A 72089-nucleotide genomic window follows, 5' to 3' on the forward strand; every position below is an offset into this window, starting at 1 on the left:
TTTTTCTACAGTCCAAAAAATCAATTTTCTGATGAAAAACGATGACCCGTGACTTGTCGAACTGTCTCCAGATGGTCAGAAATGGTAATTTTTTAATGTTTAACTTTTTTGACTTTAAATAACTATTGCTTGTGAATTTTCACTTTTGGAACTAAATTAAGTGAGTTTAGAGTCATTTTAATGCCTGAAATTAGTCGAATTAGAAGCTTCTGAGTAGGGGAAAAAGTCTGTAATAATGGCAATTTTGGTCACATTGAGGCTTTAAAAAGTAGTTATTCAACATGAGGCACAATCCAAATGACATTTTGAATCAATTTTTCTACAATCCAAAAAATCGATTTTCTGATGAAAAATGATGACCCGTGACCTGTCGAACTGTCTCCAGATGGTCAGAAATGGTAATTTTTTAATGTTTAACTTTTTTGACTGTAAATGACTATTGCTTGTGAATTATCACTTTTGGAATTAAATTAAGTGAGTTTAGAGTCATTTTAATGCCTGAAATTGGTCGAAAAAGAAGCTTCTGAGTAGGAGAAAAAGTCTGTAAAAATGGCAATTTTGGTCACATTGAGGCTTTAAAAAGTAGTTATTTAACATGAGGCACAATCCAAATGACATTTTGAATCAATTTTTCTACAGTCCAAAAAATCAATATTCTGATGAAAAACGATGACCCGTGACCTGTCGAACTGTCTCCAGATGGTCAGAAATGGTAATTTTTTAATGTTTAATTTTTTGACTGTAAATGACTATTGCTTGTGAATTATCACTTTTGGAATTAAATTAAGTGAGTTTAGAGTCATTTTAATGCCTGAAATTGGTCGAAAAAGAAGCTTCTGACTAGGAGAAAAAGTCTGTAAAAATGGCAATTTTGGTCACATTGAGGCTTTAAAAAGTAGTTATTTAACATGAGGCACAATCCAAATGACATTTTGAATCAATTTTTCTACAGTCCAAAAAATCAATATTCTGATGAAAAACGATGACCCGTGACCTGTCGAACTGTCTCCAGATGGTCAGAAATGGTAATTTTTTAATGTTTAATTTTTTGACTGTAAATGACTATTGCTTGTGAATTATCACTTTTGGAATTAAATTAAGTGAGTTTAGAGTCATTTTAATGCCTGAAATTAGTCGAAATAGAAGCTTCTGAGTAGGAGAAAAAGTCTGTAATAATGGCAATTTTGGTCACATTGAGGCTTTAAAAAGTAGTTATTCAACATGAGGCACAATCCAAATGACATTTTGAATCAATTTTTCTACAATCCAAAAAATCGATTTTCTGATGAAAAATGATGACCCGTGACCTGTCGAACTGTCTCCAGATGGTCAGAAATGGTAATTTTTTAATGTTTAACTTTTTTGACTGTAAATGACTATTGCTTGTGAATTATCACTTTTGGAATTAAATTAAGTGAGTTTAGAGTCATTTTAATGCCTGAAATTGGTCGAAAAAGAAGCTTCTGAGTAGGAGAAAAAGTCTGTAAAAATGGCAATTTTGGTCACATTGAGGCTTTAAAAAGTAGTTATTCAACATGAGGCACAATCCAAATGACATTTTGAATCAATTTTTCTACAGTCCAAAAAATCAATTTTCTGATGAAAAACGATGACCCGTGACCTGTCGAACTGTCTCCAGATGGCCAGAAATGGTAATTTTTTAATGTTTAACTTTTTTGACTTTAAATGACTATTGCTTGTGAATTTTCACTTTTGGAACTAAATTAAGTTAGTTTAGAGTCATTTTAATGCCTGAAATTAGTCGCAATTTTGGTCGCATTGAAGCTTTAAAAAGTAATTATTCAACATGAGGCACAATCCAAATGACATTTTGAATCAATTTTTCTACAGTCCAAAAAATCAATTTTCTGATGAAAAACGATGACCCGTGACCTGTCGAACTGTCTCCAGATGGTCAGAAATGGTAATTTTTTAATGTTTAACTTTTTTGACTTTAAATAACTATTGCTTGTGAATTTTCACTTTTGGAACTAAATTAAGTGAGTTTAGAGTCATTTTAATGCCTGAAATTAGTCGAATTAGAAGCTTCTGAGTTGGGGAAAAAGTCTGTAATAATGGCAATTTTGGTCACATTGAGGCTTTAAAAAGTAGTTATTCAACATGAGGCACAATCCAAATGACATTTTGAATCAATTTTTCAACAATCCAAAAAATCAATTTTCTGATGAAAAACGATGACCCGTGACCTGTCGAACTGTCTCCAGATGGTCAGAAATGGTAATTTTTTAATGTTTAATTTTTTGACTGTAAATGACTATTGCTTGTGAATTATCACTTTTGGAATTAAATTAAGTGAGTTTAGAGTCATTTTAATGCCTGAACTTAGTCGAAATAGAAGCTTCTGAGTAGGAGAAAAAGTCTGTAATAATGGCAATTTTGGTCACATTGAGGCTTTAAAAAGTAGTTATTCAACATGAGGCACAATCCAAATGACATTTTGAATCAATTTTTTACAATCCAAAAAATCGATTTTCTGATGAAAAATGATGACCCGTGACCTGTTGAACTGTCTCCAGATGGTCAGAAATGGTAATTTTTTAATGTTTAACTTTTTTGACTGTAAATGACTATTGCTTGTGAATTATCACTTTTGGAATTAAATTAAGTGAGTTTAGAGTCATTTTAATGCCTGAAATTGGTCGAAAAAGAAGCTTCTGAGTAGGAGAAAAAGTCTGTAAAAATGGCAATTTTGGTCACATTGAGGCTTTAAAAAGTAGTTATTTAACATGAGGCACAATCCAAATGACATTTTGAATCAATTTTTCTACAGTCCAAAAAATCAATATTCTGATGAAAAACGATGACCTGTGACCTGTCGAACTGTCTCCAGATGGTCAGAAATGGTAATTTTTTAATGTTTAATTTTTTGACTGTAAATGACTATTGCTTGTGAATTATCACTTTTGGAATTAAATTAAGTGAGTTTAGAGTCATTTTAATGCCTGAAATTAGTCGAAATAGAAGCTTCTGAGTAGGAGAAAAAGTCTGTAATAATGGCAATTTTGGTCACATTGAGGCTTTAAAAAGTAGTTATTCAACATGAGGCACAATCCAAATGACATTTTGAATCAATTTTTCTACAATCCAAAAAATCTATTTTCTGATGAAAAATGATGACCCGTGACCTGTCGAACTGTCTCCAGATGGTCAGAAATCGTAATTTTTTAATGTTTATCTTTTTTGACTGTAAATGACTATTGCTTGTGAATTATCACTTTTGGAATTAAATTAAGTGAGTTTAGAGTCATTTTAATGCCTGAAATTGGTCGAAATAGAAGCTTCTGAGTAGGAGAAAAAGTCTGTAAAAATGGCAATTTTGGTCACATTGTGGCTTTAAAAAGTAGTTATTCAACATGAGGCACAATCCAAATGACATTTTGAATCAATTTTTCTACAGTCCAAGAAATCAATTTTCTGATGAAAAACAATGACCCGTGACCTGTCGAACTGTCTCCAGATGGTCAGAAATGGTAATTTTTGAATGTTTAATTTTTTGACTGTAAATGACTATTGCTTGTGAATTATCACTTTTGGAACTAAATTAAGTGAGTTTAGAGTCATTTTAATGCCTGAAATTGGTCGAAAAAGAAGCTTCTGAGTAGGAGAAAAAGCCTGTAAAAATGGCAATTTTGGTCACATTGAGGCTTTAAAAAGTAGTTATTTAACATGAGGCACAATCCAAATGACATTTTGAATCAATTTTTCTACAGTCCAAAAAAAGAATTTTCTGATGAAAAATGATGACCCGTGACCTGTCCAACTGTCTCCAGATGGTCAGAAATGGTAATTTTTTAATGTTTAATTTTTTGATTGTAAATGACTATTGCTTGTGAATTATCACTTTTGTAACTAAATTAAGTGAGTTTAGAGTCATTTTAATGCCTGAAATTGGTCGAAATAGAAGCTTCTGAGTAGGAGAAAAAGTCTGTAAAAATGGCAATTTTGGTCACATTGAGGCTTTAAAAAGTAATTATTCAACATGAGGCACAATCCAAATGACATTTTGAATCAATTTTTCTACAGTCCAAAAAATCAATTTTCTGATGAAAAACGATGACCCGTGACCTGTCGAACTGTCTCCAGATGGTCAGAAATGGTAATTTTTTAATGTTTAACTTTTTTGACTTTAAATGACTATTGCTTGTGAATTTTCACTTTTGGAACTAAATTAAGTTAGTTTAGAGTCATTTTAATGCCTGAAATTAGTCGCAATATTGGTCGCATTGAAGCTTTAAAAAGTAATTATTCAACATGAGGCACAATCCAAATGACATTTTGAATCAATTTTTCTACAGTCCAAAAAATCAATTTTCTGATGAAAAACGATGACCCGTGACTTGTCGAACTGTCTCCAGATGGTCAGAAATGGTAATTTTTTAATGTTTAACTTTTTTGACTTTAAATAACTATTGCTTGTGAATTTTCACTTTTGGAACTAAATTAAGTGAGTTTAGAGTCATTTTAATGCCTGAAATTAGTCGAATTAGAAGCTTCTGAGTAGGGGAAAAAGTCTGTAATAATGGCAATTTTGGTCACATTGAGGCTTTAAAAAGTAGTTATTCAACATGAGGCACAATCCAAATGACATTTTGAATCAATTTTTCTACAATCCAAAAAATCAATTTTCTGATGAAAAACGATGACCCGTGACCTGTCGAACTGTCTCCAGATGGTCAGAAATGGTAATTTTTGAATGTTTAATTTTTTGACTGTAAATGACTATTGCTTGTGAATTATCACTTTTGGAATTAAATTAAGTGAGTTTAGAGTCATTTTAATGCCTGAAATTAGTCGAAATAGAAGCTTCTGAGTAGGAGAAAAAGTCTGTAATAATGGCAATTTTGGTCACATTGAGGCTTTAAAAAGTAGTTATTCAACATGAGGCACAATCCAAATGACATTTTGAATCAATTTTTCTACAATCCAAAAAATCGATTTTCTGATGAAAAATGATGACCCGTGACCTGTCGAACTGTCTCCAGATGGTCAGAAATGGTAATTTTTTAATGTTTAACTTTTTTGACTGTAAATGACTATTGCTTGTGAATTATCACTTTTGGAATTAAATTAAGTGAGTTTAGAGTCATTTTAATGCCTGAAATTGGTCGAAAAAGAAGCTTCTGAGTAGGAGAAAAAGTCTGTAAAAATGGCAATTTTGGTCACATTGAGGCTTTAAAAAGTAGTTATTTAACATGAGGCACAATCCAAATGACATTTTGAATCAATTTTTCTACAGTCCAAAAAATCAATATTCTGATGAAAAACGATGACCCGTGACCTGTCGAACTGTCTCCAGATGGTCAGAAATGGTAATTTTTTAATGTTTAATTTTTTGACTGTAAATGACTATTGCTTGTGAATTATCACTTTTGGAATTAAATTAAGTGAGTTTAGAGTCATTTTAATGCCTGAAATTGGTCGAAAAAGAAGCTTCTGAGTAGGAGAAAAAGTCTGTAAAAATGGCAATTTTGGTCACATTGAGGCTTTAAAAAGTAGTTATTTAACATGAGGCACAATCCAAATGACATTTTGAATCAATTTTTCTACAGTCCAAAAAATCAATATTCTGATGAAAAACGATGACCCGTGACCTGTCGAACTGTCTCCAGATGGTCAGAAATGGTAATTTTTTAATGTTTAATTTTTTGACTGTAAATGACTATTGCTTGTGAATTATCACTTTTGGAATTAAATTAAGTGAGTTTAGAGTCATTTTAATGCCTGAAATTAGTCGAAATAGAAGCTTCTGAGTAGGAGAAAAAGTCTGTAATAATGGCAATTTTGGTCACATTGAGGCTTTAAAAAGTAGTTATTCAACATGAGGCACAATCCAAATGACATTTTGAATCAATTTTTCTACAATCCAAAAAATCGATTTTCTGATGAAAAATGATGACCCGTGACCTGTCGAACTGTCTCCAGATGGTCAGAAATGGTAATTTTTTAATGTTTAACTTTTTTGACTGTAAATGACTATTGCTTGTGAATTATCACTTTTGGAATTAAATTAAGTGAGTTTAGAGTCATTTTAATGCCTGAAATTGGTCGAAAAAGAAGCTTCTGAGTAGGAGAAAAAGTCTGTAAAAATGGCAATTTTGGTCACATTGAGGCTTTAAAAAGTAGTTATTTAACATGAGGCACAATCCAAATGACATTTTGAATCAATTTTTCTACAGTCCAAAAAATCAATATTCTGATGAAAAACGATGACCCGTGACCTGTCGAACTGTCTCCAGATGGTCAGAAATGGTAATTTTTTAATGTTTAATTTTTTGACTGTAAATGACTATTGCTTGTGAATTATCACTTTTGGAATTAAATTAAGTGAGTTTAGAGTCATTTTAATGCCTGAAATTGGTCGAAAAAGAAGCTTCTGAGTAGGAGAAAAAGTCTGTAAAAATGGCAATTTTGGTCACATTGAGGCTTTAAAAAGTAGTTATTTAACATGAGGCACAATCCAAATGACATTTTGAATCAATTTTTCTACAGTCCAAAAAATCAATATTCTGATGAAAAACGATGACCCGTGACCTGTCGAACTGTCTCCAGATGGTCAGAAATGGTAATTTTTTAATGTTTAATTTTTTGACTGTAAATGACTATTGCTTGTGAATTATCACTTTTGGAATTAAATTAAGTGAGTTTAGAGTCATTTTAATGCCTGAAATTAGTCGAAATAGAAGCTTCTGAGTAGGAGAAAAAGTCTGTAATAATGGCAATTTTGGTCACATTGAGGCTTTAAAAAGTAGTTATTCAACATGAGGCACAATCCAAATGACATTTTGAATCAATTTTTCTACAATCCAAAAAATCGATTTTCTGATGAAAAATGATGACCCGTGACCTGTCGAACTGTCTCCAGATGGTCAGAAATGGTAATTTTTTAATGTTTAACTTTTTTGACTGTAAATGACTATTGCTTGTGAATTATCACTTTTGGAATTAAATTAAGTGAGTTTAGAGTCATTTTAATGCCTGAAATTGGTCGAAAAAGAAGCTTCTGAGTAGGAGAAAAAGTCTGTAAAAATGGCAATTTTGGTCACATTGAGGCTTTAAAAAGTAGTTATTTAACATGAGGCACAATCCAAATGACATTTTGAATCAATTTTTCTACAGTCCAAGAAATCAATTTTCTGATGAAAAACGATGACCCGTGACTTGTCGAACTGTCTCCAGATGGTCAGAAATGGTAATTTTTGAATGTTTAATTTTTTGACTGTAAATGACTATTGCTTGTGAATTATCACTTTTGGAACTAAATTAAGTGAGTTTAGAGTCATTTTAATGCCTGAAATTGGTCGAAAAAGAAGCTTCTGAGTAGGAGAAAAAGCCTGTAAAAATGGCAATTTTGGTCACATTGAGGCTTTAAAAAGTAGTTATTTAACATGAGGCACAATCCAAATGACATTTTGAATCAATTTTTCTACAGTCCAAAAAAAGAATTTTCTGATGAAAAACGATGACCCGTGACCTGTCGAACTGTCTCCAGATGGTCAGAAATGGTAATTTTTGAATGTTTAATTTTTTGACTGTAAATGACTATTGCTTGTGAATTATTACTTTTGGAACTAAATTAAGTGAGTTTAGAGTCATTTTAATGCCTGAAATTGGTCGAAATAGAAGCTTCTGAGTAGGAGAAAAAGTCTGTAAAAATGGCAATTTTGGTCACATTGAGGCTTTAAAAAGTAATTATTCAACATGAGGCACAATCCAAATGACATTTTGAATGAATTTTTCTACAGTCCAAAAAATCTATTTTCTGATGAAAAACGATGACCCGTGACCTGTCGAACTGTCTCCAGATGGTCAGAAATGGTAATTTTTTAATGTTAAATTTTTTGACTGTAAATGACTATTGCTTGTGAATTTTCACTTTTGGAACTAAATTAAGTGAGTTTAGAGTCATTTTAATGCCTGAAATTGGTCGAAATTGAAGCTTCTGAGCAGGAGAAAAAGTCTGTAAAAATGGCAATTTTGGTCACATTGAAGCTTTAAAAAGTAATTATTCAACATGAGGCACAATCCAAATGACATTTTGAATCAATTTTTCTACAGTCCAAAAAATCAATTTTCTGATGAAAAACGATGACCCGTGACCTGTCGAACTGTCTCCAGATGGCCAGAAATGGTAATTTTTTAATGTTTAACTTTTTTGACTTTAAATGACTATTGCTTGTGAATTTTCACTTTTGGAACTAAATTAAGTTAGTTTAGAGTCATTTTAATGCCTGAAATTAGTCGCAATTTTGGTCGCATTGAAGCTTTAAAAAGTAATTATTCAACATGAGGCACAATCCAAATGACATTTTGAATCAATTTTTCTACAGTCCAAAAAATCAATTTTCTGATGAAAAACGATGACCCGTGACCTGTCGAACTGTCTCCAGATGGTCAGAAATGGTAATTTTTTAATGTTTAACTTTTTTGACTTTAAATAACTATTGCTTGTGAATTTTCACTTTTGGAACTAAATTAAGTGAGTTTAGAGTCATTTTAATGCCTGAAATTAGTCGAATTAGAAGCTTCTGAGTAGGGGAAAAAGTCTGTAATAATGGCAATTTTGGTCACATTGAGGCTTTAAAAAGTAGTTATTCAACATGAGGCACAATCCAAATGACATTTTGAATCAATTTTTCTACAGTCCAAAAAATCAATTTTCTGATGAAAAACGATGACCCGTGACCTGTCGAACTGTCTCCAGATGGTCAGAAATCGTAATTTTTTAATGTTTAATTTTTTGACTGTAAATGACTATTGCTTGTGAATTATCACTTTTAGAACTAAATTAAGTGAGTTTAGAGTCATTTTAATGCCTGAAATTGGTCGAAATAGAAGCTTCTGAGTAGGAGAAAAAGTCTGTAAAAATGGCAATTTTGGTCACATTGTGGCTTTAAAAAGTAGTTATTCAACATGAGGCACAATCCAAATGACATTTTGAATCAATTTTTCTACAGTCCAAGAAATCAATTTTCTGATGAAAAACGATTACCCGTGACCTGTCGAACTGTCTCCAGATGGTCAGAAATGGTAATTTTTGAATGTTTAATTTTTTGACTGTAAATGACTATTGCTTGTGAATTATCACTTTTGGAACTAAATTAAGTGAGTTTAGAGTCATTTTAATGCCTGAAATTGGTCGAAAAAGAAGCTTCTGAGTAGGAGAAAAAGCCTGTAAAAATGGCAATTTTGGTCACATTGAGGCTTTAAAAAGTAGTTATTTAACATGAGGCAAAATCCAAATGACATTTTGAATCAATTTTTCTACAGTCCAAAAAATCAATTTTTTGATGAAAAACAATGACCCGTGACCTGTCGAACTGTCTCCAGATGGACAGAAATGGTAATTTTTTAATGCTTAATTTTTTGACTGTAAATGACTATTGCTTGTGAATTTTCACTTTTGGAACTAAATTAAGTGAGTTTAGAGTCATTTTAATGCCTGAAATTAGTCGAATTAGAAGCTTCTGAGTAGGGGAAAAAGTCTGTAATAATGGCAATTTTGGTCACATTGAGGCTTTAAAAAGTAGTTATTCAACATGAGGCACAATCCAAATGACATTTTGAATAAATTTTTCTACAATCCAAAAAATCAATTTTCTGATGAAAAACGATGACCCGTGACCTGTCGAACTGTCTCCAGATGGTCAGAAATGGTAATTTTTGAATGTTTAATTTTTTGACTGTAAATGACTATTGCTTGTGAATTATCACTTTTGGAACTAAATTAAGTGAGTTTAGAGTCATTTTAATGCCTGAAATTGGTCGAAAAAGAAGCTTCTGAGTAGGAGAAAAAGTCTGTAAAAATGACAATTTTGGTCACATTGAGGCTTTAAAAAGTAGTTATTTAACATGAGGCACAATCCAAATGACATTTTGAATCAATTTTTCTACAGTCCAAAAAATCAATTTTCTGATGAAAAACGATGACCCATGACCTGTCGAACTGTCTCCAGATGGTCAGAAATGGTAATTTTTTAATGTTTAATTTTTTGACTGTAAATGACTATTGCTTGTGAATTATCACTTTTGGAACTAAATTAAGTGAGTTTAGAGTCATTTTAATGCCTGAAATTGGTCGAAATAGAAGCTTCTGAGTAGGAGAAAAAGTCTGTAAAAATGGCAATTTTGGTCACATTGAGGCTTTAAAAAGTAATTATTCAACATGAGGCACAATCCAAATGACATTTTGAATCAATTTTTCTACAGTCCAAAAAATCAATTTTCTGATGAAAAACGATGACCCGTGACCTGTCGAACTGTCTCCAGATGGTCAGAAATGGTAATTTTTTAATGTTTAATTTTTTGACTGTAAATGACTATTGCTTGTGAATTCTCACTTTTGGAACTAAATTAAGTGAGTTTAGAGTCATTTTAATGCCTGAAATTGGTCGAAAAAGAAGCTTCTGAGTAGGAGAAAAAATCCGTAAAAATGGCAATTTTGGTCACATTGAGGCTTTAAAAAGTAGTTATTTAACATGAGGCACAATCCAAATGACATTTTAAATCAATTTTTCTACAGTCCAAAAAATCAATTTTTTGATGAAAAACGATGACCCGTGACCTGTCGAACTGTCTCCAGATGGACAGAAATGGTAATTTTTTAATGCTTAATTTTTTGACTGTAAATGACTATTGCTTGTGAATTATCACTTTTGGAACTAAATTAAGTGAGTTTAGAGTCATTTTAATGCCTGAAATTGGTCGAAATAGAAGCTTCTGAGTAGGAGAAAAAGTTGTAAAAATGGCAATTTTGGTCACATTGAGGCTTTAAAAAGTAATTAATCAACATGAGGCACAATCCAAATGACATTTTGAATCAATTTTTCTACAGTCCAAAAAATCTATTTTCTGATGAAAAACGATGACCTGTGACCTGTCGAACTGTCTCCAGATGGTCAGAAATGGTAATTTTTTAATGTTTAAAAATTTTTGACTGTAAATGACTATTGCTTGTAAATTTTCACTTTTGGAACTAAATTAAGTGAGTTTAGAGTCATTTTAATGCCTGAAATTGGTCGAAATTGAAGCTTCTGAGCAGGAGAAAAAGTCTGTAAAAATGGCAATTTTGGTCACATTGAAGCTTTAAAAAGTAATTATTCAACATGAGGCACAATCCAAATGACATTTTGAATCAATTTTTCTACAGTCCAAAAAATCAATTTTCTGATGAAAAACGATGACCCGTGACCTGTCGAACTGTCTCCAGATGGTCAGAAATGGTAATTTTTTAATGTTTAACTTTTTTGACTTTAAATGACTATTGCTTGTGAATTTTCACTTTTGGAACTAAATTAAGTTAGTTTAGAGTCATTTTAATGCCTGAAATTAGTCGCAATTTTGGTCACATTGAAGCTTTAAAAAGTAATTATTCAACATGAGGCACAATCCAAATGACATTTTGAATCAATTTTTCTACAGTCCAAAAAATCAATTTTCTGATGAAAAACGATGACCCGTGACCTGTCGAACTGTCTCCAGATGGTCAGAAATGGTAATTTTTTAATGTTTAATTTTTTGACTGTAAATGACTATTGCTTCTGAATTATCACTTTTGGAATTAAATTAAGTGAGTTTAGAGTCATTTTAATGCCTGAAATTGGTCAAAATAGAAGCTTCTGAGTAGGAGAAAAAGTCTGTAAAAATGGCAATTTTGGTCACATTGAGGCTTTAAAAAGTAGTTATTCAACATGAGGCACAATCCAAATGACATTTTGAATCAATTTTTCTACAGTCCAAAAAATCAATTTTCTGATGAAAAACGATGACCCGTGACCTGTCGAACTGTCTCCAGATGGTCAGAAATCGTAATTTTTAAATGTTTAATTTTTTGACTGTAAATGACTATTGATTGTGAATTATCACTTTTGGAACTAAATTAAGTGAGTTTAGAGTCATTTTAATGCCTGAAATTGGTCGAAATAGAAGCTTCTGAGTAGGAGAAAAAGTCTGTAAAAATGGCAATTTTGGTCACATTGTGGCTTTAAAAAGTAGTTATTCAACATGAGGCACAATCCAAATGACATTTTGAATCAATTTTTCTACAGTCCAAAAAATCAATATTCTGATGAAAAACGATGACCCGTGACCTGTCGAACTGTCTCCAGATGGTCAGAAATGGTAATTTTTTAATGTTAAATTTTTTGACTGTAAATGACTATTGCTTGTGAATTATCACTTTTGGAACTAAATTAAGTGAGTTTAGAGTCATTTTAATGCCTGAAATTGGTCGAAAAAGAAGCTTCTGAGTAGGAGAAAAAGCCTGTAAAAATGGCAATTTTGGTCACATTCTGGCTTTAAAAAGTAGTTATTCAACATGAGGCACAATCCAAATGACATTTTGAATCAATTTTTCTACAGTCCAAAAAATCAATATTCTGATGAAAAACGATGACCCGTGACCCGTCGAACTGTCTCCAGATGGTCAGAAATGGTAATTTTTTAATGTTTATCTTTTTTGACTGTAAATGACTATTGCTTGTGAATTATCACTTTTGGAATTAAATTAAGTGAGTTTAGAGTCATTTTAATGCCTGAAATTGATCGAAATAGAAGCTTCTGAGTAGGAGAAAAAGTCTGTAAAAATGACAATTTTGGTCACATTGAGGCTTTAAAAATTAGTTATTTAACATGAGGCACAATCCAAATGACATTTTGAATCAATTTTTCTACAGTCCAAAAAATCAATATTCTGATGAAAAACGATGACCCGTGACCTGTCGAACTGTCTCCAGATGGTCAGAAATGGTAATTTTTTAATGTTTAATTTTTTGACTGTAAATGACTATTGCTTGTGAATTATCACTTTTGGAACTAAATTAAGTGAGTTTAGAGTCATTTTAATGCCTGAAATTGGTCGAAAAAGAAGCTTCTGAGTAGGAGAAAAAGCCTGTAAAAATGGCAATTTTGGTCACATTCTGGCTTTAAAAAGTAGTTATTCAACATGAGGCACAATCCAAATGACATTTTGAATCAATTTTTCCACAGTCCAAAAAATCAATTTTCTGATGAAAAACGATGACCCGTGACCTGTCGAACTGTCTCCAGATGGTCAGAAATGGTAATTTTTTAATGTTTAATTTTTTGACTGTAAATGACTATTGCTTGTGAATTCTCACTTTTGGAACTAAATTAAGTGAGTTTAGAGTCATTTTAATGCCTGAAATTGGTCGAAAAAGAAGCTTCTGAGCAGGAGAAAAAGTCTGTAAAAATGGCAATTTTGGTCACATTGAGGCTTTAAAAAGTAGTTATTTAACATGAGGCACAATCCAAATGACATTTTGAATCAATTTTTCTACAGTCCAAAAAATCAATTTTTTGATGAAAAACGATGACCCGTGACCTGTCGAACTGTCTCCAGATGGACAGAAATGGTAATTTTTTAATGTTTAATTTTTTGACTGTAAATGACTATTGCTTGTGAATTATCATTTTTGGAATTAAATTAAGTGAGTTTAGAGTCATTTTAATGCCTGAAATTGGTCGAAATAGAAGCTTCTGAGTAGGAGAAAAAGTCTGTAAAAATGGCAATTTTGGTCACATTGAGGCTTTAAAAAGTAGTTATTCAACATGAGGCACAATCCAAATGACATTTTGAATCAATTTTTCTACAGTCCAAAAAATCAATTTTCTGATGAAAAACGATGACCCGTGACCTGTCGAACTGTCTCCAGATGGTCAGAAATCGTAATTTTGAAATGTTTAATTTTTTGACTGTAAATGACTATTGATTGTGAATTATCACTTTTGGAACTAAATTAAGTGAGTTTAGAGTCATTTTAATGCCTGAAATTGGTCGAAATAGAAGCTTCTGAGTAGGAGAAAAAGTCTGTAAAAATGGCAATTTTGGTCACATTGTGGCTTTAAAAAGTAGTTATTCAACATGAGGCACAATCCAAATGACATTTTGAATCAATTTTTCTACAGTCCAAAAAATCAATTTTCTGATGAAAAACGATGACCCGTGACCTGTCGAGCTGTCTCCAGATGGTCAGAAATGGTAATTTTTTAATGTTTAATTTTTTGACTGTAAATGACTATTGCTTGTGAATTATCACTTTTGGAACTAAATTAAGTGAGTTTAGAGTCATTTTAATGCCTGAAATTGGTCGAAAAAGAAGCTTCTGAGTAGGAGAAAAAGTCTGTAAAAATGACAATTTTGGTCACATTGAGGCTTTAAAAAGTAGTTATTTAACATGAGGCACAATCCAAATGACATTTTGAATCAATTTTTCTACAGTCCAAAAAATCAATATTCTGATGAAAAACGATGACCCGTGACCTGTCGAACTGTCTCCAGATGGTCAGAAATGGTAATTTTTTAATGTTTAATTTTTTGACTGTAAATGACTATTGCTTGTGAATTATCACTTTTGGAACTAAATTAAGTGAGTTTAGAGTCATTTTAATGCCTGAAATTGGTCGAAAAAGAAGCTTCTGAGTAGGAGAAAAAGCCTGTAAAAATGGCAATTTTGATCACATTCTGGCTTTAAAAAGTAGTTATTCAACATGAGGCACAATCCAAATGACATTTTGAATCAATTTTTCCACAGTCCAAAAAATCAATTTTCTGATGAAAAACGATGACCCGTGACCTGTCGAACTGTCTCCAGATGGTCAGAAATGGTAATTTTTTAATGTTTAATTTTTTGACTGTAAATGACTATTGCTTGTGAATTCTCACTTTTGGAACTAAATTAAGTGAGTTTAGAGTCATTTTAATGCCTGAAATTGGTCGAAAAAGAAGCTTCTGAGTAGGAGAAAAAGTCTGTAAAAATGGCAATTTTGGTCACATTGAGGCTTTAAAAAGTAGTTATTTAACATGAGGCACAATCCAAATGACATTTTGAATCAATTTTTCTACAGTCCAAAAAATCATTTTTTGATGAAAAACGATGACCCGTGACCTGTCGAACTGTCTCCAGATGGACAGAAATGGTAATTTTTTAATGTTTAATTTTTTGACTGTAAATGACTATTGCTTGTGAATTATCATTTTTGGAATTAAATTAAGTGAGTTTAGAGTCATTTTAATGCCTGAAATTGGTCGAAATAGAAGCTTCTGAGTAGGAGAAAAAGTCTGTAAAAATGGCAATTTTGGTCACATTGAGGCTTTAAAAAGTAGTTATTCAACATGAGGCACAATCCAAATGACATTTTGAATCAATTTTTCTACAGTCCAAAAAAACAATTTTCTGATGAAAAACGATGACCCGTGACCTGTCGAACTGTCTCCAGATGGTCAGAAATCGTAATTTTTAAATGTTTAATTTTTTTACTGTAAATGACTATTGATTGTGAATTATCACTTTTGGAACTAAATTAAGTGAGTTTAGAGTCATTTTAATGCCTGAAATTGGTCGAAATAGAAGCTTCTGAGTAGGAGAAAAAGTCTGTAAAAATGGCAATTTTGGTCACATTGTGGCTTTAAAAAGTAGTTATTCAACATGAGGCACAATCCAAATGACATTTTGAATCAATTTTTCTACAGTCCAAAAAATCAATTTTCTGATGAAAAACGATGACCCGTGACCTGTCGAGCTGTCTCCAGATGGTCAGAAATGGTAATTTTTGAATGTTTAATTTTTTGACTGTAAATGACTATTGCTTGTGAATTATCACTTTTGGAACTAAATTAAGTGAGTTTAGAGTCATTTTAATGCCTGAAATTGGTCGAAAAAGAAGCTTCTGAGTAGGAGAAAAAGTCTGTAAAAATGACAATTTTGGTCACATTGAGGCTTTAAAAAGTAGTTATTTAACATGAGGCACAATCCAAATGACATTTTGAATCAATTTTTCTACAGTCCAAAAAATCAATATTCTGATGAAAAACGATGACCCGTGACCTGTCAAACTGTCTCCAGATGGTCAGAAATGGTAATTTTTTAATGTTTAATTTTTTGACTGTAAATGACTATTGCTTGTGAATTATCACTTTTGGAACTAAATTAAGTGAGTTTAGAGTCATTTTAATGCCTGAAATTGGTCGAAAAAGAAGCTTCTGAGTAGGAGAAAAAGCCTGTAAAAATGGCAATTTTGGTCACATTCTGGCTTTAAAAAGTAATTATTCAACATGAGGCACAATCCAAATGACATTTTGAATCAATTTTTCCACAGTCCAAAAAATCAATTTTCTGATGAAAAACGATGACCCGTGACCTGTCGAACTGTCTCCAGATGGTCAGAAATGGTAATTTTTTAATGTTTAATTTTTTGACTGTAAATGACTATTGCTTGTGAATTCTCACTTTTGGAACTAAATTAAGTGAGTTTAGAGTCATTTTAATGCCTGAAATTGGTCGAAAAAGAAGCTTCTGAGTAGGAGAAAAAGTCTGTAAAAATGGCAATTTTGGTCACATTGAGGCTTTAAAAAGTAGTTATTTAACATGAGGCACAATCCAAATGACATTTTGAATCAATTTTTCTACAGTCCAAAAAATCAATTTTTTGATGAAAAACGATGACCCGTGACCTGTCGAACTGTCTCCAGATGGACAGAAATGGTAATTTTTTAATGTTTAATTTTTTGACTGTAAATGACTATTGCTTGTGAATTATCATTTTTGGAATTAAATTAAGTGAGTTTAGAGTCATTTTAATGCCTGAAATTGGTCGAAATAGAAGCTTCTGAGTAGGAGAAAAAGTCTGTAAAAATGGCAATTTTGGTCACATTGAGGCTTTAAAAAGTAGTTATTCAACATGAGGCACAATCCAAATGACATTTTGAATCAATTTTTCTACAGTCCAAAAAATCAATTTTCTGATGAAAAACGATGACCCGTGACCTGTCGAACTGTCTCCAGATGGTCAGAAATCGTAATTTTTAAATGTTTAATTTTTTGACTGTAAATGACTATTGATTGTGAATTATCACTTTTGGAACTAAATTAAGTGAGTTTAGAGTCATTTTAATGCCTGAAATTGGTCGAAATAGAAGCTTCTGAGTAGGAGAAAAAGTCTGTAAAAATGGCAATTTTGGTCACATTGTGGCTTTAAAAAGTAGTTATTCAACATGAGGCACAATCCAAATGACATTTTGAATCAATTTTTCTACAGTCCAAAAAATCAATTTTCTGATGAAAAACGATGACCCGTGACCTGTCGAGCTGTCTCCAGATGGTCAGAAATGGTAATTTTTGAATGTTTAATTTTTTGACTGTAAATGACTATTGCTTGTGAATTATCACTTTTGGAACTAAATTAAGTGAGTTTAGAGTCATTTTAATGCCTGAAATTGGTCGAAAAAGAAGCTTCTGAGTAGGAGAAAAAGTCTGTAAAAATGACAATTTTGGTCACATTGAGGCTTTAAAAAGTAGTTATTTAACATGAGGCACAATCCAAATGACATTTTGAATCAATTTTTCTACAGTCCAAAAAATCAATATTCTGATGAAAAACGATGACCCGTGACCTGTCGAACTGTCTCCAGATGGTCAGAAATGGTAATTTTTTAATGTTTAATTTTTTGACTGTAAATGACTATTGCTTGTGAATTATCACTTTTGGAACTAAATTAAGTGAGTTTAGAGTCATTTTAATGCCTGAAATTGGTCGAAAAAGAAGCTTCTGAGTAGGAGAAAAAGCCTGTAAAAATGGCAATTTTGGTCACATTCTGGCTTTAAAAAGTAGTTATTCAACATGAGGCACAATCCAAATGACATTTTGAATCAATTTTTCCACAGTCCAAAAAATCAATTTTCTGATGAAAAACGATGACCCGTGACCTGTCGAACTGTCTCCAGATGGTCAGAAATGGTAATTTTTTAATGTTTAATTTTTTGACTGTAAATGACTATTGCTTGTGAATTCTCACTTTTGGAACTAAATTAAGTGAGTTTAGAGTCATTTTAATGCCTGAAATTGGTCGAAAAAGAAGCTTCTGAGTAGGAGAAAAAGTCTGTAAAAATGGCAATTTTGGTCACATTGAGGCTTTAAAAAGTAGTTATTTAACATGAGGCACAATCCAAATGACATTTTGAATCAATTTTTCTACAGTCCAAAAAATCAATTTTTTGATGAAAAACGATGACCCGTGACCTGTCGAACTGTCTCCAGATGGACAGAAATGGTAATTTTTTAATGCTTAATTTTTTGACTGTAAATGACTATTGCTTGTGAATTTTCACTTTTGGAACTAAATTAAGTGAGTTTAGAGTCATATTAATGCCTGAAATTGGTCGCAATTTTGGTCACATTGAAGCTTTAAAAAGTAATTATTCAACATGAGGCACAATCCAAATGACATTTTGAATCAATTTTTCTACATGTAATCAGGAAGGGGGGACACGAGAGCTGGTTGTTTAAAGAGGTCCTGTTCTAATGCTCCCAGGGGTCTACGTAGGAAAAGACAGGTAAGAGCAGTTCCTCTAAATGGCCAATTTGGAAAAGATAGTAATGATTAATCTGATCTGAGAAGGGAAAGTTCAATTTCAGATCTTGTTGCCCTCACACACCTGTTAGGGTGTCATGCTTCATCATTGGGCGTGCTCCTCGTCGGACCGGCGCTGCAATGTCCGACGGGCCTGGTGGCATCTTTATCGGAGATCTTTTGATCTGAGAACGCCGTTTTGTGTGAAGACCATGTAAATGATTGTGGAGGGTAATAGCTCCTAAGAATGTGGGGATTCGAAAGGATTAAAATAGGCCCTGGCCCCTCAGTAGTTTTAATAAGGTTAGGTAGGGCTGGGACTAGGTAAAACCAGGGAGGCTACTCAGGTGATTCTAGGTATCAGGGTAGCCTATAGTTGACAGGGGTCAACATGTTTCGTGTCACAGATGCTCAAGTTCGAGCGACACTTCTTCAGGACCGTGGGACCAATAATAAGTACATATACCTCAGTTTCTTATAACGGGGTATCGGAGGTCAACCACATGTAAAGCTGAACCTAAGTATGGTACAGAATAAATGGCTCCGCCTAAACAGAGGGAGACAAAAAAATATAGAGGACATGCATAAGCCACCCATTCGTTGCTTAGTCAAAAATTAAGGGTCCAAACGTCATATTGAGGTGTCAATTATCTCCTTCAAAGGACCATGATTTCCACTCTAAATAACGAACTCGTTAGAGAGAGGACAATAAAAGAAATATAACTAGTACATATAAAACACAACTACATAATCTCAAGCAGTGATAAACGACTCAATTCTCCTTAAAATTATCAATAGATTTTCACAAGCAAATATCAGAATATCGGTCTTACCTCAGAGTGAGGGGTTCAGAGCTTCATAGGTAAAGGAGTAGCAACCGGACCACTGGAACGGTCCCACTGTGGCAAAGATATAAGCATCGCAAAATAACATGCTGTACAACATGTGAACGAAATACTATATCTCTTTTAAGAGCGTGAGATGTGTTGCTCAGGGTGGTCAATATGCTACTTGGTGCCGATCGGCTCTCTCCTCACAATGGGAATAATGTGAAGTGCTGTGGGCTAAGTAGTCTAGTACACTGTGGTAATGGTTGGTGTCCAGAAATGATGGTGATAAGCATGGAAATCCATGGCTGTGGAATAACACAATATGACAAGGTCCGCCGCGGTGGGAAGTAATGGCACACACTCGTACAAGTTAAAAAATATATAATCTAGATCGTGACAAAATCCGATCTCTATCAATTAACCCTGACACGATACGCGAGGTTGATGGGAGGTGTGTTTTATATTGTGGTGAGCCTCCGTCTATTAGTGCATAATAATTTACTAATTTGTGAATACCAGTGGTTGCCCAGCTCCTTAAGGGTAGCGTGTTACGGCCAAACAAGTGTGGGCAGAACAGACCCATAAGTCGAGTGCGTGGTGCTCGTATCCACCCATGGCTAAAGTTCCGGTAGGGACTCAGTGGCGAACATATTGCATACAGTGAGCGTAGTCGAACACTTACCCAAACACTGGCGGGGGGCAGGCCAAAACAGGACGTGTCTGCTCCTCACCTGAATATTACCGGTGTCGGATTCACTTCCTGTATTTAACCTAAGGTTGATTGCGTGGTCTCGCGAGACTACGGAGGGCGCCATATTGTCCCAGGAGAGATGCCTGACCTTGGATATCGAACCCTATTACGAGCTGGTTGGTGTGGTACAAGGAAGATACATACGTTGGAAAACAACGTTATGTCTTGGTAGACTGTTATATCAGGAAAGAAACTATTGATTAACACGGATCTGGATATTGAAACTGGCATATTGAAAACCTAATAAGGATAAAGGTTACTGGACGTTGTTAGTAATTATATCGTCATCAGTAAACCAGCGTAGAGCCCAGATGGTGCTATCCCTTACAGAGGTTGCAGGGTGTATAACCAGGAAATGTTACATAACTGTCCAGGGCGGAAATGTAAATTAGTGTAAAACATCATTTATGTGTAACCAACACAAGGTATGGTTTGGTGATGACAACCAAGGGGTATGAACATGTTTGTATATATGTTAGTTCTATGTACATATAGAGACAGGGGTAGTTTTATACCATTAGAGGCCTTGTACCACCGTCTTGTTAGTGGAGGTGTGGTACTGACAGAGCCCTGTATAGTAGGTGTATTATCACATTAGTTCTGTCCATGGAATTTCGTCGTTAAGACCCCTTTCTTGTGTGGATAAGCGAAAAATCCATCTCTGTTCAGTTTCAAAGAGTTTTTCCTGAGACCATGAGGGGTTACTTTCAATCACGGTCCAGTGTAAATCATTGTGTCCATGCGGGTGAGTGAGGTAGTGTGTACTCAGTTTAGTTGTGGATCTTCCACACCGTATGTTGCTGCGGTGTTCCATAATTCTTGTCTTTACTGGGCGTGTTGTCATGCCGACGTATCTTAATTTGCAGGGGCAAGTAATTAAATAGACGCAATTATTGGTGTTGCAGTTAGTATGATTCTTCTGAGTCCAGACTTTGCCTGCTTCAAGAGTAAGTTCTTTTGTTGTCTTGGTAAGATCACACACTCCGCATTGTCCGCAGGGATAATGTCCACGTACGGGATCCATATCCCACAGGGTCCTTTGTTTAGTTTGTTTTCCAATCTTAGGACGAGTATGTACTATGATGTCACGTAGGTTGCTAGTGCGTTTGTTCGCAAATCTTGGAGGGGTTAAAGCCACTTTTCCCGTAGTCAGGATCTTCCAGTTCTTTTTTATGATCTTCTGGATCGTATTAGATTCTGGTGTGAACGTTGTCACGCATATCAGTGACTCATCGGTGAGTTTAATTTTAGGTTCCAGCAGAGATTCTCGGTTGTTGTTGAGTGCTCGTTTGTTTGATCTTTTTACAATAGATGTGGGGTAGTCGCGAGTCTTTAGTTGGTGACTGAGAATAGCTGCTTCCTTTTTGTAATCGCTGGTTTTTTCGCAGTTTCTGCGGAGACGGAGGAACTGTCCAAAGGGAAGGTTATCCCTTAAGGCTTTTGGATGATAGCTTCCATATAATAATAAGCTATTCCGATCTGTTGGTTTTTTAAAAGTCTTGGTTGATAACCCACCATCTTGTAAGGTTATGGTCAGGTCTAGGAAGTGAATCTCTGTGGATGAAACAGAACGAGTGAACTTTAAGTATGGGTCCAGAGAGTTGACCCATGTAAAGAATCTGTCACACGTCTCACTATCACCTTTCCATAGGATCAGGATGTCGTCTATGTAGCGTCTCCACAATACAATGTTGTCACAAAAGATGTTATCTGTCATGTGAAGATGTTCGAAATTAGCTACATAAAGACAGGCCAGGCTTGGAGCAAAGGTGCTGCCCATACAAGTACCTTGGGTTTGGTGGAAGAACTGGTCTTTGAATTGGAAGTAGTTCTCACACATAGCTATTGTTGCGCACTCCATAATGAACGACACTGCTGTAGTAGAGGTCCAATCTTCTTTAAGAAGAAGGTCTTCAATCACTCTAAGGGTTTCAGTTTGAGGGATATTAGTATAGAGTGCCTCCACGTCCAATGTCATTAGGAGATCCACTTGATTGTTAGTGTTGAACTCAGATATGAGATTCAAAACATCCCTGGTGTCCTGTAGGTACGATGGTATACGTTTCACCAGTGGACGAAGAAAATGATCACAAAATTTGCTGAGGGGTTCTAATACTGAGCCGATCCCTGATACTATAGGGCGTCCAGGGGGTGGGTTCTGACCTTTGTGAATCTTGGGAAGCGTGTAGAACGCTGGTATGCGTGGTTGTGAGTTCACAAGGAAGGCGGCCTCGTTTTTAGAAATCCAGCCCTGAGTTTCTGCAGATTCCACGATAGATTTTATCCTCGTCATCAGCTTCCCTGTTGGGTCCGCCGTTATTCTCTTGTAGTATTTCTCTTGTGAGAGTTGGCGTAGGCACTCATTGTCGTAATCTGTAGTGTTCATTAGGACAATGGCACCACCCTTGTCTGCTGGTTTTATTGTAATGGTGGGGTCTTCATTGAGGGTCTTCATGGCCTCTCTCTCGGCTTTAGGAAAGTTGTCGTAGTGTGACCTTGTGGGAATGTTATTCATTTCTTTCAAAACTGCTTGTTCAAAGGTTAACACCTCAGGGGGGACCATCCCATCATGTGGTGTAAATGTTGATGGTGGACGCAGGCCTGAATCCATGGATTCCTGGGGGTTCTTGTCTTGAAAGAAGGCCCTTAGGCGTATCTTTCTAAAGAAGTTGTGGAGTTCTTTGTGTTGGAGAAAGTGGTCCACACGTGGAGTGGGTACAAATCCTAGCCCCCTATTTAGAACTTTTATTTCAGTGGGTGTTAGGTTTTTGTCTGATAAGTTGACCACTAGGTTTTGTTGTTCTTCCTGCTCCTCAACTCCATTCGTTCTTGTTGTTGGGGAATGGGTTGGTCCTGCCATTGGACTTGTTTCGATTGACCGTCTCGTCTTCTGCCTCTTCCCCTGCCCCGGCCTCTTCCTAAAAAAGGCTGTTGGTTCTGGTTGAAGTGGCACATGGGTGCAGGCATGTGGTACATAGGATTCCATGGTGGTTGTTGACCATAGAAGGGATTCATTGGGTATCCATACATGGGTGGTGGTGGTTGTCCCCAATTCTTCTTCATGCTGGAACGACTTTCATTGCTTGATGTACTGCTATTAGAGTTGTAGCGTGGTCTGCTCTCTACCGAACTGCCATCTGAGGAGTCTTCGCCAGTTGGCGCTTGGTAATCCTCCTTTGTATAGGGGTACACTTTCTCCTTGTCGAATCTCTTTATATCTTTCTGCAGTTTCGTGATTTTCTGTCGCATCAGATGATTCTTGTGGTCATCTATTTCAGCATTAATTTCTGATAGTCTACTTTTGTAAGCGGTGATGTTAATGGAGGCTTTTAAGTTGTTTTCCGCGATGGTGATTTCAATAAGTAGTTTGTCAGCCAAACGTTTAGCAGTGTTAATGATCAGGATCAACCAGTCCCTGGTGCACTTCCAAGCCACCAGGGACCATTCTTTTCTGAACCCAATGTCTTCCAGGAAGATTCTAGGAGCGTTAGTGACCAGTAGGCCGTTCGGGGCGATGTTTGCCCTTAAGTATTCTGTCATCATTGCACCGTGAAGTGCAATCTTGGTCTGTAATTTCTTCTGATTTGTAATTGAATTCCAATCTTCAGTAGTGCTGCAAGAAGGCGTGCTGCTGTCAGTTTGTAGTAGGGAGGGAGCCCGTAGGATTTCCGACACCATGTCGTCGGAAAAACTTAGCCCATGATTATCCATGGTGAGGTGTTAAGGGTTTTAGGGACGTTGGGAATCGGGAATGTGTATCTGCTTGAGACTTAGAGTGGATGATAGTACAAAATCAAATGTGGGATTAATTCAATTGTATGAATAATTAAGTCCCTCGGCAATGATGCCGTGCATAAGCATGTAATCAGGAAGGGGGGACACGAGAGCTGGTTGTTTAAAGAGGTCCTGTTCTAATGCTCCCAGGGGTCTACGTAGGAAAAGACAGGTAAGAGCAGTTCCTCTAAATGGCCAATTTGGAAAAGATAGTAATGATTAATCTGATCTGAGAAGGGAAAGTTCAATTTCAGATCTTGTTGCCCTCACACACCTGTTAGGGTGTCATGCTTCATCATTGGGCGTGCTCCTCGTCGGACCGGCGCTGCAATGTCCGACGGGCCTGGTGGCATCTTTATCGGAGATCTTTTGATCTGAGAACGCCGTTTTGTGTGAAGACCATGTAAATGATTGTGGAGGGTAATAGCTCCTAAGAATGTGGGGATTCGAAAGGATTAAAATAGGCCCTGGCCCCTCAGTAGTTTTAATAAGGTTAGGTAGGGCTGGGACTAGGTAAAACCAGGGAGGCTACTCAGGTGATTCTAGGTATCAGGGTAGCCTATAGTTGACAGGGGTCAACATGTTTCGTGTCACAGATGCTCAAGTTCGAGCGACACTTCTTCAGGACTGTGGGACCAATAATAAGTACATATACCTCAGTTTCTTATAACGGGGTATCGGAGGTCAACCACATGTAAAGCTGAACCTAAGTATGGTACAGAATAAATGGCTCCGCCTAAACAGAGGGAGACAAAAAAATATAGAGGACATGCATAAGCCACCCATTCGTTGCTTAGTCAAAAATTAAGGGTCCAAACGTCATATTGAGGTGTCAATTATCTCCTTCAAAGGACCATGATTTCAACTCTAAATAACGAACTCGTTAGAGAGAGGACAATAAAAGAAATATAACTAGTACATATAAAACACAACTACATAATCTCAAGCAGTGATAAACGACTCAATTCTCCTTAAAATTATCAATAGATTTTCACAAGCAAATATCATATAAATGAATAACATTCCCACAAGGTCACACTACGACAACTTTCCTAAAGCCGAGAGAGAGGCCATGAAGACCCTCAATGAAGACCCCACCATTACAATAAAACCAGCAGACAAGGGTGGTGCCATTGTCCTAATGAACACTACAGATTACGACAATGAGTGCCTACGCCAACTCTCACAAGAGAAATACTACAAGAGAATAACGGCGGACCCAACAGGGAAGCTGATGACGAGGATAAAATCTATCGTGGAATCTGCAGAAACTCAGGGCTGGATTTCTAAAAACGAGGCCGCCTTCCTTGTGAACTCACAACCACGCATACCAGCGTTCTACACGCTTCCCAAGATTCACAAAGGTCAGAACCCACCCCCTGGACGCCCTATAGTATCAGGGATCGGCTCAGTATTAGAACCCCTCAGCAAATTTTGTGATCATTTTCTTCGTCCACTGGTGAAACGTATACCATCGTACCTACAGGACACCAGGGATGTTTTGAATCTCATATCTGAGTTCAACACTAACAATCAAGTGGATCTCCTAATGACATTGGACGTGGAGGCACTCTATACTAATATCCCTCAAACTGAAACCCTTAGAGTGATTGAAGACCTTCTTCTTAAAGAAGATTGGACCTCTACTACACCAGTGTCGTTCATTATGGAGTGCGCAACAATAGCTATGTGTGAGAACTACTTCCAATTCAAAGACCAGTTCTTCCACCAAACCCAAGGTACTTGTATGGGCAGCACCTTTGCTCCAAGCCTGGCCTGTCTTTATGTAGCTAATTTCGAACATCTCCACATGACAGATAACATCTTTTGTGACAACATTGTATTGTGGAGACGCTACATAGACGACATCCTGATCCTATGGAAAGGTGATAGTGAGACGTGTGACAGATTCTTTACATGGGTCAACTCTCTGGACCCATACTTAAAGTTCACTCGTTCTGTTTCATCCACAGAGATTCACTTCCTAGACCTGACCATAACCTTACAAGATGGTGGGTTATCAACCAAGACTTTTAAAAAACCAACAGATCGGAATAGCTTATTATTATATGGAAGCTATCATCCAAAAGCCTTAAGGGATAACCTTCCCTTTGGACAGTTCCTCCGTCTCCGCAGAAACTGCGAAAAAACCAGCGATTACAAAAAGGAAGCAGCTATTCTCAGTCACCAACTAAAGACTCGCGACTACCCCACATCTATTGTAAAAAGATCAAACAAACGAGCACTCAACAACAACCGAGAATCTCTGCTGGAACCTAAAATTAAACTCACCGATGAGTCACTGATATGCGTGACAACGTTCACACCAGAATCTAATACGATCCAGAAGATCATAAAAAAGAACTGGAAGATCCTGACTACGGGAAAAGTGGCTTTAACCCCTCCAAGATTTGCGAACAAACGCACTAGCAACCTACGTGACATCATAGTACATACTCGTCCTAAGATTGGAAAACAAACTAAACAAAGGACCCTGTGGGATATGGATCCCGTACGTGGACATTATCCCTGCGGACAATGCGGAGTGTGTGATCTTACCAAGACAACAAAAGAACTTACTCTTGAAGCAGGCAAAGTCTGGACTCAGAAGAATCATACTAACTGCAACACCAATAATTGCGTCTATTTAATTACTTGCCCCTGCAAATTAAGATACGTCGGCATGACAACACGCCCAGTAAAGACAAGAATTATGGAACACCGCAGCAACATACGGTGTGGAAGATCCACAACTAAACTGAGTACACACTACCTCACTCACCCGCATGGACACAATGATTTACACTGGACCGTGATTGAAAGTAACCCCTCATGGTCTCAGGAAAAACTCTTTGAAACTGAACAGAGATGGATTTTTCGCTTATCCACACAAGAAAGGGGTCTTAACGACGAAATTCCATGGACAGAACTAATGTGATAATACACCTACTATACAGGGCTCTGTCAGTACCACACCTCCACTAACAAGACGGTGGTACAAGGCCTCTAATGGTATAAAACTACCCCTGTCTCTATATGTACATAGAACTAACATATATACAAACATGTTCATACCCCTTGGTTGTCATCACCAAACCATACCTTGTGTTGGTTACACATAAATGATGTTTTACACTAATTTACATTTCCGCCCTGGACAGTTATGTAACATTTCCTGGTTATACACCCTGCAACCTCTGTAAGGGATAGCACCATCTGGGCTCTACGCTGGTTTACTGATGACGATATAATTACTAACAACGTCCAGTAACCTTTATCCTTATTAGGTTTTCAATATGCCAGTTTCAATATCCAGATCCGTGTTAATCAATAGTTTCTTTCCTGATATAACAGTCTACCAAGACATAACGTTGTTTTCCAACGTATGTATCTTCCTTGTACCACACCAACCAGCTCGTAATAGGGTTCGATATCCAAGGTCAGGCATCTCTCCTGGGACAATATGGCGCCCTCCGTAGTCTCGCGAGACCACGCAATCAACCTTAGGTTAAATACAGGAAGTGAATCCGACACCGGTAATATTCAGGTGAGGAGCAGACACGTCCTGTTTTGGCCTGCCCCCCGCCAGCGTTTGGGTAAGTGTTCGACTACGCTCACTGTATGCAATATGTTCGCCACTGAGTCCCTACCGGAACTTTAGCCATGGGTGGATACGAGCACCACGCACTCGACTTATGGGTCTGTTCTGCCCACACTTGTTAGGCCGAAACACGCTACCCGTAAGGAGCTGGGCAACCACTGGTATTCACGAATTAGTAAATTATTATGCACTAATAGACGGAGGCTCACCACAATATAAAACACACCTCCTATCAACCTCGCGTATCGTGTCAGGGTTAATTGATAGAGATCGGATTTTGTCACGATCTAGATTATATATTTTTTAACTTGTACGAGTGTGTGCCATTACTTCCCACCGCGGCGGACCTTGTCATATTGTGTTATTCCACAGCCATGGATTTCCATGCTTATCACCATCATTTCTGGACACCAACCATTACCACAGTGTACTAGACTACTTAGCCCACAGCACTTCACATTATTCCCATTGTGAGGAGAGAGCCGATCGGCACCAAGTAGCATATTGACCACCCTGAGCAACACATCTCACGCTCTTAAAAGAGATATAGTATTTCGTTCACATGTTGTACAGCATGTTATTTTGCGATGCTTATATCTTTGCCACAGTGGGACCGTTCCAGTGGTCCGGTTGCTACTCCTTTACCTATGAAGCTCTGAACCCCTCACTCTGAGGTAAGACCGATATTCTGATATTTGCTTGTGAAAATCTATTGATAATTTTAAGGAGAATTGAGTCGTTTATCACTGCTTGAGATTATGTAGTTGTGTTTTATATGTACTAGTTATATTTCTTTTATTGTCCTCTCTCTAACGAGTTCGTTATTTAGAGTGGAAATCATGGTCCTTTGAAGGAGATAATTGACACCTCAATATGACGTTTGGACCCTTAATTTTTGACTAAGCAACGAATGGGTGGCTTATGCATGTCCTCTATATTTTTTTGTCTCCCTCTGTTTAGGCGGAGCCATTTATTCTGTACCATACTTAGGTTCAGCTTTACATGTGGTTGACCTCCGATACCCCGTTATAAGAAACTGAGGTATATGTACTTATTATTGGTCCCACGGTCCTGAAGAAGTGTCGCTCGAACTTGAGCATCTGTGACACGAAACATGTTGACCCCTGTCAACTATAGGCTACCCTGATACCTAGAATCACCTGAGTAGCCTCCCTGGTTTTACCTAGTCCCAGCCCTACCTAACCTTATTAAAACTACTGAGGGGCCAGGGCCTATTTTAATCCTTTCGAATCCCCACATTCTTAGGAGCTATTACCCTCCACAATCATTTACATGGTCTTCACACAAAACGGCGTTCTCAGATCAAAAGATCTCCGATAAAGATGCCACCAGGCCCGTCGGACATTGCAGCGCCGGTCCGACGAGGAGCACGCCCAATGATGAAGCATGACACCCTAACAGGTGTGTGAGGGCAACAAGATCTGAAATTGAACTTTCCCTTCTCAGATCAGATTAATCATTACTATCTTTTCCAAATTGGCCATTTAGAGGAACTGCTCTTACCTGTCTTTTCCTCAATTTTTCTACAGTCCAAAAAATCAATTTTCTGATGAAAAACGATGACCCGTGACCTGTCGAACTGTGTCCAGATGGTCAGAAATGGTAATTTTTTAATGTTTAACTTTTTTGACTTTAAATGACTATTGCTTGTGAATTTTCACTTTTGGAACTAAATTAAGTGAGTTTAGAGTCATTTTAATGCCTGAAATTAGTCGAATTAGAAGCTTCTGAGTAGGGGAAAAAGTCTGTAATAATGGCAATTTTGGTCACATTGAGGCTTTAAAAAGTAGTTATTCAACATGAGGCACAATCCAAATGACATTTTGAATCAATTTTTCTACAATCCAAAAAATCTATTTTCTGATGAAAAATGATGACCCGTGACCTGTCGAACTGTCTCCAGATGGTCAGAAATGGTAATTTTTTAATGTTTATCTTTTTTGACTGTAAATGACTATTGCTTGTGAATTATCACTTTTGGAATTAAATTAAGTGAGTTTAGAGTCATTTTAATGCCTGAAATTGGTCGAAATAGAAGCTTCTGAGTAGGAGAAAAAGTCTGTAAAAATTGCAATTTTGGTCACATTGAGGCTTTAAAAAGTAGTTATTCAACATGAGGCACAATCCAAATGACATTTTGAATCAATTTTTCTACAGTCCAAAAAATCAATTTTCTGATGAAAAACAATGACCCGTGACCTGTCGAACTGTCTCCAGATGGTCAGAAATCGTAATTTTTTAATGTTTAATTTTTTGACTGTAAATGACTATTGCTTGTGAATTATCACTTTTGGAACTAAATTAAGTGAGTTTAGAGTCATTTTAATGCCTGAAATTGGTCGAAATAGAAGCTTCTGAGTAGGAGAAAAAGTCTGTAAAAATGGCAATTTTGGTCACATTGTGGCTTTAAAAAGTAGTTATTCAACATGAGGCACAATCCAAATGACATTTTGAATCAATTTTTCTACAGTCCAAAAAATCAATTTTCTGATGAAAAACGATGACCCGTGACCTGTCGAACTGTCTCCAGATGGTCAGAAATGGTAATTTTTTAATGTTTAACTTTTCTGACTTTAAATGACTATTGCTTGTGAATTATCACTTTTGGAACTAAATTAAGTGAGTTTAGAGTCATTTTAATGCCTGAAATTGGTCGAAATAGAAGCTTCTGAGTAGGAGAAAAAGTCTGTAAAAATGGCAATTTTGGTCACATTGTGGCTTTAAAAAGTAGTTATTCAACATGAGGCACAATCCAAATGACATTTTGAATCAATTTTTCTACAGTCCAAAAAATCAATTTTCTGATGAAAAACGATGACCCGTGACCTGTCGAACTGTCTCCAGATGGTCAGAAATGGTAATTTTTTAATGTTTAACTTTTTTGACTTTAAATGACTATTGCTTGTGAATTTTCACTTTTGGAACTAAATTAAGTGAGTTTAGAGTCATTTTAATGCCTGAAATTAGTCGAATTAGAAGCTTCTGAGTAGGGGAAAAAGTCTGTAATAATGGCAATTTTGGTCACATTGAGGCTTTAAAAAGTAGTTATTCAACATGAGGCACAATCCAAATGACATTTCGAATCAATTTTTCTACAGTCCAAAAAATCAATTTTCTGATGAAAAACGATGACCCGTGACCTGTCGAACTGTCTCCAGATGGTCAGAAATGGTAATTTTTTAATGTTTAATTTTTTGACTGTAAATGAATATTGCTTGTGAATTATCACTTTTGGAACTAAATTAAGTGAGTGTAGAGTCCTTTTAATGCCTGAAATTGGTCGAAAAAGAAGCTTCCGAGTAGGAGAAAAAGTCTGTAAAAATGGCAATTTTGGTCACATTGAGGCTTTAAAAAGTAGTTATTTAACATGAGGCCCAATCCAAATGACATTTTGAATCAATTTTTCTACAGTCCAATAAAAGAATTTTCTGATGAAAAACGATGACCCGTGACCTGTCGAACTGTCTCCAGATGGTCAGAAATGGTAATTTTTTAATGTTTAATTTTTTGACTGTAAATGACTATTGCTTGTGAATTATCACTTTTGTAACTAAATTAAGTGAGTTTAGAGTCATTGTAATGCCTGAAATTGGTCGAAATAGAAGCTTCTGAGTAGGAGAAAAAGTCTGTAAAAATGGCAATTTTGGTCACATTCTGGCTTTAAAAAGTAGTTATTCAACATGAGGCACAATCCAAATGACATTTTGAATCAATTTTTCTACAGTCCAAAAAATCAATTTTCTGATGAAAAACAATGACCCGTGACCTGTCGAACTGTCTCCAGATGGTCAGAAATCGTAATTTTTTAATGTTTAATTTTTTGACTGTAAATGACTATTGCTTGTGAATTATCACTTTTGGAACTAAATTAAGTGAGTTTAGAGTCATTTTAATGCCTGAAATTGGTCGAAATAGAAGCTTCTGAGTAGGAGAAAAAGTCTGTAAAAATGGCAATTTTGGTCACATTGTGGCTTTAAAAAGTAGTTATTCAACATGAGGCACAATCCAAATGACATTTTGAATCAATTTTTCTACAGTCCAAAAAATCAATTTTCTGATGAAAAACGATGACCCGTGACCTGTCGAACTGTCTCCAGATGGTCAGAAATGGTAATTTTTTAATGTTTAACTTTTTTGACTTTAAATGACTATTGCTTGTGAATTTTCTCTTTTGGAACTAAATTAAGTGAGTTTAGAGTCATTTTAATGCCTGAAATTAGTCGAATTAGAAGCTTCTGAGTAGGGGAAAAAGTCTGTAATAATGGCAATTTTGGTCACATTGAGGCTTTAAAAAGTAGTTATTCAACATGAGGCACAATCCAAATGACATTTCGAATCAATTTTTCTACAGTCCAAAAAATCTATTTTCTGATGAAAAACGATGACCCGTGACCTGTCGAACTGTCTCCAGATGGTCAGAAATGGTAATTTTTTAATGTTTAATTTTTTGACTGTAAATGAATATTGCTTGTGAATTATCACTTTTGGAACTAAATTAAGTGAGTGTAGAGTCCTTTTAATGCCTGAAATTGGTCGAAAAAGAAGCTTCTGTGTAGGAGAAAAAGTCTGTAAAAATGGCAATTTTGGTCACATTGAGGCTTTAAAAAGTAGTTATTTAACATGAGGCCCAATCCAAATGACATTTTGAATCAATTTTTCTACAGTCCAATAAAAGAATTTTCTGATGAAAAACGATGACCCGTGACCTGTCGAACTGTCTCCAGATGGTCAGAAATGGTAATTTTTTAATGTTTAATTTTTTGACTGTAAATGACTATTGCTTGTGAATTATCACTTTTGTAACTAAATTAAGTGAGTTTAGAGTCATTGTAATGCCTGAAATTGGTCGAAATAGAAGCTTCTGAGTAGGAGAAAAAGTCTGTAAAAATGGCAATTTTGGTCACATTCTGGCTTTAAAAAGTAGTTATTCAACATGAGGCACAATCCAAATGACATTTTGAATCAATTTTTCCACAGTCCAAAAAATCAATTTTCTGATGAAAAACGATGACCCGTGACCTGTCGAACTGTCTCCAGATAGTCAGAAATGGTAATTTTTGAATGTTTAATTTTTTGACTGTAAATGACTATTGCTTGTGAATTATCACTTTTGGAACTAAATTAAGTGAGTTTAGAGTCATTTTAATGCCTGAAATTGGTCGAAATAGAAGTTTCTGAGTAGGAGAAAAAGTCTGTAAAAATGGCAATTTTGGTCACATTGTGGCTTTAAAAAGTAGTTATTCAACATGAGGCACAATCCAAATGACATTTTGAATCAATTTTTCTACAGTCCAAAAAATCAATATTCTGATGAAAAACGATGACCCGTGACCTGTCGAACTGTCTCCAGATGGTCAGAAATGGTAATTTTTTAATGTTTAATTTTTTGACTGTAAATGACTATTGCTTGTGAATTATCACTTTTGGAACTAAATTAAGTGAGTTTAGAGTCATTTTAATGCCTGAAATTGGTCGAAATAGAAGCTTCTGAGTAGGAGAAAAAGTCTGTAAAAATGGCAATTTTGGTCACATTGAGGCTTTAAAAAGTAATTATTCAACATGAGGCACAATCCAAATGACATTTTGAATCAATTTTTCTACAGTCCAAAAAATCTATTTTCTGATGAAAAACGATGACCCGTGACCTGTCGAACTGTCTCCAGATGGTCAGAAATGGTAATTTTTTAATGTTTAATTTTTTGACTGTAAATGACTATTGCTTGTGAATTTTCACTTTTGGAACTAAATTAAGTGAGTTTAGAGTCATTTTAATGCCTGAAATTGGTCGAAATTGAAGCTTCTGAGCAGGAGAAAAAGTCTGTAAAAATGGCAATTTTGGTCACATTGAAGCTTTAAAAAGTAATTATTCAACATGAGGCACAATCCAAATGACATTTTGAATCAATTTTTCTACAGTCCAAAAAATCAATTTTCTGATGAAAAACGATGACCCGTGACCTGTCGAACTGTCTCCAGATGGCCAGAAATGGTAATTTTTTAATGTTTAACTTTTTTGACTTTAAATGACTATTGCTTGTGAATTTTCACTTTTGGAACTAAATTAAGTTAGTTTAGAGTCATTTTAATGCCTGAAATTAGTCGCAATTTTGGTCGCATTGAAGCTTTAAAAAGTAATTATTCAACATGAGGCACAATCCAAATGACATTTTGAATCAATTTTTCTACAGTCCAAAAAATCAATTTTCTGATGAAAAACGATGACCCGTGACCTGTCGAACTGTCTCCAGATGGTCAGAAATGGTAATTTTTTAATGTTTAACTTTTTTGACTTTAAATAACTATTGCTTGTTAATTTTCACTTTTGGAACTAAATTAAGTGAGTTTAGAGTCATTTTAATGCCTGAAATTAGTCGAATTAGAAGCTTCTGAGTAGGGGAAAAAGTCTGTAATAATGGCAATTTTGGTCACATTGAGGCTTTAAAAAGTAGTTATTCAACATGAGGCACAATCCAAATGACATTTTGAATCAATTTTTCTACAATCCAAAAAATCAATTTTCTGATGAAAAACGATGACCCGTGACCTGTCGAACTGTCTCCAGATGGTCAGAAATGGTAATTTTTTAATGTTTAATTTTTTGACTGTAAATGACTATTGCTTGTGAATTATCACTTTTGGAATTAAATTAAGTGAGTTTAGAGTCATTTTAATGCCTGAAATTAGTCGAAATAGAAGCTTCTGAGTAGGAGAAAAAGTCTGTAATAATGGCAATTTTGGTCACATTGAGGCTTTAAAAAGTAGTTATTCAACATGAGGCACAATCCAAATGACATTTTGAATCAATTTTTCTACAATCCAAAAAATTGATTTTCTGATGAAAAATGATGACCCGTGACCTGTCGAACTGTCTCCAGATGGTCAGAAATGGTAATTTTTTAATGTTTAACTTTTTTGACTGTAAATGACTATTGCTTGTGAATTATCACTTTTGGAATTAAATTAAGTGAGTTTAGAGTCATTTTAATGCCTGAAATTGGTCGAAAAAGAAGCTTCTGAGTAGGAGAAAAAGTCTGTAAAAATGGCAATTTTGGTCACATTGAGGCTTTAAAAAGTAGTTATTTAACATGAGGCACAATCCAAATGACATTTTGAATCAATTTTTCTACAGTCCAAAAAATCAATATTCTGATGAAAAACGATGACCCGTGACCTGTCGAACTGTCTCCAGATGGTCAGAAATGGTAATTTTTTAATGTTTAATTTTTTGACTGTAAATGACTATTGCTTGTGAATTATCACTTTTGGAATTAAATTAAGTGAGTTTAGAGTCATTTTAATGCCTGAAATTAGTCGAAATAGAAGCTTCTGAGTAGGAGAAAAAGTTTGTAAAAATGGCAATTTTGGTCACATTGTGGCTTTAAAAAGTAGTTATTCAACATGAGGCACAATCCAAATGACATTTTGAATCAATTTTTCTACAGTCCAAAAAATCAATTTTCGGATGAAAAACGATGACCCGTGACCTGTCGAACTGTCTCCAGATGGTCAGAAATGGTAATTTTTTAATGTTTAATTTTTTGACTGTAAATGACTATTACTTGTGAATTATCACTTTTGGAACTAAATTAAGTGAGTTTAGAGTCATTTTAATGCCTGAAATTGGTCGAAATAGAAGTTTCTGAGTAGGAGAAAAAGTCTGTAAAAATGGCAATTTTGGTCACATTGTGGCTTTAAAAAGTAGTTATTCAACATGAGGCACAATCCAAATGACATTTTGAATCAATTTTTCTACAGTCCAAAAAATCAATATTCTGATGAAAAACGATGACCCGTGACCTGTCGAACTGTCTCCAGATGGTCAGAAATGGTAATTTTTTAATGTTTAATTTTTTGACTGTAAATGACTATTGCTTGTGAATTATCACTTTTGGAACTAAATTAAGTGAGTTTAGAGTCATTTTAATGCCTGAAATTGGTCGAAATAGAAGCTTCTGAGTAGGAGAAAAAGTCTGTAAAAATGGCAATTTTGGTCACATTGAGGCTTTAAAAAGTAATTATTCAACATGAGGCACAATCCAAATGACATTTTGAATCAATTTTTCTACAGTCCATAAAATCTATTTTCTGATGAAAAACGATGACCCGTGACCTGTCGAACTGTCTCCAGATGGTCAGAAATGGTAATTTTTTAATGTTTAATTTTTTGACTGTAAATGACTATTGCTTGTGAATTTTCACTTTTGGAACTAAATTAAGTGAGTTTAGAGTCATTTTAATGCCTGAAATTGGTCGAAATTGAAGCTTCTGAGCAGGAGAAAAAGTCTGTAAAAATGGCAATTTTGGTCACATTGAAGCTTTAAAAAGTAATTATTCAACATGAGGCACAATCCAAATGACATTTTGAATCAATTTTTCTACAGTCCAAAAAATCCATTTTCTGATGAAAAACGATGACCCGTGACCTGTCGAACTGTCTCCAGATGGTCAGAAATGGTAATTTTTTAATGTTTAATTTTTTGACTGTAAATGACTATTGCTTGTGAATTTTCACTTTTGGAACTAAATTAAGTGAGTTTAGAGTCATTTTAATGCCTGAAATTGGTCGAAATTGAAGCTTCTGAGCAGGAGAAAAAGTCTGTAAAAATGGCAATTTTGGTCACATTGAAGCTTTAAAAAGTAATTATTCAACATGAGGCACAATCCAAATGACATTTTGAATCAATTTTTCTACAGTCCAAAAAATCAATTTTCTGATGAAAAACAATGACCCGTGACCTGTCGAACTGTCTCCAGATGGTCAGAAATGGTAATTTCTTAATGTTTAATTTTTTGACTGTAAATGACTATTGCTTGTGAATTTTCACTTTTGGAACTAAATTAAGTGAGTTTAGAGTCATTTTAATGCCTGAAATTAGTCGAATTAGAAGCTTCTGAGTAGGGGAAAAAGTCTGTAATAATGGCAATTTTGGTCACATTGAGGCTTTAAAAAGTAGTTATTCAACATGAGGCACAATCCAAATGACATTTCGAATCAATTTTTCTACAGTCCAAAAAATCAATTTTCTGATGAAAAACGATGACCCGTGACCTGTCGAACTGTCTCCAGATGGTCAGAAATGGTAATTTTTTAATGTTTAATTTTTTGACTGTAAATGAATATTGCTTGTGAATTATCACTTTTGGAACTAAATTAAGTGAGTGTAGAGTCCTTTTAATGCCTGAAATTGGTCGAAAAAGAAGCTTCTGAGTAGGAGAAAAAGTCTGTAAAAATGGCAATTTTGGTCACATTGAGGCTTTAAAAAGTAGTTATTTAACATGAGGCCCAATCCAAATGACATTTTGAATCAATTTTTCTACAGTCCAATAAAAGAATTTTCTGATGAAAAACGATGACCCGTGACCTGTCGAACTGTCTCCAGATGGTCAGAAATGGTAATTTTTTAATGTTTAATTTTTTGACTGTAAATGACTATTGCTTGTGAATTATCACTTTTGTAACTAAATTAAGTGAGTTTAGAGTCATTGTAATGCCTGAAATTGGTCGAAATAGAAGCTTCTGAGTAGGAGAAAAAGTCTGTAAAAATGGCAATTTTGGTCACATTCTGGCTTTAAAAAGTAGTTATTCAACATGAGGCACAATCCAAATGACATTTTGAATCAATTTTTCCACAGTCCAAAAAATCAATTTTCTGATGAAAAACGATGACCCGTGACCTGTCGAACTGTCTCCAGATAGTCAGAAATGGTAATTTTTGAATGTTTAATTTTTTGACTGTAAATGACTATTGCTTGTGAATTATCACTTTTGGAACTAAATTAAGTGAGTTTAGAGTCATTTTAATGCCTGAAATTGGTCGAAATAGAAGTTTCTGAGTAGGAGAAAAAGTCTGTAAAAATGGCAATTTTGGTCACATTGTGGCTTTAAAAAGTAGTTATTCAACATGAGGCACAATCCAAATGACATTTTGAATCAATTTTTCTACAGTCCAAAAAATCAATATTCTGATGAAAAACGATGACCCGTGACCTGTCGAACTGTCTCCAGATGGTCAGAAATGGTAATTTTTTAATGTTTAATTTTTTGACTGTAAATGACTATTGCTTGTGAATTATCACTTTTGGAACTAAATTAAGTGAGTTTAGAGTCATTTTAATGCCTGAAATTGGTCGAAATAGAAGCTTCTGAGTAGGAGAAAAAGTCTGTAAAAATGGCAATTTTGGTCACATTGAGGCTTTAAAAAGTAATTATTCAACATGAGGCACAATCCAAATGACATTTTGAATCAATTTTTCTACAGTCCAAAAAATCTATTTTCTGATGAAAAACGATGACCCGTGACCTGTCGAACTGTCTCCAGATGGTCAGAAATGGTAATTTTTTAATGTTTAATTTTTTGACTGTAAATGACTATTGCTTGTGAATTTTCACTTTTGGAACTAAATTAAGTGAGTTTAGAGTCATTTTAATGCCTGAAATTGGTCGAAATTGAAGCTTCTGAGCAGGAGAAAAAGTCTGTAAAAATGGCAATTTTGGTCACATTGAAGCTTTAAAAAGTAATTATTCAACATGAGGCACAATCCAAATGACATTTTGAATCAATTTTTCTACAGTCCAAAAAATCAATTTTCTGATGAAAAACGATGACCCGTGACCTGTCGAACTGTCTCCAGATGGCCAGAAATGGTAATTTTTTAATGTTTAACTTTTTTGACTTTAAATGACTATTGCTTGTGAATTTTCACTTTTGGAACTAAATTAAGTTAGTTTAGAGTCATTTTAATGCCTGAAATTAGTCGCAATTTTGGTCGCATTGAAGCTTTAAAAAGTAATTATTCAACATGAGGCACAATCCAAATGACATTTTGAATCAATTTTTCTACAGTCCAAAAAATCAATTTTCTGATGAAAAACGATGACCCGTGACCTGTCGAACTGTCTCCAGATGGTCAGAAATGGTAATTTTTTAATGTTTAACTTTTTTGACTTTAAATAACTATTGCTTGTTAATTTTCACTTTTGGAACTAAATTAAGTGAGTTTAGAGTCATTTTAATGCCTGAAATTAGTCGAATTAGAAGCTTCTGAGTAGGGGAAAAAGTCTGTAATAATGGCAATTTTGGTCACATTGAGGCTTTAAAAAGTAGTTATTCAACATGAGGCACAATCCAAATGACATTTTGAATCAATTTTTCTACAATCCAAAAAATCAATTTTCTGATGAAAAACGATGACCCGTGACCTGTCGAACTGTCTCCAGATGGTCAGAAATGGTAATTTTTTAATGTTTAATTTTTTGACTGTAAATGACTATTGCTTGTGAATTATCACTTTTGGAATTAAATTAAGTGAGTTTAGAGTCATTTTAATGCCTGAAATTAGTCGAAATAGAAGCTTCTGAGTAGGAGAAAAAGTCTGTAATAATGGCAATTTTGGTCACATTGAGGCTTTAAAAAGTAGTTATTCAACATGAGGCACAATCCAAATGACATTTTGAATCAATTTTTCTACAATCCAAAAAATTGATTTTCTGATGAAAAATGATGACCCGTGACCTGTCGAACTGTCTCCAGATGGTCAGAAATGGTAATTTTTTAATGTTTAACTTTTTTGACTGTAAATGACTATTGCTTGTGAATTATCACTTTTGGAATTAAATTAAGTGAGTTTAGAGTCATTTTAATGCCTGAAATTGGTCGAAAAAGAAGCTTCTGAGTAGGAGAAAAAGTCTGTAAAAATGGCAATTTTGGTCACATTGAGGCTTTAAAAAGTAGTTATTTAACATGAGGCACAATCCAAATGACATTTTGAATCAATTTTTCTACAGTCCAAAAAATCAATATTCTGATGAAAAACGATGACCCGTGACCTGTCGAACTGTCTCCAGATGGTCAGAAATGGTAATTTTTTAATGTTTAATTTTTTGACTGTAAATGACTATTGCTTGTGAATTATCACTTTTGGAATTAAATTAAGTGAGTTTAGAGTCATTTTAATGCCTGAAATTAGTCGAAATAGAAGCTTCTGAGTAGGAGAAAAAGTTTGTAAAAATGGCAATTTTGGTCACATTGTGGCTTTAAAAAGTAGTTATTCAACATGAGGCACAATCCAAATGACATTTTGAATCAATTTTTCTACAGTCCAAAAAATCAATTTTCGGATGAAAAACGATGACCCGTGACCTGTCGAACTGTCTCCAGATGGTCAGAAATGGTAATTTTTTAATGTTTAATTTTTTGACTGTAAATGACTATTACTTGTGAATTATCACTTTTGGAACTAAATTAAGTGAGTTTAGAGTCATTTTAATGCCTGAAATTGGTCGAAATAGAAGTTTCTGAGTAGGAGAAAAAGTCTGTAAAAATGGCAATTTTGGTCACATTGTGGCTTTAAAAAGTAGTTATTCAACATGAGGCACAATCCAAATGACATTTTGAATCAATTTTTCTACAGTCCAAAAAATCAATATTCTGATGAAAAACGATGACCCGTGACCTGTCGAACTGTCTCCAGATGGTCAGAAATGGTAATTTTTTAATGTTTAATTTTTTGACTGTAAATGACTATTGCTTGTGAATTATCACTTTTGGAACTAAATTAAGTGAGTTTAGAGTCATTTTAATGCCTGAAATTGGTCGAAATAGAAGCTTCTGAGTAGGAGAAAAAGTCTGTAAAAATGGCAATTTTGGTCACATTGAGGCTTTAAAAAGTAATTATTCAACATGAGGCACAATCCAAATGACATTTTGAATCAATTTTTCTACAGTCCATAAAATCTATTTTCTGATGAAAAACGATGACCCGTGACCTGTCGAACTGTCTCCAGATGGTCAGAAATGGTAATTTTTTAATGTTTAATTTTTTGACTGTAAATGACTATTGCTTGTGAATTTTCACTTTTGGAACTAAATTAAGTGAGTTTAGAGTCATTTTAATGCCTGAAATTGGTCGAAATTGAAGCTTCTGAGCAGGAGAAAAAGTCTGTAAAAATGGCAATTTTGGTCACATTGAAGCTTTAAAAAGTAATTATTCAACATGAGGCACAATCCAAATGACATTTTGAATCAATTTTTCTACAGTCCAAAAAATCCATTTTCTGATGAAAAACGATGACCCGTGACCTGTCGAACTGTCTCCAGATGGTCAGAAATGGTAATTTTTTAATGTTTAATTTTTTGACTGTAAATGACTATTGCTTGTGAATTTTCACTTTTGGAACTAAATTAAGTGAGTTTAGAGTCATTTTAATGCCTGAAATTGGTCGAAATTGAAGCTTCTGAGCAGGAGAAAAAGTCTGTAAAAATGGCAATTTTGGTCACATTGAAGCTTTAAAAAGTAATTATTCAACATGAGGCACAATCCAAATGACATTTTGAATCAATTTTTCTACAGTCCAAAAAATCAATTTTCTGATGAAAAACAATGACCCGTGACCTGTCGAACTGTCTCCAGATGGTCAGAAATGGTAATTTCTTAATGTTTAATTTTTTGACTGTAAATGACTATTGCTTGTGAATTTTCACTTTTGGAACTAAATTAAGTGAGTTTAGAGTCATTTTAATGCCTGAAATTAGTCGAATTAGAAGCTTCTGAGTAGGGGAAAAAGTCTGTAATAATGGCAATTTTGGTCACATTGAGGCTTTAAAAAGTAGTTATTCAACATGAGGCACAATCCAAATGACATTTCGAATCAATTTTTCTACAGTCCAAAAAATCAATTTTCTGATGAAAAAACGATGACCCGTGACCTGTCGAACTGTCTCCAGATGGTCAGAAATGGTAATTTTTTAATGTTTAATTTTTTGACTGTAAATGAATATTGCTTGTGAATTATCACTTTTGGAACTAAATTAAGTGAGTGTAGAGTCCTTTTAATGCCTGAATTGGTCGAAAAAGAAGCTTCTGAGTAGGAGAAAAAGTCTGTAAAAATGGCAATTTTGGTCACATTGAGGCTTTAAAAAGTAGTTATTTAACATGAGGCCCAATCCAAATGACATTTTGAATCAATTTTTCTACAGTCCAATAAAAGAATTTTCTGATGAAAAACGATGACCCGTGACCTGTCGAACTGTCTCCAGATGGTCAGAAATGGTAATTTTTTAATGTTTAATTTTTTGACTGTAAATGACTATTGCTTGTGAATTATCACTTTTGTAACTAAATTAAGTGAGTTTAGAGTCATTGTAATGCCTGAAATTGGTCGAAATAGAAGCTTCTGAGTAGGAGAAAAAGTCTGTAAAAATGGCAATTTTGGTCACATTCTGGCTTTAAAAAGTAGTTATTCAACATGAGGCACAATCCAAATGACATTTTGAATCAATTTTTCCACAGTCCAAAAAAATCAATTTTCTGATGAAAAACGATGACCCGTGACCTGTCGAACTGTCTCCAGATAGTCAGAAATGGTAATTTTTGAATGTTTAATTTTTTGACTGTAAATGACTATTGCTTGTGAATTATCACTTTTGGAACTAAATTAAGTGAGTTTAGAGTCATTTTTAATGCCTGAAATTGGTCGAAATAGAAGTTTCTGAGTAGGAGAAAAAGTCTGTAAAAATGGCAATTTTGGTCACATTGTGGCTTTAAAAAGTAGTTATTCAACATGAGGCACAATCCAAATGACATTTTGAATCAATTTTTCTACAGTCCAAAAAATCAATATTCTGATGAAAAACGATGACCCGTGACCTGTCGAACTGTCTCCAGATGGTCAGAAATGGTAATTTTTTAATGTTTAATTTTTTGACTGTAAATGACTATTGCTTGTGAATTATCACTTTTGGAACTAAATTAAGTGAGTTTAGAGTCATTTTAATGCCTGAAATTGGTCGAAATAGAAGCTTCTGAGTAGGAGAAAAAGTCTGTAAAAATGGCAATTTTGGTCACATTGAGGCTTTAAAAAGTAATTATTCAACATGAGGCACAATCCAAATGACATTTTGAATCAATTTTTCTACAGTCCAAAAAATCTATTTTCTGATGAAAAACGATGACCCGTGACCTGTCGAACTGTCTCCAGATGGTCAGAAATGGTAATTTTTTAATGTTTAATTTTTTGACTGTAAATGACTATTGCTTGTGAATTTCCACTTTTGGAACTAAATTAAGTGAGTTTAGAGTCATTTTAATGCCTGAAATTGGTCGAAATTGAAGCTTCTGAGCAGGAGAAAAAGTCTGTAAAAATGGCAATTTTGGTCACATTGAAGCTTTAAAAAGTAATTATTCAACATGAGGCACAATCCAAATGACATTTTGAATCAATTTTTCTACAGTCCAAAAAATCAATTTTCTGATGAAAAACGATGACCCGTGACCTGTCGAACTGTCTCCAGATGGCCAGAAATGGTAATTTTTTAATGTTTAACTTTTTTGACTTTAAATGACTATTGCTTGTGAATTTTCACTTTTGGAACTAAATTAAGTTAGTTTAGAGTCATTTTAATGCCTGAAATTAGTCGCAATTTTGGTCGCATTGAAGCTTTAAAAAGTAATTATTCAACATGAGGCACAATCCAAATGACATTTTGAATCAATTTTTCTACAGTCCAAAAAATCAATTTTCTGATGAAAAACGATGACCCGTGACCTGTCGAACTGTCTCCAGATGGTCAGAAATGGTAATTTTTTAATGTTTAACTTTTTTGACTTTAAATAACTATTGCTTGTTAATTTTCACTTTTGGAACTAAATTAAGTGAGTTTAGAGTCATTTTAATGCCTGAAATTAGTCGAATTAGAAGCTTCTGAGTAGGGGAAAAAGTCTGTAATAATGGCAATTTTGGTCACATTGAGGCTTTAAAAAGTAGTTATTCAACATGAGGCACAATCCAAATGACATTTTGAATCAATTTTTCTACAATCCAAAAAATCAATTTTCTGATGAAAACGATGACCCGTGACCTGTCGAACTGTCTCCAGATGGTCAGAAATGGTAATTTTTTAATGTTTAATTTTTTGACTGTAAATGACTATTGCTTGTGAATTATCACTTTTGGAATTAAATTAAGTGAGTTTAGAGTCATTTTAATGCCTGAAATTAGTCGAAATAGAAGCTTCTGAGTAGGAGAAAAAGTCTGTAATAATGGCAATTTTGGTCACATTTGAGGCTTTAAAAAGTAGTTATTCAACATGAGGCACAATCCAAATGACATTTTGAATCAATTTTTCTACAATCCAAAAAATTGATTTTCTGATGAAAAATGATGACCCGTGACCTGTCGAACTGTCTCCAGATGGTCAGAAATGGTAATTTTTTAATGTTTAACTTTTTTGACTGTAAATGACTATTGCTTGTGAATTATCACTTTTGGAATTAAATTAAGTGAGTTTAGAGTCATTTTAATGCCTGAAATTGGTCGAAAAAGAAGCTTCTGAGTAGGAGAAAAAGTCTGTAAAAATGGCAATTTTGGTCACATTGAGGCTTTAAAAAGTAGTTATTTAACATGAGGCACAATCCAAATGACATTTTGAATCAATTTTTCTACAGTCCAAAAAATCAATATTCTGATGAAAAACGATGACCCGTGACCTGTCGAACTGTCTCCAGATGGTCAGAAATGGTAATTTTTTAATGTTTAATTTTTTGACTGTAAATGACTATTGCTTGTGAATTATCACTTTTGGAATTAAATTAAGTGAGTTTAGAGTCATTTTAATGCCTGAAATTAGTCGAAATAGAAGCTTCTGAGTAGGAGAAAAAGTTTGTAAAAATGGCAATTTTGGTCACATTGTGGCTTTAAAAAGTAGTTATTCAACATGAGGCACAATCCAAATGACATTTTGAATCAATTTTTCTACAGTCCAAAAAATCAATTTTCGGATGAAAAACGATGACCCGTGACCTGTCGAACTGTCTCCAGATGGTCAGAAATGGTAATTTTTTAATGTTTAATTTTTTGACTGTAAATGACTATTACTTGTGAATTATCACTTTTGGAACTAAATTAAGTGAGTTTAGAGTCATTTTAATGCCTGAAATTGGTCGAAATAGAAGTTTCTGAGTAGGAGAAAAAGTCTGTAAAAATGGCAATTTTGGTCACATTGTGGCTTTAAAAAGTAGTTATTCAACATGAGGCACAATCCAAATGACATTTTGAATCAATTTTTCTACAGTCCAAAAAATCAATATTCTGATGAAAAACGATGACCCGTGACCTGTCGAACTGTCTCCAGATGGTCAGAAATGGTAATTTTTTAATGTTTAATTTTTTGACTGTAAATGACTATTGCTTGTGAATTATCACTTTTGGAACTAAATTAAGTGAGTTTAGAGTCATTTTAATGCCTGAAATTGGTCGAAATAGAAGCTTCTGAGTAGGAGAAAAAGTCTGTAAAAATGGCAATTTTGGTCACATTGAGGCTTTAAAAAGTAATTATTCAACATGAGGCACAATCCAAATGACATTTTGAATCAATTTTTCTACAGTCCAAAAAATCTATTTTCTGATGAAAAACGATGACCCGTGACCTGTCGAACTGTCTCCAGATGGTCAGAAATGGTAATTTTTTAATGTTTAATTTTTTGACTGTAAATGACTATTGCTTGTGAATTTTCACTTTTGGAACTAAATTAAGTGAGTTTAGAGTCATTTTAATGCCTGAAATTGGTCGAAATTGAAGCTTCTGAGCAGGAGAAAAAGTCTGTAAAAATGGCAATTTTGGTCACATTGAAGCTTTAAAAAGTAATTATTCAACATGAGGCACAATCCAAATGACATTTTGAATCAATTTTTCTACAGTCCAAAAAATCCATTTTCTGATGAAAAACGATGACCCGTGACCTGTCGAACTGTCTCCAGATGGTCAGAAATGGTAATTTTTTAATGTTTAATTTTTTGACTGTAAATGACTATTGCTTGTGAATTTTCACTTTTGGAACTAAATTAAGTGAGTTTAGAGTCATTTTAATGCCTGAAATTGGTCGAAATTGAAGCTTCTGAGCAGGAGAAAAAGTCTGTAAAAATGGCAATTTTGGTCACATTGAAGCTTTAAAAAGTAATTATTCAACATGAGGCACAATCCAAATGACATTTTGAATCAATTTTTCTACAGTCCAAAAAATCAATTTTCTGATGAAAAACAATGACCCGTGACCTGTCGAACTGTCTCCAGATGGTCAGAAATGGTAATTTCTTAATGTTTAATTTTTTGACTGTAAATGACTATTGCTTGTGAATTTTCACTTTTGGAACTAAATTAAGTGAGTTTAGAGTCATTTTAATGCCTGAAATTAGTCGAATTAGAAGCTTCTGAGTAGGGGAAAAAGTCTGTAATAATGGCAATTTTGGTCACATTGAGGCTTTAAAAAGTAGTTATTCAACATGAGGCACAATCCAAATGACATTTCGAATCAATTTTTCTACAGTCCAAAAAATCAATTTTCTGATGAAAAACGATGACCCGTGACCTGTCGAACTGTCTCCAGATGGTCAGAAATGGTAATTTTTTAATGTTTAATTTTTTGACTGTAAATGAATATTGCTTGTGAATTATCACTTTTGGAACTAAATTAAGTGAGTGTAGAGTCCTTTTAATGCCTGAAATTGGTCGAAAAAGAAGCTTCAGAGTAGGAGAAAAAGTCTGTAAAAATGGCAATTTTGGTCACATTGAGGCTTTAAAAAGTAGTTATTTAACATGAGGCCCAATCCAAATGACATTTTGAATCAATTTTTCTACAGTCCAATAAAAGAATTTTCTGATGAAAAACGATGACCCGTGACCTGTCGAACTGTCTCCAGATGGTCAGAAATGGTAATTTTTTAATGTTTAATTTTTTGACTGTAAATGACTATTGCTTGTGAATTATCACTTTTGTAACTAAATTAAGTGAGTTTAGAGTCATTGTAATGCCTGAAATTGGTCGAAATAGAAGCTTCTGAGTAGGAGAAAAAGTCTGTAAAAATGGCAATTTTGGTCACATTCTGGCTTTAAAAAGTAGTTATTCAACATGAGGCACAATCCAAATGACATTTTGAATCAATTTTTCCACAGTCCAAAAAATCAATTTTCTGATGAAAAACGATGACCCGTGACCTGTCGAACTGTCTCCAGATAGTCAGAAATGGTAATTTTTGAATGTTTAATTTTTTGACTGTAAATGACTATTGCTTGTGAATTATCACTTTTGGAACTAAATTAAGTGAGTTTAGAGTCATTTTAATGCCTGAAATTGGTCGAAATAGAAGTTTCTGAGTAGGAGAAAAAGTCTGTAAAAATGGCAATTTTGGTCACATTGTGGCTTTAAAAAGTAGTTATTCAACATGAGGCACAATCCAAATGACATTTTGAATCAATTTTTCTACAGTCCAAAAAATCAATATTCTGATGAAAAACGATGACCCGTGACCTGTCGAACTGTCTCCAGATGGTCAGAAATGGTAATTTTTTAATGTTTAATTTTTTGACTGTAAATGACTATTGCTTGTGAATTTTCACTTTTGGAACTAAATTAAGTGAGTTTAGAGTCATTTTAATGCCTGAAATTGGTCGAAATTGAAGCTTCTGAGCAGGAGAAAAAGTCTGTAAAAATGGCAATTTTGGTCACATTGAAGCTTTAAAAAGTAATTATTCAACATGAGGCACAATCCAAATGACATTTTGAATCAATTTTTCTACAGTCCAAAAAATCAATTTTCTGATGAAAAACGATGACCCGTGACCTGTCGAACTGTCTCCAGATGGCCAGAAATGGTAATTTTTTAATGTTTAACTTTTTTGACTTTAAATGACTATTGCTTGTGAATTTTCACTTTTGGAACTAAATTAAGTTAGTTTAGAGTCATTTTAATGCCTGAAATTAGTCGCAATTTTGGTCGCATTGAAGCTTTAAAAAGTAATTATTCAACATGAGGCACAATCCAAATGACATTTTGAATCAATTTTTCTACAGTCCAAAAAATCAATTTTCTGATGAAAAACGATGACCCGTGACCTGTCGAACTGTCTCCAGATGGTCAGAAATGGTAATTTTTTAATGTTTAACTTTTTTGACTTTAAATAACTATTGCTTGTTAATTTTCACTTTTGGAACTAAATTAAGTGAGTTTAGAGTCATTTTAATGCCTGAAATTAGTCGAATTAGAAGCTTCTGAGTAGGGGAAAAAGTCTGTAATAATGGCAATTTTGGTCACATTGAGGCTTTAAAAAGTAGTTATTCAACATGAGGCACAATCCAAATGACATTTTGAATCAATTTTTCTACAATCCAAAAAATCAATTTTCTGATGAAAAACGATGACCCGTGACCTGTCGAACTGTCTCCAGATGGTCAGAAATGGTAATTTTTTAATGTTTAATTTTTTGACTGTAAATGACTATTGCTTGTGAATTATCACTTTTGGAATTAAATTAAGTGAGTTTAGAGTCATTTTAATGCCTGAAATTAGTCGAAATAGAAGCTTCTGAGTAGGAGAAAAAGTCTGTAATAATGGCAATTTTGGTCACATTGAGGCTTTAAAAAGTAGTTATTCAACATGAGGCACAATCCAAATGACATTTTGAATCAATTTTTCTACAATCCAAAAAATTGATTTTCTGATGAAAAATGATGACCCGTGACCTGTCGAACTGTCTCCAGATGGTCAGAAATGGTAATTTTTTAATGTTTAACTTTTTTGACTGTAAATGACTATTGCTTGTGAATTATCACTTTTGGAATTAAATTAAGTGAGTTTAGAGTCATTTTAATGCCTGAAATTGGTCGAAAAAGAAGCTTCTGAGTAGGAGAAAAAGTCTGTAAAAATGGCAATTTTGGTCACATTGAGGCTTTAAAAAGTAGTTATTTAACATGAGGCACAATCCAAATGACATTTTGAATCAATTTTTCTACAGTCCAAAAAATCAATATTCTGATGAAAAACGATGACCCGTGACCTGTCGAACTGTCTCCAGATGGTCAGAAATGGTAATTTTTTAATGTTTAATTTTTTGACTGTAAATGACTATTGCTTGTGAATTATCACTTTTGGAATTAAATTAAGTGAGTTTAGAGTCATTTTAATGCCTGAAATTAGTCGAAATAGAAGCTTCTGAGTAGGAGAAAAAGTTTGTAAAAATGGCAATTTTGGTCACATTGTGGCTTTAAAAAGTAGTTATTCAACATGAGGCACAATCCAAATGACATTTTGAATCAATTTTTCTACAGTCCAAAAAATCAATTTTCGGATGAAAAACGATGACCCGTGACCTGTCGAACTGTCTCCAGATGGTCAGAAATGGTAATTTTTTAATGTTTAATTTTTTGACTGTAAATGACTATTACTTGTGAATTATCACTTTTGGAACTAAATTAAGTGAGTTTAGAGTCATTTTAATGCCTGAAATTGGTCGAAATAGAAGTTTCTGAGTAGGAGAAAAAGTCTGTAAAAATGGCAATTTTGGTCACATTGTGGCTTTAAAAAGTAGTTATTCAACATGAGGCACAATCCAAATGACATTTTGAATCAATTTTTCTACAGTCCAAAAAATCAATATTCTGATGAAAAACGATGACCCGTGACCTGTCGAACTGTCTCCAGATGGTCAGAAATGGTAATTTTTTAATGTTTAATTTTTTGACTGTAAATGACTATTGCTTGTGAATTATCACTTTTGGAACTAAATTAAGTGAGTTTAGAGTCATTTTAATGCCTGAAATTGGTCGAAATAGAAGCTTCTGAGTAGGAGAAAAAGTCTGTAAAAATGGCAATTTTGGTCACATTGAGGCTTTAAAAAGTAATTATTCAACATGAGGCACAATCCAAATGACATTTTGAATCAATTTTTCTACAGTCCAAAAAATCTATTTTCTGATGAAAAACGATGACCCGTGACCTGTCGAACTGTCTCCAGATGGTCAGAAATGGTAATTTTTTAATGTTTAATTTTTTGACTGTAAATGACTATTGCTTGTGAATTTTCACTTTTGGAACTAAATTAAGTGAGTTTAGAGTCATTTTAATGCCTGAAATTGGTCGAAATTGAAGCTTCTGAGCAGGAGAAAAAGTCTGTAAAAATGGCAATTTTGGTCACATTGAAGCTTTAAAAAGTAATTATTCAACATGAGGCACAATCCAAATGACATTTTGAATCAATTTTTCTACAGTCCAAAAAATCCATTTTCTGATGAAAAACGATGACCCGTGACCTGTCGAACTGTCTCCAGATGGTCAGAAATGGTAATTTTTTAATGTTTAATTTTTTGACTGTAAATGACTATTGCTTGTGAATTTTCACTTTTGGAACTAAATTAAGTGAGTTTAGAGTCATTTTAATGCCTGAAATTGGTCGAAATTGAAGCTTCTGAGCAGGAGAAAAAGTCTGTAAAAATGGCAATTTTGGTCACATTGAAGCTTTAAAAAGTAATTATTCAACATGAGGCACAATCCAAATGACATTTTGAATCAATTTTTCTACAGTCCAAAAAATCAATTTTCTGATGAAAAACAATGACCCGTGACCTGTCGAACTGTCTCCAGATGGTCAGAAATGGTAATTTCTTAATGTTTAATTTTTTGACTGTAAATGACTATTGCTTGTGAATTTTCACTTTTGGAACTAAATTAAGTGAGTTTAGAGTCATTTTAATGCCTGAAATTAGTCGAATTAGAAGCTTCTGAGTAGGGGAAAAAGTCTGTAATAATGGCAATTTTGGTCACATTGAGGCTTTAAAAAGTAGTTATTCAACATGAGGCACAATCCAAATGACATTTCGAATCAATTTTTCTACAGTCCAAAAAATCAATTTTCTGATGAAAAACGATGACCCGTGACCTGTCGAACTGTCTCCAGATGGTCAGAAATGGTAATTTTTTAATGTTTAATTTTTTGACTGTAAATGAATATTGCTTGTGAATTATCACTTTTGGAACTAAATTAAGTGAGTGTAGAGTCCTTTTAATGCCTGAAATTGGTCGAAAAAGAAGCTTCTGAGTAGGAGAAAAAGTCTGTAAAAATGGCAATTTTGGTCACATTGAGGCTTTAAAAAGTAGTTATTTAACATGAGGCCCAATCCAAATGACATTTTGAATCAATTTTTCTACAGTCCAATAAAAGAATTTTCTGATGAAAAACGATGACCCGTGACCTGTCGAACTGTCTCCAGATGGTCAGAAATGGTAATTTTTTAATGTTTAATTTTTTGACTGTAAATGACTATTGCTTGTGAATTATCACTTTTGGAACTAAATTAAGTGAGTTTAGAGTCATTTTAATGCCTGAAATTGGTCGAAATAGAAGCTTCTGAGCAGGAGAAAAAGTCTGTAAAAATGTCAATTTTGGTCACATTGAGGCTTTAAAAAGTAATTATTCAACATGAGGCACAATCCAAATGACATTTTGAATCAATTTTTCTACAATCCAAAAAATCAATTTTCTGATGAAAAACGATGACCCGTGACCTGTCGAACTGTCTCCAGATGGTCAGAAATGGTAATTTTTTAATGTTTAATTTTTTGACTGTAAATGACTATTGCTTGTGAATTATCACTTTTGGAATTAAATTAAGTGAGTTTAGAGTCATTTTAATGCCTGAAATTAGTCGAAATAGAAGCTTCTGAGTAGGAGAAAAAGTCTGTAATAATGGCAATTTTGGTCACATTGAGGCTTTAAAAAGTAGTTATTCAACATGAGGCACAATCCAAATGACATTTTGAATCAATTTTTCTACAATCCAAAAAATCGATTTTCTGATGAAAAATGATGACCCGTGACCTGTCGAACTGTCTCCAGATGGTCAGAAATGGTAATTTTTTAATGTTTAACTTTTTTGACTGTAAATGACTATTGCTTGTGAATTATCACTTTTGGAATTAAATTAAGTGAGTTTAGAGTCATTTTAATGCCTGAAATTGGTCGAAAAAGAAGCTTCTGAGTAGGAGAAAAAGTCTGTAAAAATGGCAATTTTGGTCACATTGAGGCTTTAAAAAGTAGTTATTTAACATGAGGCACAATCCAAATGACATTTTGAATCAATTTTTCTACAGTCCAAAAAATCAATATTCTGATGAAAAACGATGACCCGTGACCTGTCGAACTGTCTCCAGATGGTCAGAAATGGTAATTTTTTAATGTTTAATTTTTTGACTGTAAATGACTATTGCTTGTGAATTATCACTTTTGGAATTAAATTAAGTGAGTTTAGAGTCATTTTAATGCCTGAAATTAGTCGAAATAGAAGCTTCTGAGTAGGAGAAAAAGTTTGTAAAAATGGCAATTTTGGTCACATTGTGGCTTTAAAAAGTAGTTATTCAACATGAGGCACAATCCAAATGACATTTTGAATCAATTTTTCTACAGTCCAAAAAATCAATTTTCGGATGAAAAACGATGACCCGTGACCTGTCGAACTGTCTCCAGATGGTCAGAAATGGTAATTTTTTAATGTTTAATTTTTTGACTGTAAATGACTATTACTTGTGAATTATCACTTTTGGAACTAAATTAAGTGAGTTTAGAGTCATTTTAATGCCTGAAATTGGTCGAAATAGAAGTTTCTGAGTAGGAGAAAAAGTCTGTAAAAATGGCAATTTTGGTCACATTGTGGCTTTAAAAAGTAGTTATTCAACATGAGGCACAATCCAAATGACATTTTGAATCAATTTTTCTACAGTCCAAAAAATCCATTTTCTGATGAAAAACGATGACCCGTGACCTGTCGAACTGTCTCCAGATGGTCAGAAATGGTAATTTTTTAATGTTTAATTTTTTGACTGTAAATGACTATTGCTTGTGAATTTTCACTTTTGGAACTAAATTAAGTGAGTTTAGAGTCATTTTAATGCCTGAAATTGGTCGAAATTGAAGCTTCTGAGCAGGAGAAAAAGTCTGTAAAAATGGCAATTTTGGTCACATTGAAGCTTTAAAAAGTAATTATTCAACATGAGGCACAATCCAAATGACATTTTGAATCAATTTTTCTACAGTCCAAAAAATCAATTTTCTGATGAAAAACAATGACCCGTGACCTGTCGAACTGTCTCCAGATGGTCAGAAATGGTAATTTCTTAATGTTTAATTTTTTGACTGTAAATGACTATTGCTTGTGAATTTTCACTTTTGGAACTAAATTAAGTGAGTTTAGAGTCATTTTAATGCCTGAAATTAGTCGAATTAGAAGCTTCTGAGTAGGGGAAAAAGTCTGTAATAATGGCAATTTTGGTCACATTGAGGCTTTAAAAAGTAGTTATTCAACATGAGGCACAATCCAAATGACATTTCGAATCAATTTTTCTACAGTCCAAAAAATCAATTTTCTGATGAAAAACGATGACCCGTGACCTGTCGAACTGTCTCCAGATGGTCAGAAATGGTAATTTTTTAATGTTTAATTTTTTGACTGTAAATGAATATTGCTTGTGAATTATCACTTTTGGAACTAAATTAAGTGAGTGTAGAGTCCTTTTAATGCCTGAAATTGGTCGAAAAAGAAGCTTCTGAGTAGGAGAAAAAGTCTGTAAAAATGGCAATTTTGGTCACATTGAGGCTTTAAAAAGTAGTTATTTAACATGAGGCCCAATCCAAATGACATTTTGAATCAATTTTTCTACAGTCCAATAAAAGAATTTTCTGATGAAAAACGATGACCCGTGACCTGTCGAACTGTCTCCAGATGGTCAGAAATGGTAATTTTTTAATGTTTAATTTTTTGACTGTAAATGACTATTGCTTGTGAATTATCACTTTTGGAACTAAATTAAGTGAGTTTAGAGTCATTTTAATGCCTGAAATTGGTCGAAATAGAAGCTTCTGAGCAGGAGAAAAAGTCTGTAAAAATGTCAATTTTGGTCACATTGAGGCTTTAAAAAGTAATTATTCAACATGAGGCACAATCCAAATGACATTTTGAATCAATTTTTCTACAGTCCAAAAAATCAATTTTCGGATGAAAAACGATGACCCGTGACCTGTCGAACTGTCTCCAGATGGTCAGAAATGGTAATTTTTGAATGTTTAATTTTTTGACTGTAAATGACTATTGCTTGTGAATTATCACTTTTGGAACTAAATTAAGTGAGTTTAGAGTCATTTTAATGCCTGAAATTGGTCGAAATAGAAGCTTCTGAGTAGGAGAAAAAGTCTGTAAAAATGTCAATTTTGGTCACTTTGAGGCTTTAAAACGTAGTTATTCAACATGAGTCACAATCCAAATGACATTTTGAATAAATTTTTCTACAATCCAAAAAATCTATTTTCTGATGAAAAACGATGACCCGTGACCTGCCGAACTGTCTCCAGATGGTCAGAAATGGTAATTTTTGAATGTTTAATTTTTTGACTGTAAATGACTATTGCTTGTGAATTATCACTTTTGGAATTAAATTAAGTGAGTTTATAGTCATTTTAATGCCTGAAATTGGTCGAAATAGAAGCTTCTGAGTAGGAGAAAAAGTTTGTAAAAATGGCAATTTTGGTCACATTGTGGCTTTAAAAAGTAGTTATTCAACATGAGGCACAATCCAAATGACATTTTGAATCAATTTTTCTACAGTCCAAAAAATCAATTTTCGGATGAAAAACGATGACCCGTGACCTGTCGAACTGTCTCCAGATGGTCAGAAATGGTAATTTTTTAATGTTTAATTTTTTGACTGTAAATGACTATTACTTGTGAATTATCACTTTTGGAACTAAATTAAGTGAGTTTAGAGTCATTTTAATGCCTGAAATTGGTCGAAATAGAAGTTTCTGAGTAGGAGAAAAAGTCTGTAAAAATGGCAATTTTGGTCACATTGTGGCTTTAAAAAGTAGTTATTCAACATGAGGCACAATCCAAATGACATTTTGAATCAATTTTTCTACAGTCCAAAAAATCAATATTCTGATGAAAAACGATGACCCGTGACCTGTCGAACTGTCTCCAGATGGTCAGAAATGGTAATTTTTTAATGTTTAATTTTTTGACTGTAAATGACTATTGCTTGTGAATTATCACTTTTGGAACTAAATTAAGTGAGTTTAGAGTCATTTTAATGCCTGAAATTGGTCGAAATAGAAGCTTCTGAGTAGGAGAAAAAGTCTGTAAAAATGGCAATTTTGGTCACATTGAGGCTTTAAAAAGTAATTATTCAACATGAGGCACAATCCAAATGACATTTTGAATCAATTTTTCTACAGTCCAAAAAATCTATTTTCTGATGAAAAACGATGACCCGTGACCTGTCGAACTGTCTCCAGATGGTCAGAAATGGTAATTTTTTAATGTTTAATTTTTTGACTGTAAATGACTATTGCTTGTGAATTTTCACTTTTGGAACTAAATTAAGTGAGTTTAGAGTCATTTTAATGCCTGAAATTGGTCGAAATTGAAGCTTCTGAGCAGGAGAAAAAGTCTGTAAAAATGGCAATTTTGGTCACATTGAAGCTTTAAAAAGAAATTATTCAACATGAGGCACAATCCAAATGACATTTTGAATCAATTTTTCTACAGTCCAAAAAATCAATTTTCTGATGAAAAACGATGACCCGTGACCTGTCGAACTGTCTCCAGATGGCCAGAAATGGTAATTTTTTAATGTTTAACTTTTTTGACTTTAAATGACTATTGCTTGTGAATTTTCACTTTTGGAACTAAATTAAGTTAGTTTAGAGTCATTTTAATGCCTGAAATTAGTCGCAATTTTGGTCGCATTGAAGCTTTAAAAAGTAATTATTCAACATGAGGCACAATCCAAATGACATTTTGAATCAATTTTTCTACAGTCCAAAAAATCAATTTTCTGATGAAAAACGATGACCCGTGACCTGTCGAACTGTCTCCAGATGGTTAGAAATGGTAATTTTTTAATGTTTAACTTTTTTGACTTTAAATAACTATTGCTTGTGAATTTTCACTTTTGGAACTAAATTAAGTGAGTTTAGAGTCATTTTAATGCCTGAAATTAGTCGAATTAGAAGCTTCTGAGTAGGGGAAAAAGTCTGTAATAATGGCAATTTTGGTCACATTGAGGCTTTAAAAAGTAGTTATTCAACATGAGGCACAATCCAAATGACATTTTGAATCAATTTTTCTACAATCCAAAAAATCAATTTTCTGATGAAAAACGATGACCCGTGACCTGTCGAACTGTCTCCAGATGGTCAGAAATGGTAATTTTTTAATGTTTAATTTTTTGACTGTAAATGACTATTGCTTGTGAATTATCACTTTTGGAATTAAATTAAGTGAGTTTAGAGTCATTTTAATGCCTGAAATTAGTCGAAATAGAAGCTTCTGAGTAGGAGAAAAAGTCTGTAATAATGGCAATTTTGGTCACATTGAGGCTTTAAAAAGTAGTTATTCAACATGAGGCACAATCCAAATGACATTTTGAATCAATTTTTCTACAGTCCAAAAAATCAATATTCTGATGAAAAACAATGACCCGTGACCTGTCGAACTGTCTCCAGATGGTCAGAAATGGTAATTTTTTAATGTTTAACTTTTTTGACTGTAAATGACTATTGCTTGTGAATTATCACTTTTGGAATTAAATTAAGTGAGTTTAGAGTCATTTTAATGCCTGAAATTAGTCGAAATAGAAGCTTCTGAGTAGGAGAAAAAGTCTGTAAAAATGGCAATTTTGGTCACATTGTGGCTTTAAAAAGTAGTTATTCAACATGAGGCACAATCCAAATGACATTTTGAATCAATTTTTCTACAGTCCAAGAAATCAATTTTCTGATGAAAAACAATGACCCGTGACCTGTCGAACTGTCTCCAGATGGTCAGAAATGGTAATTTTTGAATGTTTAATTTTTTGACTGTAAATGACTATTGCTTGTGAATTATCACTTTTGGAACTAAATTAAGTGAGTTTAGAGTCATTTTAATGCCTGAAATTGGTCGAAAAAGAAGCTTCTGAGTAGGAGAAAAAGCCTGTAAAAATGGCAATTTTGGTCACATTGAGGCTTTAAAAAGTAGTTATTTAACATGAGGCACAATCCAAATGACATTTTGAATCAATTTTTCTACAGTCCAAAAAAAGAATTTTCTGATGAAAAATGATGACCCGTGACCTGTCGAACTGTCTCCAGATGGTCAGAAATGGTAATTTTTTAATGTTTAATTTTTTGATTGTAAATGACTATTGCTTGTGAATTATCACTTTTGTAACTAAATTAAGTGAGTTTAGAGTCATTTTAATGCCTGAAATTGGTCGAAATAGAAGCTTCTGAGTAGGAGAAAAAGTCTGTAAAATTGGCAATTTTGGTCACATTGAGGCTTTAAAAAGTAATTATTCAACATGAGGCACAATCCAAATGACATTTTGAATCAATTTTTCTACAGTCCAAAAAATCAATTTTCTGATGAAAAACGATGACCCGTGACCTGTCGAACTGTCTCCAGATGGTCAGAAATGGTAATTTTTTAATGTTTAACTTTTTTGACTTTAAATGACTATTGCTTGTGAATTTTCACTTTTGGAACTAAATTAAGTTAGTTTAGAGTCATTTTAATGCCTGAAATTAGTCGCAATTTTGGTCGCATTGAAGCTTTAAAAAGTAATTATTCAACATGAGGCACAATCCAAATGACATTTTGAATCAATTTTTCTACAGTCCAAAAAATCAATTTTCTGATGAAAAACGATGACCCGTGACTTGTCGAACTGTCTCCAGATGGTCAGAAATGGTAATTTTTTAATGTTTAACTTTTTTGACTTTAAATAACTATTGCTTGTGAATTTTCACTTTTGGAACTAAATTAAGTGAGTTTAGAGTCATTTTAATGCCTGAAATTAGTCGAATTAGAAGCTTCTGAGTAGGGGAAAAAGTCTGTAATAATGGCAAATTTGGTCACATTGAGGCTTTAAAAAGTAGTTATTCAACATGAGGCACAATCCAAATGACATTTTGAATCAATTTTTCTACAATCCAAAAAATCAATTTTCTGATGAAAAACGATGACCCGTGACCTGTCGAACTGTCTCCAGATGGTCAGAAATGGTAATTTTTGAATGTTTAATTTTTTGACTGTAAATGACTATTGCTTGTGAATTATCACTTTTGGAATTAAATTAAGTGAGTTTAGAGTCATTTTAATGCCTGAAATTAGTCGAAATAGAAGCTTCTGAGTAGGAGAAAAAGTCTGTAATAATGGCAATTTTGGTCACATTGAGGCTTTAAAAAGTAGTTATTCAACATGAGGCACAATCCAAATGACATTTTGAATCAATTTTTCTACAATCCAAAAAATCGATTTTCTGATGAAAAATGATGACCCGTGACCTGTCGAACTGTCTCCAGATGGTCAGAAATGGTAATTTTTTAATGTTTAACTTTTTTGACTGTAAATGACTATTGCTTGTGAATTATCACTTTTGGAATTAAATTAAGTGAGTTTAGAGTCATTTTAATGCCTGAAATTGGTCGAAAAAGAAGCTTCTGAGTAGGAGAAAAAGTCTGTAAAAATGGCAATTTTGGTCACATTGAGGCTTTAAAAAGTAGTTATTTAACATGAGGCACAATCCAAATGACATTTTGAATCAATTTTTCTACAGTCCAAAAAATCAATATTCTGATGAAAAACGATGACCCGTGACCTGTCGAACTGTCTCCAGATGGTCAGAAATGGTAATTTTTTAATGTTTAATTTTTTGACTGTAAATGACTATTGCTTGTGAATTATCACTTTTGGAATTAAATTAAGTGAGTTTAGAGTCATTTTAATGCCTGAAATTAGTCGAAATAGAAGCTTCTGATAGGAGAAAAAGTCTGTAATAATGGCAATTTTGGTCACATTGAGGCTTTAAAAAGTAGTTATTCAACATGAGGCACAATCCAAATGACATTTTGAATCAATTTTTCTACAATCCAAAAAATCTATTTTCTGATGAAAAATGATGACCCGTGACCTGTCGAACTGTCTCCAGATGGTCAGAAATCGTAATTTTTTAATGTTTATCTTTTTTGACTGTAAATGACTATTGCTTGTGAATTATCACTTTTGGAATTAAATTAAGTGAGTTTAGAGTCATTTTAATGCCTGAAATTGGTCGAAATAGAAGCTTCTGAGTAGGAGAAAAAGTCTGTAAAAATGGCAATTTTGGTCACATTGTGGCTTTAAAAAGTAGGTATTCAACATGAGGCACAATCCAAATGACATTTTGAATCAATTTTTCTACAGTCCAAGAAATCAATTTTCTGATGAAAAACGATAACCCGTGACTTGTCGAACTGTCTCCAGATGGTCAGAAATGGTAATTTTTGAATGTTTTATTTTTTGACTGTAAATGACTATTGCTTGTGAATTATCACTTTTGGAACTAAATTAAGTGAGTTTAGAGTCATTTTAATGCCTGAAATTGGTCGAAAAAGAAGCTTCTGAGTAGGAGAAAAAGCCTGTAAAAATGGCAATTTTGGTCACACTGAGGCTTTAAAAAGTAGTTATTTAACATGAGGCACAATCCAAATGACATTTTGAATCAATTTTTCTACAGTCCAAAAAAAGAATTTTCTGATGAAAAACGATGACCCGTGACCTGTCGAACTGTCTCCAGATGGTCAGAAATGGTAATTTTTTAATGTTTAATTTTTTGACTGTAAATGACTATTGCTTGTGAATTTTCACTTTTGGAACTAAATTAAGTGAGTTTAGAGTCATTTTAATGCCTGAAATTGGTCGAAATTGAAGCTTCTGAGCAGGAGAAAAAGTCTGTAAAAATGGCAATTTTGGTCACATTGAAGCTTTAAAAAGTAATTATTCAACATGAGGCACAATCCAAATGACATTTTGAATCAATTTTTCTACAGTCCAAAAAATCAATTTTCTGATGAAAAACGATGACCCGTGACCTGTCGAACTGTCTCCAGATGGCCAGAAATGGTAATTTTTTAATGTTTAACTTTTTTGACTTTAAATGACTATTGCTTGTGAATTTTCACTTTTGGAACTAAATTAAGTTAGTTTAGAGTCATTTTAATGCCTGAAATTAGTCGCAATTTTGGTCGCATTGAAGCTTTAAAAAGTAATTATTCAACATGAGGCACAATCCAAATGACATTTTGAATCAATTTTTCTACAGTCCAAAAAATCAATTTTCTGATGAAAAACGATGACCCGTGACCTGTCGAACTGTCTCCAGATGGTCAGAAATGGTAATTTTTTAATGTTTAACTTTTTTGACTTTAAATAACTATTGCTTGTGAATTTTCACTTTTGGAACTAAATTAAGTGAGTTTAGAGTCATTTTAATGCCTGAAATTAGTCGAATTAGAAGCTTCTGAGTAGGGGAAAAAGTCTGTAATAATGGCAATTTTGGTCACATTGAGGCTTTAAAAAGTAGTTATTCAACATGAGGCACAATCCAAATGACATTTTGAATCAATTTTTCTACAATCCAAAAAATCTATTTTCTGATGAAAAATGATGACCCGTGACCTGTCGAACTGTCTCCAGATGGTCAGAAATGGTAATTTTTTAATGTTTATCTTTTTTGACTGTAAATGACTATTGCTTGTGAATTATCACTTTTGGAATTAAATTAAGTGAGTTTAGAGTCATTTTAATGCCTGAAATTGGTCGAAATAGAAGCTTCTGAGTAGGAGAAAAAGTCTGTAAAAATGGCAATTTTGGTCACATTGAGGCTTTAAAAAGTTGTTATTCAACATGAGGCACAATCCAAATGACATTTTGAATCAATTTTTCTACAGTCCAAAAAATCAATTTTCTGATGAAAAACGATGACCCGTGACCTGTCGAACTGTCTCCAGATGGTCAGAAATCGTAATTTTTTAATGTTTAATTTTTTGACTGTAAATGACTATTGCTTGTGAATTATCACTTTTAGAACTAAATTAAGTGAGTTTAGAGTCATTTTAATGCCTGAAATTGGTCGAAATAGAAGCTTCTGAGTAGGAGAAAAAGTCTGTAAAAATGGCAATTTTGGTCACATTGTGGCTTTAAAAAGTAGTTATTCAACATGAGGCACAATCCAAATGACATTTTGAATCAATTTTTCTACAGTCCAAGAAATCAATTTTCTGATGAAAAACGATGACCCGTGACCTGTCGAACTGTCTCCAGATGGTCAGAAATGGTAATTTTTGAATGTTTAATTTTTTGACTGTAAATGACTATTGCTTGTGAATTATCACTTTTGGAACTAAATTAAGTGAGTTTAGAGTCATTTTAATGCCTGAAATTGGTCGAAAAAGAAGCTTCTGAGTAGGAGAAAAAGCATGTAAAAATGGCAATTTTGGTCACATTGAGGCTTTAAAAATAGTTATTTAACATGAGGCACAATCCAAATGACATTTTGAATCAATTTTTCTACAGTCCAAAAAATCAATTTTTTGATGAAAAACAATGACCCGTGACCTGTCGAACTGTCTCCAGATGGACAGAAATGGTAATTTTTTAATGCTTAATTTTTTGACTGTAAATGACTATTGCTTGTGAATTTTCACTTTTGGAACTAAATTAAGTGAGTTTAGAGTCATATTAATGCCTGAAATTGGTCGAAATAGAAGCTTCTGAGCAGGAGAAAAAGTCTGTAAAAATGTCAATTTTGGTCACATTAAGGCTTTAAAAAGTAATTATTCAACATGAGGCACAATCCAAATGACATTTTGAATCAATTTTTCTACAGTCCAAAAAATCAATTTTCTGATGAAAAACGATGACCCGTGACCTGTCGAACTGTCTCCAGATGGTCAGAAATGGTAATTTTTTAATGTTTAATTTTTTGACTGTAAATGACTATTGCTTGTGAATTTTCACTTTTGGAACTAAATTAAGTGAGTTTAGAGTCATTTTAATGCCTGAAATTGGTCGAAATTGAAGCTTCTGAGCAGGAGAAAAAGTCTGTAAAAATGGCAATTTTGGTCACATTGAAGCTTTAAAAAGTAATTATTCAACATGAGGCACAATCCAAATGACATTTTGAATCAATTTTTCTACAGTCCAAAAAATCAATTTTCTGATGAAAAACGATGACCCGTGACCTGTCGAACTGTCTCCAGATGGTCAGAAATGGTAATTTTTTAATGTTTAACTTTTTTGACTTTAAATGACTATTGCTTGTGAATTTTCACTTTTGGAACTAAATTAAGTGAGTTTAGAGTCATTTTAATGCCTGAAATTAGTCGAATTAGAAGCTTCTGAGTAGGGGAAAAAGTCTGTAATAATGGCAATTTTGGTCACATTGAGGCTTTAAAAAGTAGTTATTCAACATGAGGCACAATCCAAATGACATTTTGAATACATTTTTCTACAATCCAAAAAATCAATTTTCCGATGAAAAACGATGACCCGTGACCTGTCGAACTGTCTCCAGATGGTCAGAAATGGTAATTTTTTAATGTTTAATTTTTTGACTGTAAATGACTATTGCTTGTGAATTATCACTTTTGGAATTAAATTAAGTGAGTTTAGAGTCATTTTAATGCCTGAAATTGGTCGAAATAGAAGCTTCTGAGTAGGAGAAAAAGTCTGTAAAAATGGCAATTTTGGTCACATTGAGGCTTTAAAAAGTAGTTATTCAACATGAGGCACAATCCAAATGACATTTTGAATCAATTTTTCTACAGTCCAAAAAATCAATTTTCTGATGAAAAACGATGACCCGTGACCTGTCGAACTGTCTCCAGATGGTCAGAAATGGTAATTTTTGAATGTTTATTTTTTTGACTGTAAATGACTATTGCTTGTGAATTATCACTTTTGGAACTAAATTAAGTGAGTTTAGAGTCATTTTAATGCCTGAAATTGGTCGAAAAAGAAGCTTCTGAGTAGGAGAAAAAGTCTGTAAAAATGACAATTTTGGTCACATTGAGGCTTTAAAAAGTAGTTATTTAACATGAGGCACAATCCAAATGACATTTTGAATCAATTTTTCTACAGTCCAAAAAATCAATTTTCTGATGAAAAACGATGACCCATGACCTGTCGAACTGTCTCCAGATGGTCAGAAATGGTAATTTTTTAATGTTTAATTTTTTGACTGTAAATGACTATTGCTTGTGAATTCTCACTTTTGGAACTAAATTAAGTGAGTTTAGAGTCATTTTAATGCCTGAAATTGGTCGAAAAAGAAGCTTCTGAGTAGGAGAAAAAGTCTGTAAAAATGGCAATTTTGGTCACATTGAGGCTTTAAAAAGTAGTTATTTAACATGAGGCACAATCCAAATGACATTTTGAATCAATTTTTCTACAGTCCAAAAAATCAATTTTTTGATGAAAAACGATGACCCGTGACCTGTCGAACTGTCTCCAGATGGACAGAAATGGTAATTTTTTAATGCTTAATTTTTTGACTGTAAATGACTATTGCTTGTGATTTTTCACTTTTGGAACTAAATTAAGTGAGTTTAGAGTCATATTAATGCCTGAAATTGGTCGAAATAGAAGCTTCTGAGCAGGAGAAAAAGTCTGTAAAAATGTCAATTTTGGTCACATTGAGGCTTTAAAAAGTAATTATTCAACATGAGGCACAATCCAAATGACATTTTGAATCAATTTTTCTACAGTCCAAAAAATCAATTTTCTGATGAAAAACGATGACCCGTGACCTGTCGAACTGTCTCCAGATGGTCAGAAATGGTAATTTTTTAATGTTTAATTTTTTGACTGTAAATGACTATTGCTTGTGAATTATCACTTTTGGAACTAAATTAAGTGAGTTTAGAGTCATTTTAATGCCTGAAATTGGTCGAAAAAGAAGCTTCTGAGTAGGAGAAAAAGTCTGTAAAAATGGCAATTTTGGTCACATTGAGGCTTTAAAAAGTAGTTATTTAACATGAGGCACAATCCAAATGACATTTTAAATCAATTTTTCTACAGTCCAAAAAATCAATTTTTTGATGAAAAACGATGACCCGTGACCTGTCGAACTGTCTCCAGATGGACAGAAATGGTAATTTTTTAATGCTTAATTTTTTGACTGTAAATGACTATTGCTTGTGAATTTTCACTTTTGGAACTAAATTAAGTGAGTTTAGAGTCATATTAATGCCTGAAATTGGTCGAAATAGAAGCTTCTGAGCAGGAGAAAAAGTCTGTAAAAATGTCAATTTTGGTCACATTGAGGCTTTAAAAAGTAATTATTCAACATGAGGCACAATCCAAATGACATTTTGAATCAATTTTTCTACAGTCCAAAAAATCAATTTTCTGATGAAAAACGATGACCCGTGACCTGTCGAACTGTCTCCAGATGGTCAGAAATGGTAATTTTTTAATGTTTAATTTTTTGACTGTAAATGACTATTGCTTGTGAATTATCACTTTTGGAACTAAATTAAGTGAGTTTAGAGTCATTTTAATGCCTGAAATTGGTCGAAATAGATGCTTCTGAGTAGGAGAAAAAGTCTGTAAAAATGGCAATTTTGGTCACATTGAGGCTTTAAAAAGTAATTATTCAACATGAGGCACAATCCAAATGACATTTTGAATCAATTTTTCTACAGTCCAAAAAATCTATTTTCTGATGAAAAACGATGACCTGTGACCTGTCGAACTGTCTCCAGATGGTCAGAAATGGTAATTTTTTAATGTTTAAAATTTTTTGACTGTAAATGACTATTGCTTGTAAATTTTCACTTTTGGAACTAAATTAAGTGAGTTTAGAGTCATTTTAATGCCTGAAATTGGTCGAAATTGAAGCTTCTGAGCAGGAGAAAAAGTCTGTAAAAATGGCAATTTTGGTCACATTGAAGCTTTAAAAAGTAATTATTCAACATGAGGCACAATCCAAATGACATTTTGAATCAATTTTTCTACAGTCCAAAAAATCAATTTTCTGATGAAAAACGATGACCCGTGACCTGTCGAACTGTCTCCAGATGGTCAGAAATGGTAATTTTTTAATGTTTAATTTTTTGACTGTAAATGACTATTGCTTGTGAATTCTCACTTTTGGAACTAAATTAAGTGAGTTTAGAGTCATTTTAATGCCTGAAATTGGTCGAAAAAGAAGCTTCTGAGTAGGAGAAAAAGTCTGTAAAAATGGCAATTTTGGTCACATTGAGGCTTTAAAAAGTAGTTATTTAACATGAGGCACAATCCAAATGACATTTTGAATCAATTTTTCTACAGTCCAAAAAATCAATTTTTTGATGAAAAACGATGACCCGTGACCTGTCGAACTGTCTCCAGATGGACAGAAATGGTAATTTTTTAATGCTTAATTTTTTGACTGTAAATGACTATTGCTTGTGATTTTTCACTTTTGGAACTAAATTAAGTGAGTTTAGAGTCATATTAATGCCTGAAATTGGTCGAAATAGAAGCTTCTGAGCAGGAGAAAAAGTCTGTAAAAATGTCAATTTTGGTCACATTGAGGCTTTAAAAAGTAATTATTCAACATGAGGCACAATCCAAATGACATTTTGAATCAATTTTTCTACAGTCCAAAAAATCAATTTTCTGATGAAAAACGATGACCCGTGACCTGTCGAACTGTCTCCAGATGGTCAGAAATGGTAATTTTTTAATGTTTAATTTTTTGACTGTAAATGACTATTGCTTGTGAATTATCACTTTTGGAACTAAATTAAGTGAGTTTAGAGTCATTTTAATGCCTGAAATTGGTCGAAAAAGAAGCTTCTGAGTAGGAGAAAAAGTCTGTAAAAATGGCAATTTTGGTCACATTGAGGCTTTAAAAAGTAGTTATTTAACATGAGGCACAATCCAAATGACATTTTAAATCAATTTTTCTACAGTCCAAAAAATCAATTTTTTGATGAAAAACGATGACCCGTGACCTGTCGAACTGTCTCCAGATGGACAGAAATGGTAATTTTTTAATGCTTAATTTTTTGACTGTAAATGACTATTGCTTGTGAATTTTCACTTTTGGAACTAAATTAAGTGAGTTTAGAGTCATATTAATGCCTGAAATTGGTCGAAATAGAAGCTTCTGAGCAGGAGAAAAAGTCTGTAAAAATGTCAATTTTGGTCACATTGAGGCTTTAAAAAGTAATTATTCAACATGAGGCACAATCCAAATGACATTTTGAATCAATTTTTCTACAGTCCAAAAAATCAATTTTCTGATGAAAAACGATGACCCGTGACCTGTCGAACTGTCTCCAGATGGTCAGAAATGGTAATTTTTTAATGTTTAATTTTTTGACTGTAAATGACTATTGCTTGTGAATTATCACTTTTGGAACTAAATTAAGTGAGTTTAGAGTCATTTTAATGCCTGAAATTGGTCGAAATAGATGCTTCTGAGTAGGAGAAAAAGTCTGTAAAAATGGCAATTTTGGTCACATTGAGGCTTTAAAAAGTAATTATTCAACATGAGGCACAATCCAAATGACATTTTGAATCAATTTTTCTACAGTCCAAAAAATCTATTTTCTGATGAAAAACGATGACCTGTGACCTGTCGAACTGTCTCCAGATGGTCAGAAATGGTAATTTTTTAATGTTTAAAATTTTTTGACTGTAAATGACTATTGCTTGTAAATTTTCACTTTTGGAACTAAATTAAGTGAGTTTAGAGTCATTTTAATGCCTGAAATTGGTCGAAATTGAAGCTTCTGAGCAGGAGAAAAAGTCTGTAAAAATGGCAATTTTGGTCACATTGAAGCTTTAAAAAGTAATTATTCAACATGAGGCACAATCCAAATGACATTTTGAATCAATTTTTCTACAGTCCAAAAAATCAATTTTCTGATGAAAAACGATGACCCGTGACCTGTCGAACTGTCTCCAGATGGTCAGAAATGGTAATTTTTTAATGTTTAACTTTTTTGACTTTAAATAACTATTGCTTGTGAATTTTCACTTTTGGAACTAAATTAAGTGAGTTTAGAGTCATTTTAATGCCTGAAATTAGTCGAATTAGAAGCTTCTGAGTAGGGGAAAAAGTCTGTAATAATGGCAATTTTGGTCACATTGAGGCTTTAAAAAGTAGTTATTCAACATGAGGCACAATCCAAATGACATTTTGAATCAATTTTTCTACAATCCAAAAAATCAATTTTCTGATGAAAAACGATGACCCGTGACCTGTCGAACTGTCTCCAGATGGTCAGAAATGGTAATTTTTTAATGTTTAATTTTTTGACTGTAAATGACTATTGCTTGTGAATTATCACTTTTGGAATTAAATTAAGTGAGTTTAGAGTCATTTTAATGCCTGAAATTAGTCGAAATAGAAGCTTCTGAGTAGGAGAAAAAGTCTGTAATAATGGCAATTTTGGTCACATTGAGGCTTTAAAAAGTAGTTATTCAACATGAGGCACAATCCAAATGACATTTTGAATCAATTTTTCTACAATCCAAAAAATCGATTTTCTGATGAAAAATGATGACCCGTGACCTGTCGAACTGTCTCCAGATGGTCAGAAATGGTAATTTTTTAATGTTTAACTTTTTTGACTGTAAATGACTATTGCTTGTGAATTATCACTTTTGGAATTAAATTAAGTGAGTTTAGAGTCATTTTAATGCCTGAAATTGGTCGAAAAAGAAGCTTCTGAGTAGGAGAAAAAGTCTGTAAAAATGGCAATTTTGGTCACATTGAGGCTTTAAAAAGTAGTTATTTAACATGAGGCACAATCCAAATGACATTTTGAATCAATTTTTCTACAGTCCAAAAAATCAATATTCTGATGAAAAACGATGACCCGTGACCTGTCGAACTGTCTCCAGATGGTCAGAAATGGTAATTTTTTAATGTTTAATTTTTTGACTGTAAATGACTATTGCTTGTGAATTATCACTTTTGGAATTAAATTAAGTGAGTTTAGAGTCATTTTAATGCCTGAAATTAGTCGAAATAGAAGCTTCTGAGTAGGAGAAAAAGTCTGTAAAACTGGCAATTTTGGTCACATTGTGGCTTTAAAAAGTAGTTATTCAACATGAGGCACAATCCAAATGAAATTTTGAATCAATTTTTCTACAGTCCAAGAAATCAATTTTCTGATGAAAAACGATGACCCGTGACCTGTCGAACTGTCTCCAGATGGTCAGAAATGGTAATTTTTGAATGTTTAATTTTTTGACTGTAAATGACTATTGCTTGTGAATTATCACTTTTGGAACTAAATTAAGTGAGTTTAGAGTCATTTTAATGCCTGAAATTGGTCGAAAAAGAAGCTTCTGAGTAGGAGAAAAAGCCTGTAAAAATGGCAATTTTGTTCACATTGAGGCTTTAAAAAGTAGTTATTTAACATGAGGCACAATCCAAATGACATTTTGAATCAATTTTTCTACAGTCCAAAAAAAGAATTTTCTGATGAAAAATGATGACCCGTGACCTGTCGAACTGTCTCCAGATGGTCAGAAATGGTAATTTTTTAATGTTTAATTTTTTGATTGTAAATGACTATTGCTTGTGAATTATCACTTTTGTAACTAAATTAAGTGAGTTTAGAGTCATTTTAATGCCTGAAATTGGTCGAAATAGAAGCTTCTGAGTAGGAGAAAAAGTCTGTAAAAATGGCAATTTTGGTCACATTGAGGCTTTAAAAAGTAATTATTCAACATGAGGCACAATCCAAATGACATTTTGAATCAATTTTTCTACAGTCCAAAAAATCAATTTTCTGATGAAAAACGATGACCCGTGACCTGTCGAACTGTCTCCAGATGGTCAGAAATGGTAATTTTTAAATGTTTAACTTTTTTGACTTTAAATGACTATTGCTTGTGAATTTTCACTTTTGGAACTAAATTAAGTTAGTTTAGAGTCATTTTAATGCCTGAAATTAGTCGCAATTTTGGTCGCATTGAAGCTTTAAAAAGTAATTATTCAACATGAGGCACAATCCAAATGACATTTTGAATCAATTTTTCTACAGTCCAAAAAATCAATTTTCTGATGAAAAACGATGACCCGTGACTTGTCGAACTGTCTCCAGATGGTCAGAAATGGTAATTTTTTAATGTTTAACTTTTTTGACTTTAAATAACTATTGCTTGTGAATTTTCACTTTTGGAACTAAATTAAGTGAGTTTAGAGTCATTTTAATGCCTGAAATTAGTCGAATTAGAAGCTTCTGAGTAGGGGAAAAAGTCTGTAATAATGGCAATTTTGGTCACATTGAGGCTTTAAAAAGTAGTTATTCAACATGAGGCACAATCCAAATGACATTTTGAATCAATTTTTCTACAATCCAAAAAATCAATTTTCTGATGAAAAACGATGACCCGTGACCTGTCGAACTGTCTCCAGATGGTCAGAAATGGTAATTTTTGAATGTTTAATTTTTTGACTGTAAATGACTATTGCTTGTGAATTATCACTTTTGGAATTAAATTAAGTGAGTTTAGAGTCATTTTAATGCCTGAAATTAGTCGAAATAGAAGCTTCTGAGTAGGAGAAAAAGTCTGTAATAATGGCAATTTTGGTCACATTGAGGCTTTAAAAAGTAGTTATTCAACATGAGGCACAATCCAAATGACATTTTGAATCAATTTTTCTACAATCCAAAAAATCGATTTTCTGATGAAAAATGATGACCCGTGACCTGTCGAACTGTCTCCAGATGGTCAGAAATGGTAATTTTTTAATGTTTAACTTTTTTGACTGTAAATGACTATTGCTTGTGAATTATCACTTTTGGAATTAAATTAAGTGAGTTTAGAGTCATTTTAATGCCTGAAATTGGTCGAAAAAGAAGCTTCTGAGTAGGAGAAAAAGTCTGTAAAAATGGCAATTTTGGTCACATTGAGGCTTTAAAAAGTAGTTATTTAACATGAGGCACAATCCAAATGACATTTTGAATCAATTTTTCTACAGTCCAAAAAATCAATATTCTGATGAAAAACGATGACCCGTGACCTGTCGAACTGTCTCCAGATGGTCAGAAATGGTAATTTTTTAATGCTTAATTTTTTGACTGTAAATGACTATTGCTTGTGATTTTTCACTTTTGGAACTAAATTAAGTGAGTTTAGAGTCATATTAATGCCTGAAATTGGTCGAAATAGAAGCTTCTGAGCAGGAGAAAAAGTCTGTAAAAATGTCAATTTTGGTCACATTGAGGCTTTAAAAAGTAATTATTCAACATGAGGCACAATCCAAATGACATTTTGAATCAATTTTTCTACAGTCCAAAAAATCAATTTTCTGATGAAAAACGATGACCCGTGACCTGTCGAACTGTCTCCAGATGGTCAGAAATGGTAATTTTTTAATGTTTAATTTTTTGACTGTAAATGACTATTGCTTGTGAATTATCACTTTTGGAACTAAATTAAGTGAGTTTAGAGTCATTTTAATGCCTGAAATTGGTCGAAAAAGAAGCTTCTGAGTAGGAGAAAAAGTCTGTAAAAATGGCAATTTTGGTCACATTGAGGCTTTAAAAAGTAGTTATTTAACATGAGGCACAATCCAAATGACATTTTAAATCAATTTTTCTACAGTCCAAAAAATCAATTTTTTGATGAAAAACGATGACCCGTGACCTGTCGAACTGTCTCCAGATGGACAGAAATGGTAATTTTTTAATGCTTAATTTTTTGACTGTAAATGACTATTGCTTGTGAATTTTCACTTTTGGAACTAAATTAAGTGAGTTTAGAGTCATTTTAATGCCTGAAATTGGTCGAAATAGAAGCTTCTGAGTAGGAGAAAAAGTCTGTAAAAATGGCAATTTTGGTCACATTGAGGCTTTAAAAAGTAATTATTCAACATGAGGCACAATCCAAATGACATTTTGAATCAATTTTTCTACAGTCCAAAAAATCTATTTTCTGATGAAAAACGATGACCTGTGACCTGTCGAACTGTCTCCAGATGGTCAGAAATGGTAATTTTTTAATGTTTAAAATTTTTTGACTGTAAATGACTATTGCTTGTAAATTTTCACTTTTGGAACTAAATTAAGTGAGTTTAGAGTCATTTTAATGCCTGAAATTGGTCGAAATTGAAGCTTCTGAGCAGGAGAAAAAGTCTGTAAAAATGGCAATTTTGGTCACATTGAAGCTTTAAAAAGTAATTATTCAACATGAGGCACAATCCAAATGACATTTTGAATCAATTTTTCTACAGTCCAAAAAATCAATTTTCTGATGAAAAACGATGACCCGTGACCTGTCGAACTGTCTCCAGATGGCCAGAAATGGTAATTTTTTAATGTTTAACTTTTTTGACTTTAAATGACTATTGCTTGTGAATTTTCACTTTTGGAACTAAATTAAGTTAGTTTAGAGTCATTTTAATGCCTGAAATTAGTCGCAATTTTGGTCACATTGAAGCTTTAAAAAGTAATTATTCAACATGAGGCACAATCCAAATGACATTTTGAATCAATTTTTCTACAGTCCAAAAAATCAATTTTCTGATGAAAAACGATGACCCGTGACCTGTCGAACTGTCTCCAGATGGTCAGAAATGGTAATTTTTTAATGTTTAACTTTTTTGACTTTAAATAACTATTGCTTGTGAATTTTCACTTTTGGAACTAAATTAAGTGAGTTTAGAGTCATTTTAATGCCTGAAATTAGTCGAATTAGAAGCTTATGAGTAGGGGAAAAAGTCTGTAATAATGGCAATTTTGGTCACATTGAGGCTTTAAAAAGTAGTTATTCAACATGAGGCACAATCCAAATGACATTTTGAATCAATTTTTCTACAATCCAAAAAATCAATTTTCTGATGAAAAACGATGACCCGTGACCTGTCGAACTGTCTCCAGATGGTCAGAAATGGTAATTTTTTAATGTTTAATTTTTTGACTGTAAATGACTATTGCTTGTGAATTATCACTTTTGGAATTAAATTAAGTGAGTTTAGAGTCATTTTAATGCCTGAAATTGGTCGAAATAGAAGCTTCTGAGTAGGAGAAAAAGTCTGTAAAAATGGCAATTTTGGTCACATTGAGGCTTTAAAAAGTTGTTATTCAACATGAGGCACAATCCAAATGACATTTTGAATCAATTTTTCTACAGTCCAAAAAATCAATTTTCTGATGAAAAACGATGACCCGTGACCTGTCGAACTGTCTCCAGATGGTCAGAAATCGTAATTTTTTAATGTTTAATTTTTTGACTGTAAATGACTATTGCTTGTGAATTATCACTTTTAGAACTAAATTAAGTGAGTTTAGAGTCATTTTAATGCCTGAAATTGGTCGAAATAGAAGCTTCTGAGTAGGAGAAAAAGTCTGTAAAAATGGCAATTTTGGTCACATTGTGGCTTTAAAAAGTAGTTATTCAACATGAGGCACAATCCAAATGACATTTTGAATCAATTTTTCTACAGTCCAAGAAATCAATTTTCTGATGAAAAACGATGACCCGTGACCTGTCGAACTGTCTCCAGATGGTCAGAAATGGTAATTTTTGAATGTTTAATTTTTTGACTGTAAATGACTATTGCTTGTGAATTATCACTTTTGGAACTAAATTAAGTGAGTTTAGAGTCATTTTAATGCCTGAAATTGGTCGAAAAAGAAGCTTCTGAGTAGGAGAAAAAGCATGTAAAAATGGCAATTTTGGTCACATTGAGGCTTTAAAAAGTAGTTATTTAACATGAGGCACAATCCAAATGACATTTTGAATCAATTTTTCTACAGTCCAAAAAATCAATTTTTTGATGAAAAACAATGACCCGTGACCTGTAGAACTGTCTCCAGATGGACAGAAATGGTAATTTTTTAATGCTTAATTTTTTGACTGTAAATGACTATTGCTTGTGAATTTTCACTTTTGGAACTAAATTAAGTGAGTTTAGAGTCATATTAATGCCTGAAATTGGTCGAAATAGAAGCTTCTGAGCAGGAGAAAAAGTCTGTAAAAATGTCAATTTTGGTCACATTGAGTCTTTAAAAAGTAATTATTCAACATGAGGCACAATCCAAATGACATTTTGAATCAATTTTTCTACAGTCCAAAAAATCAATTTTCTGATGAAAA

Source organism: Triturus cristatus, chromosome 11, assembly GCF_964204655.1.
Source record: "Triturus cristatus chromosome 11, aTriCri1.1, whole genome shotgun sequence".
NCBI lineage: Eukaryota > Metazoa > Chordata > Amphibia > Caudata > Salamandridae > Triturus > Triturus cristatus.